Source organism: Myxine glutinosa, chromosome 10 (genome assembly GCF_964187855.1).
Source record: "Myxine glutinosa chromosome 10, kmMyxGlut1.1, whole genome shotgun sequence".
Lineage (NCBI taxonomy): Eukaryota > Metazoa > Chordata > Myxini > Myxiniformes > Myxinidae > Myxine > Myxine glutinosa.
The window spans coordinates 54,858,672-54,930,760 of record NC_136270.1 but is presented as its reverse complement, the minus strand read 5'-3'; the positions used below and the strand labels follow the sequence as shown (position 1 = coordinate 54,930,760).

Below are 72,089 nucleotides of genomic sequence, written 5' to 3'. Positions count from 1 at the left end.
TCTGGGCATGATAGTTTATTCTGGGCATGGTAGTTTATTCTGGGCATGATAGTTTATTCTGGGCATGGTAGTTTATTCTGGGCATGATAGTTTATTCTGGGCATGATAGTTTATTCTGGGCATGATAGTTTATTCTGGGCATGGTAGTTTATTCTGGGCATGATAGTTTATTCTGGGCATGATAGTTTATTCTGGGCATGGTAGTTTAATTCTGGGCATGATAGTTTATTCTGGGCATGACAGTTTATTCTGGGCATGATAGTTTATTCTGGGCATGGTAGTTTATTCTGGGCATGATAGTTTATTCTGGGCATGATAGTTTATTCTGGGCATGATAGTTTATTCTGGGCATGGTAGTTTATTCTGGGCATGGTAGTTTATTCTGGGCATGATAGTTTATTCTGGGCATGGTAGTTTATTCTGGGTATGATAGTTTATTCTGGGCATGGTAGTTTATTCTGGGCATGATAGTTTATTCTGGGCATGATAGTTTATTCTGGGCATGATAGCTTATTCTGGGCATGGTAGTTTATTCTGGGCATGATAGTTTATTCTGGGCATGGTAGTTTATTCTGGGCATGATAGTTTATTCTGGGCATGATAGTTTATTCTGGGCATGGTAGTTTATTCTGGGTATGATAGTTTATTCTGGGCATGATAGTTTATTCTGCGCATGGTAGTTTATTCTGAGGATGGTAGTTTATTCTGGGCATGATAGTTTATTCTGGGCATGGTTGTTTATTCTGGGCATGATAGTTTATTCTGGGCATGATAGTTTATTCTGGGCATGGTAGTTTATTCTGGGCATGGTAGTTTATTCTGGGCATGGTAGTTTATTCTGGGCATGGTAGTTTATTCTGGGATGGTAGTTTATTCTGGGCATGGTAGTTTATTCTGGGCATGGTAGTTTATTCTGGGCATGGTAGTTTATTCTGGGCATGATAGTTTATTCTGGGCATGATAGTTTATTCTGGGCATGGTAGTTTATTCTGGGCATGGTAGTTTATTCTGGGCATGGTAGTTTATTCTGGGCATGGTAGTTTATTCTGGGCATGGTAGTTTATTCTGGGATGGTAGTTTATTCTGGGCATGGTAGTTTATTCTGGGATGGTAGTTTATTCTGGGCATGATAGTTTATTCTGGGCATGGTAGTTTATTCTGGGCATGGTAGTTTATTCTGGGCATGATAGTTTATTCTGGGCATGGTAGTTTATTCTGGGCATAATAGTTTATTCTGGGCATGGTAGTTTATTCTGAGCATGGTAGTTTATTCTGGGCATGATAGTTTATTCTGGGCATGGTAGTTTATTCTGGGCATGATAGTTTATTCTGGGCATGGTAGTTTATTCTGGGCATGATAGTTTATTCTGGGCATGATAGTTTATTCTGGGCATGGTAGTTTATTCTGGGCATGATAGTTTATTCTGGGCATGATAGTTTATTCTGGGCATGATAGTTTATTCTGGGCATGGTAGTTTATTCTGGGCATGATAGTTTATTCTGGGCATGATAGTTTATTCTGCGCATGGTAGTTTATTCTGAGGATGGTAGTTTATTCTGGGCATGGTAGTTTATTCTGGGCATGGTAGTTTATTCTGGGCATGATAGTTTATTCGGGGCATGATAGTTTATTCTGGGCATGGTAGTTTATTCTGGGCATGATAGTTTATTCTGGGCATGATAGTTTATTCTGGGCATGATAGTTTATTCTGGGCATGATAGTTTATTCTGGGCATGATAGTTTATTCTGGGTATGATAGTTTATTCTGGGCATGATAGTTTATTCTGGGCATGATAGTTTATTCTGGGCATGATAGTTTATTCTGGGCATGATAGTTTATTCTGGGCATGATAGTTTATTCTGGGCATGATAGTTTATTCTGGGCATGATAGTTTATTCTGGGCATGATAGTTTATTCTGGGCATGATAGTTTATTCTGGGCATGGTAGTTTATTCTGGGCATGATAGTTTATTCTGGGCATGATAGTTTATTCTGGGCATGATAGTTTATTCTGGGCATGGTAGTTTATTCTGGGCATGATAGTTTATTCTGGGCATGATAGTTTATTCTGGGCATGGTAGTTTAATTCTGGGCATGATAGTTTATTCTGGGCATGATAGTTTATTCTGGGCATGATAGTTTATTCTGGGCATGGTCGTTTATTCTGGGCATGATAGTTTATTCTGGGCATGATAGTTTATTCTGGGCATGATAGTTTATTCTGGGCATGGTAGTTTATTCTGGGCATGGTAGTTTATTCTGGGCATGATAGTTTATTCTGGGCATGGTAGTTTATTCTGGGTATGATAGTTTATTCTGGGCATGGTAGTTTATTCTGGGCATGATAGTTTATTCTGGGCATGATAGTTTATTCTGGGCATGGTAGTTTATTCTGGGCATGATAGTTTATTCTGGGCATGGTAGTTTATTCTGGGCATGATAGTTTATTCTGGGCATGATAGTTTATTCTGGGCATGATAGTTTATTCTGGGCATGGTAGTTTATTCTGGGCATGATAGTTTATTCTGGGCATGGTAGTTTATTCTGGGTATGATAGTTTATTCTGGGCATGGTAGTTTATTCTGGGCATGATAGTTTATTCTGGGCATGATAGTTTATTCTGGGCATGATAGTTTATTCTGGGCATGGTAGTTTATTCTGGGCATGATAGTTTATTCTGGGCATGATAGTTTATTCTGGGCATGATAGTTTATTCTGGGCATGATAGTTTATTCTGGGCATGGTAGTTTATTCTGGGCATGATAGTTTATTCTGGGCATGATAGTTTATTCTGGGCCTGATAGTTTATTCTGGGCATGGTAGTTTATTCTGGGCATGATAGTTTATTCTGGGCATGATAGTTTATTCTGGGCATGATAGTTTATTCTGGGCATGGTAGTTTATTCTGGGCATGATAGTTTATTCTGGGCATGATAGTTTATTCTGGGCATGATAGTTTATTCTGGGCATGGTAGTTTATTCTGGGCATGGTAGTTTATTCTGGGCATGATAGTTTATTCTGGGCATGATAGTTTATTCTGGGCATGGTAGTTTATTCTGGGCATGATAGTTTATTCTGGGCATGATAGTTTATTCTGGGCATGATAGTTTATTCTGGGCATGATAGTTTGTTCTGGGCATGATAGTTTATTCTGGGCATGATAGTTTATTCTGGGCATGATAGTTTATTCTGGGCATGGTAGTTTATTCTGGGCATGATAGTTTATTCTGGGCATGGTAGTTTATTCTGGGCATGATAGTTTATTCTGGGCATGATAGTTTATTCTGGGCATGATAGTTTATTCTGGGCATGATAGTTTATTCTGGGCATGGTAGTTTATTCTGGGCATGATAGTTTATTCTGAGGATGGTAGTTTATTCTGGGCATGATAGTTTATTCTGGGCATGGTAGTTTATTCTGGGCATGGTAGTTTATTCTGGGCATGATAGTTTATTCTGGGCATGGTAGTTTATTCTGGGCATGGTAGTCGATTCTGGGCATGATAGTTTATTCTGGGCAAGGTAGTTTATTCTGGGCATGATAGTTTATTCTGGGCATGATAGTTTATTCTGGGCATGATAGTTTATTCTGGGCATGGTAGTTTAATCTGGGCATGGTAGTCGATTCTGGGCATGATAGTTTATTCTGGGTATGATAGTTTATTCTGGGCATGATAGTTTATTCTGGGCATGATAGTTTATTCTGGGCATGATAGTTTATTCTGGACATGATAGTTTATTCTGGGCATGGTAGTTTATTCTGGGCATGATAGTTTATTCTGGGCATGGTAGTTTATTCTGGGCATGATAGTTTATTCTGGGCATGGTAGTTTATTCTGGGCATGATAGTTTATTCTGGGCATGGTAGTTTATTCTGGGCATGGTAGTTTATTCTGGGCATGATAGTTTATTCTGGGCATGATAGTTTATTCTGGGCATGGTAGTTTATTCTGGGCATGATAGTTTATTCTGGGCATGGTAGTTTATTCTGGGCATGATAGTTTATTCTGAGCATGGTAGTTTATTCTGGGCATGGTAGTTTATTCTGGGCATGGTAGTTTATTCTGGGCATGATAGTTTATTCTGGGCATGGTAGTTTATTCTGGGCATGGTAGTTTATTCTGGGCATGATAGTTTATTCTGGGCATGATAGTTTATTCTGGGCATGGTAGTTTATTCTGGGCATGATAGTTTATTCTGGGCATGATAGTTTATTCTGGGCATGGTAGTTTATTCTGGGCATGGTAGTTTATTCTGGGCATGATAGTTTATTCTGGGCATTATAGTTTATTCTGGGCATGGTAGTTTTTTCTGGGCATGATAGTTTATTCTGGGCATGATAGTTTATTCTGGGCATGATAGTTTATTCTGGGCATGGTAGTTTATTCTGGGCATGGTAGTTTATTCTGGGCATGGTAGTTTATTCTGGGCATGATAGTTTATTCTGGGCATGGTAGTTTATTCTGGGCATGGTAGTTTATTCTGGGCATGGTAGTTTATTCTGGGCATGGTAGTTTATTCTGGGCATGATAGTTTATTCTGGGCATGGTAGTTTATTCTGGGCATGGTAGTTTATTCTGGGCATGATAGTTTATTCTGGGCATGATAGTTTATTCTGGGCATGGTAGTTTTTTCTGGGCATGATAGTTTATTCTGGGCATGATAGTTTATTCTGGGCATGATAGTTTATTCTGGGCATGGTAGTTTATTCTGGGCATGATAGTTTATTCTGGGCATGATAGTTTATTCTGGGCATGGTAGTTTATTCTGGGCATGTTAGTTTATTCTGGGCATGATAGTTTATTCTGGGCATGATAGTTTATTCTGGGCATGATAGTTTATTCTGGGCATGATAGTTTATTCTGGGCATGATAGTTTATTCTGGGCATGATAGTTTATTCTGGGCATGATAGTTTATTCTGGGCATGGTAGTTTATTCTGGGCATGGTAGTTTATTCTGGGCATGGTAGTTTATTCTGGGCATGATAGTTTATTCTGGGCATGATAGTTTATTCTGGGCATGATAGTTTATTCTGGGCATGATAGTTTATTCTGGGCATGATGGTTTATTCTGGGCATGATAGTTTATTCTGGGCATGATAGTTTATTCTGGGCATGATAGTTTATTCTGGGCATGATAGTTTATTCTGGGCATGATAGTTTATTCTGGGCATGATAGTTTATTCTGGGCATGGTAGTTTATTCTGGGCATGATAGTTTATTCTGGGCATGGTAGTTTATTCTGGGCATGATAGTTTATTCTGGGCATGGTAGTTTATTATGGGCATGATAGTTTATTCTGGGCATGATAGTTTATTCTGGGCATGGTAGTTTATTCTGGGCATGATAGTTTATTCTGGGCATGATAGTTTATTCTGGGCATGATAGTTTATTCTGGGCATGGTAGTTTATTCTGGGCATGATAGTTTATTCTGGGCATGATAGTTTATTCTGGGCATGGTAGTTTATTCTGGGCATGATAGTTTATTCTGGGCATGATAGTTTATTCTGGGCATGATAGTTTATTCTGGGCATGATAGTTTATTCTGGGCATGATAGTTTATTCTGGGCATGATAGTTTATTCTGGGCATGATAGTTTATTCTGGGCATGATAGTTTATTCTGGGCATGGTAGTTTATTCTGGGCATGGTAGTTTATTCTGGGCATGATAGTTTATTCTGGGCATGATAGTTTATTCTGGGCATGATAGTTTATTCTGGGCATGGTAGTTTATTCTGGGCATGATAGTTTATTCTGGGCATGATAGTTTATTCTGGGCATGATAGTTTATTCTGGGCATGGTAGTTTATTCTGGGCATGATAGTTTATTCTGGGCATGATAGTTTATTCTGGGCATGATAGTTTATTCTGGGCATGATAGTTTATTCTGGGCATGATAGTTTATTCTGGGCATGATAGTTTATTCTGGGCATGATAGTTTATTCTGGGCATGGTAGTTCATTCTGGGCATGATAGTTTATTCTGAGGATGGTAGTTTATTCTGGGCATGGTAGTTTATTCTGGGCATGATAGTTTATTCTGGGCATGATAGTTTATTCTGGGCATGGTAGTTTATTCTGGGCATGGTAGTTTATTCTGGGCATGGTAGTTTATTCTGGGCATGATAGTTTATTCTGGGCATGGTAGTTTATTCTGGGCATGATAGTTTATTCTGGGCATGGTAGTTTATTCTGGGCATGATAGTTTATTCTGGGCATGATAGTTTATTCTGGGCATGATAGTTTATTCTGGGCATGATAGTTTATTCTGGGCATGGTAGTTCATTCTGGGCATGATAGTTTATTCTGAGGATGGTAGTTTATTCTGGGCATGGTAGTTTATTCTGGGCATGATAGTTTATTCTGGGCATGATCGTTTATTCTGGGCATGGTAGTTTATTCTGGGCATGATAGTTTATTCTGGGCATGGTAGTTTATTCTGGGCATGGTAGTTTATTCTGGGCATGGTAGTTTATTCTGGGCATGATAGTTTATTCTGGGCATGGTAGTTTATTCTGGGCATGATAGTTTATTCTGGGCATGATAGTTTATTCTGGGCATGGTAGTTTATTCTGGGCATGATAGTTTATTCTGGACATGATAGTTTATTCTGGGCATGGTAGTTTATTCTGGGCATGGTAGTTTATTCTGGGCATGATAGTTTATTCTGGGCATGGTAGTTTATTCTGGGCATGATAGTTTATTCTGGGCATGGTAGTTTATTCTGGGCATGATAGTTTATTCTGGGCATGATAGTTTATTCTGGGCATGGTCGTTTATTCTGGGCATGGTAGTTTATTCTGGGCATGATAGTTTATTCTGGGCATGGTAGTTTATTCTGGGTATGATAGTTTATTCTGGGCATGGTAGTTTATTCTGGGCATGGTAGTTTATTCTGGGCATGGTAGTTTATTCTGGGCATGATAGTTTATTCTGGGCATGATCGTTTATTCTGAGGATGGTAGTTTATTCTGGGCATGGTAGTGTATTCTGGGCATGATAGTTTATTCTGGGCATGATAGTTTATTCTGGGCATGGTAGTTTATTCTGGGCATGATAGTTTATTCTGGGCATGGTAGTTTATTCTGGGCATGGTAGTTTATTCTGGGCATGGTAGTTTATTCTGGGCATGATAGTTTATTCTGGGCATGATAGTTTATTCTGGGCATGATAGTTTATTCTGGGCATGATAGTTTATTCTGGGCATGATAGTTTATTCTGGGCATGATAGTTTATTCTGGGCATGATAGTTTATTCTGGGCATGGTAGTTTATTCTGGGCATGGTAGTCGATTCTGGGCATGGTAGTCGATTCTGGGCATGATAGTTTATTCTGGGCATGATAGTTTATTCTGGGCATGATAGTTTATTCTGGGCATGGTAGTTTATTCTGGGCATGGTAGTCGAATCTGGGCATGGTAGTTTAATCTGGGCATGATAGTTTATTCTGGGCATGATAGTTTATTCTGGGCATGATAGTTTATTCTGGGCATGATAGTTTAAGTCTGGGCATGATAGTTTATTCTGGGCATGGTAGTTTATTCTGGGCATGATAGTTTATTCTGGGCATGATAGTTTATTCTGGGCATGATAGTTTATTCTGGGCATGATAGTTTATTCTGGGCATGATAGTTTATTCTGGGCATGGTAGTTTATTCTGGGCATGATAGTTTATTCTGGGCATGATAGTTTATTCTGGGCATGATAGTTTATTCTGGGCATGATAGTTTATTCTGGGCATGATAGTTTATTCTGGGCATGATAGTTTATTCTGGGCATGGTAGTTTATTCTGGGCATGATAGTTTATTCTGGGCATGGTAGTTTATTCTGGGCATGATAGTTTATTCTGGGCATGATAGTTTATTCTGGGCATGATAGTTTAATCTGGGCATGATAGTTTATTCTGGGCATGGTAGTCGATTCTGGGCATGATAGTTTATTCTGGGCATGATAGTTTATTCTGGGCATGATAGTTTAATCTGGGCATGATAGTTTATTCTGGGCATGGTAGTCGATTCTGGGCATGATAGTTTATTCTGGGCATGGTAGTTTATTCTGGGCATGATAGTTTATTCTGGGCATGGTAGTTTATTCTGGGCATGGTAGTTTATTCTGGGCATGGTAGTCGATTCTGGGCATGATAGTTTATTCTGGGCATGGTAGTTTATTCTGGGCATGGTAGTTTATTCTGGGCATGATAGTTTATTCTGGGCATGATAGTTTATTCTGGGCATGATAGTTTATTCTGGGCATGGTAGTTTATTCTGGGCATGGTAGTTTATTCTGGGCATGATAGTTTATTCTGGGCATGATAGTTTATTCTGGGCATGATAGTTTATTCTGGGCATGATAGTTTATTCTGGGCATGGTAGTTTATTCTGGGCATGATCGTTTATTCTGGGCATGATCGTTTATTCTGGGCATGATAGTTTATTCTGGGCATGATAGTTTAAGTCTGGGCATGATAGTTTATTCTGGGCATGGTAGTTTATTCTGGGCATGATAGTTTATTCTGGGAATGGTAGTTTATTCTGGGCATGGTAGTTTATTCTGGGCATGATCGTTTATTCTGGGCATGATAGTTTATTCTGGGCATGATAGTTTATTCTGGGCATGGTAGTTTATTCTGGGCATGGTAGTTTATTCTGGGCATGATAGTTTATTCTGGGCATGATAGTTTATTCTGGGCATGATAGTTTATTCTGGGCATGATAGTTTATTCTGGGCATGGTAGTTTATTCTGGGCATGATCGTTTATTCTGGGCATGATCGTTTATTCTGGGCATGATAGTTTATTCTGGGCATGATAGTTTAAGTCTGGGCATGATAGTTTATTCTGGGCATGGTAGTTTATTCTGGGCATGATAGTTTATTCTGGGCATGATAGTTTATTCTGGGCATGATAGTTTAAGTCTGGGCATGATAGTTTATTCTGGGCATGGTAGTTTATTCTGGGCATGATAGTTTATTCTGGGCATGGTAGTTTATTCTGGGCATGATAGTTTATTCTGGGCATGATAGTTTAAGTCTGGGCATGATAGTTTATTCTGGGCATGGTAGTTTATTCTGGGCATGATAGTTTATTCTGGGCATGGTAGTTTATTCTGGGCATGGTAGTTTATTCTGGGCATGATCGTTTATTCTGGGCATGATAGTTTATTCTGGGCATGATAGTTTATTCTGGGCATGATAGTTTAAGTCTGGGCATGATAGTTTATTCTGGGCATGATAGTTTAAGTCTGGGCATGATAGTTTATTCTGGGCATGGTAGTCTATTCTGGGCATGATAGTTTATTCTGGGCATGATAGTTTATTCTGGGCATGGTAGTTTATTCTGGGCATGATAGTTTATTCTGGGCATGGTAGTTTATTCTGGGCATGATAGTTTATTCTGGGCATGGTAGTTTATTCTGGGCATGATAGTTTATTCTGGGCATGGTAGTTTATTCTGGGCATTGTAGTTTATTCTGGGCATGATAGTTTATTCTGGGCATGGTAGTTTATTCTGGGCATGATAGTTTATTCTGGGCATGGTAGTTTATTCTGGGCATGGTAGTTTATTCTTGGCATGGTAGTTTATTCTGGGCATGATAGTTTATTCTGGGCATGGTAGTTTATTCTGGGCATGATAGTTTATTCTGGGCATGGTAGTTTATTCTGGGCATGATAGTTTATTCTGGGCATGATAGTTTATTCTGGGCATGGTAGTTTATTCTGGGCATGGTAGTTTATTCTGGGCATGGTAGTTTATTCTGGGCATGATAGTTTATTCTGGGCATGGTAGTTTATTCTGGGCATGGTAGTTTATTCTGGGCATGATAGTTTATTCTGGGCATGGTAGTTCATTCTGGGCATGATAGTTTATTCTGGGCATGGTAGTTTATTCTGGGCATGGTAGTTTATTCTGGGCATGGTAGTTTATTCTGGGCATGATAGTTTATTCTGGGCATGATAGTTTATTCTGGGCATGATAGTTTATTCTGGGCATGGTAGTTTAATCTGGGCATGGTAGTTTATTCTGGGCATGATAGTTTATTCTGGGCATGGTAGTTTAATCTGGGCATGGTAGTCGATTCTGGGCATGATAGTTTATTCTGGGCATGATAGTTTATTCTGGGCATGATAGTTTATTCTGGGCATGATAGTTTATTCTGCGCATGGTAGTTTATTCTGGGCATGATAGTTTATTCTGGGCATGGTAGTTTATTCTGGGCATGGTCGTTTATTCTGGGCATGGTAGTTTATTCTGGGCATGGTAGTTTATTCTGGGCATGGTAGTTTATTCTGGGCATGGTAGTTTATTCTGGGCATGATAGTTTATTCTGGGCATGGTAGTTTATTCTGGGCATGGTAGTTTATTCTGAGGATGGTAGTTTATTCTGGGCATGATAGTTTATTCTGGGCATGGTAGTTTATTCTGGGCATGGTAGTTTATTCTGGGCATGGTAGTTTATTCTGGGCATGATCGTTTATTCTGGGCATGGTAGTTTATTCTGGGCATGGTAGTTTATTCTGGGCATGGTAGTTTATTCTGGGCATGGTAGTTTATTCTGGGCATGGTAGTTTATTCTGGGCATGATAGTTTATTCTGGGCATGATAGTTAATTCTGCGCATGGTAGTTTATTCTGGGCATGATAGTTTATTCTGGGCATGGTAGTTTATTCTGGGCATGGTAGTTTATTCTGGGCATGGTAGTTTATTCTGGGCATGGTAGTTTATTCTGGGCATGGTAGTTTATTCTGGGCATGGTAGTTTATTCTGGGCATGATAGTTTATTCTGGGCATGGTAGTTTATTCTGGGCATGGTAGTTTATTCTGAGGATGGTAGTTTATTCTGGGCATGGTAGTTTATTCTGGGCATGGTAGTTTATTCTGGGCATGGTAGTTTATTCTGGGCATCATAGTTTATTCTGGGCATGGTGGTTTATTCTGGGCATGGTAGTTTATTCTGAGGATGGTAGTTTATTGTGGGCATGATAGTTTATTCTGGGCATGGTAGTTTATTCTGGGCATGATAGTTTATTCTGGGCATGATAGTTTATTCTGCGCATGGTAGTTTATTCTGGGCATGATAGTTTATTCTGGGCATGGTAGTTTATTCTGGGCATGATAGTTTATTCTGGGCATGATAGTTTATTCTGGGCATGGTAGTTTATTCTGGGCATGTTAGTTTATTCTGGGCATGATAGTTTATTCTGGGCATGATAGTTTATTCTGGGCATGATAGTTTATTCTGGGCATGATAGTTTATTCTGGGCATGATAGTTTATTCTGGGCATGATAGTTTATTCTGGGCATGATAGTTTATTCTGGGCATGATAGTTTATTCTGGGCATGGTAGTTTATTCTGGGCATGGTAGTTTATTCTGGGCATGGTAGTTTATTCTGGGCATGATAGTTTATTCTGGGCATGATAGTTTATTCTGGGCATGATAGTTTATTCTGGGCATGATAGTTTATTCTGGGCATGATAGTTTATTCTGGGCATGGTAGTTTATTCTGGGCATGATAGTTTATTCTGGGCATGATAGTTTATTCTGGGCATGATAGTTTATTCTGGGCATGGTAGTTTATTCTGGGCATGATAGTTTATTCTGGGCATGATAGTTTATTCTGGGCATGGTAGTTTATTCTGGGCATGATAGTTTATTCTGGGCATGATAGTTTATTCTGGGCATGATAGTTTATTCTGGGCATGATAGTTTATTCTGGGCATGATAGTTTATTCTGGGCATGATAGTTTATTCTGGGCATGATAGTTTATTCTGGGCATGATAGTTTATTCTGGGCATGGTAGTTTATTCTGGGCATGGTAGTTTATTCTGGGCATGATAGTTTATTCTGGGCATGATAGTTTATTCTGGGCATGATAGTTTATTCTGGGCATGGTAGTTTATTCTGGGCATGATAGTTTATTCTGGGCATGATAGTTTATTCTGGGCATGATAGTTTATTCTGGGCATGGTAGTTTATTCTGGGCATGATAGTTTATTCTGGGCATGATAGTTTATTCTGGGCATGATAGTTTATTCTGGGCATGGTAGTTTATTCTGGGCATGATAGTTTATTCTGGGCATGATAGTTTATTCTGGGCATGATAGTTTATTCTGGGCATGATAGTTTATTCTGGGCATGATAGTTTATTCTGGGCATGGTAGTTCATTCTGGGCATGATAGTTTATTCTGAGGATGGTAGTTTATTCTGGGCATGGTAGTTTATTCTGGGCATGATAGTTTATTCTGGGCATGATAGTTTATTCTGGGCATGGTAGTTTATTCTGGGCATGGTAGTTTATTCTGGGCATGGTAGTTTATTCTGGGCATGGTAGTTTATTCTGGGCATGATCGTTTATTCTGGGCATGATAGTTTATTCTGGGCATGGTAGTTTATTCTGGGCATGATAGTTTATTCTGGGCATGGTAGTTTATTCTGGGCATGAATGTTTATTCTGGGCATGATAGTTTATTCTGGGCATGATAGTTTATTCTGGGCATGATAGTTTATTCTGAGGATGGTAGTTTATTCTGGGCATGGTAGTTTATTCTGGGCATGATAGTTTATTCTGGGCATGATCGTTTATTCTGGGCATGGTAGTTTATTCTGGGCATGATAGTTTATTCTGGGCATGGTAGTTTATTCTGGGCATGGTAGTTTATTCTGGGCATGGTAGTTTATTCTGGGCATGATAGTTTATTCTGGGCATGGTAGTTTATTCTGGGCATGATAGTTTATTCTGGGCATGATAGTTTATTCTGGGCATGGTAGTTTATTCTGGGCATGATAGTTTATTCTGGACATGATAGTTTATTCTGGGCATGATAGTTTATTCTGGGCATGATAGTTTATTCTGGGCATGGTAGTTTATTCTGGGCATGGTAGTTTATTCTGGGCATGATAGTTTATTCTGGGCATGGTAGTTTATTCTGGGCATGGTAGTTTATTCTGGGCATGATAGTTTATTCTGGGCATGGTAGTTTATTCTGGGCATGGTAGTTTATTCTGGGCATGATAGTTTATTCTGGGCATGGTAGTTTATTCTGGGCATGATAGTTTATTCTGGGCATGATAGTTTATTCTGGGCATGGTAGTTTATTCTGGGCATGATAGTTTATTCTGGGCATGATAGTTTATTCTGGGCATGGTAGTTTATTCTGGGCATGGTAGTTTATTCTGGGCATGATAGTTTATTCTGGGCATGGTAGTTTATTCTGGGCATGATAGTTTATTCTGGGCATGATAGTTTATTCTGGGCATGGTAGTTTATTCTGGGCATGGTAGTTTATTCTGGGCATGATAGTTTATTCTGGGCATGGTAGTTTATTCTGGGCATGATAGTTTATTCTGGGCATGGTAGTTTATTCTGGGCATGGTAGTTTATTCTGGGCATGGTAGTTTATTCTGGGCATGATAGTTTATTCTGGGCATGATCGTTTATTCTGAGGATGGTAGTTTATTCTGGGCATGGTAGTGTATTCTGGGCATGATAGTTTATTCTGGGCATGATAGTTTATTCTGGGCATGGTAGTTTATTCTGGGCATGATAGTTTATTCTGGGCATGGTAGTTTATTCTGGGCATGGTAGTTTATTCTGGGCATGGTAGTTTATTCTGGGCATGATAGTTTATTCTGGGCATGATAGTTTATTCTGGGCATGATAGTTTATTCTGGGCATGATAGTTTATTCTGGGCATGATAGTTTATTCTGGGCATGATAGTTTATTCTGGGCATGATAGTTTATTCTGGGCATGGTAGTTTATTCTGGGCATGGTAGTCGATTCTGGGCATGGTAGTTTATTCTGGGCATGGTAGTTTATTCTGGGCATGGTAGTTTATTCTGGGCATGGTAGTTTATTCTGGGCATGATAGTTTATTCTGGGCATGGTAGTCGATTCTGGGCATGATAGTTTATTCTGGGCATGGTAGTTTATTCTGGGCATGATAGTTTATTCTGGGCATGGTAGTTTATTCTGGGCATGGTAGTTTATTCTGGGCATGATAGTTTATTCTGGGCATGGTAGTTTATTCTGGGCATGGTAGTTTATTCTGGGCATGATAGTTTATTCTGGGCATGGTAGTTCATTCTGGGCATGATAGTTTATTCTGGGCATGGTAGTTTATTCTGGGCATGGTAGTTTATTCTGGGCATGGTCGTTTATTCTGGGCATGGTAGTTTATTCTGGGCATGGTAGTTTATTCTGGGCATGGTAGTTTATTCTGGGCATGGTAGTTTATTCTGGGCATGATAGTTTATTCTGGGCATGGTAGTTTATTCTGGGCATGGTAGTTTATTCTGAGGATGGTAGTTTATTCTGGGCATGATAGTTTATTCTGGGCATGGTAGTTTATTCTGGGCATGGTAGTTTATTCTGGGCATGGTAGTTTATTCTGGGCATGATCGTTTATTCTGGGCATGGTAGTTTATTCTGGGCATGGTAGTTTATTCTGGGCATGGTAGTTTATTCTGGGCATGGTAGTTTATTCTGGGCATGGTAGTTTATTCTGGGCATGATAGTTTATTCTGGGCATGATAGTTAATTCTGCGCATGGTAGTTTATTCTGGGCATGATAGTTTATTCTGGGCATGGTAGTTTATTCTGGGCATGATAGTTTATTCTGGGCATGATAGTTTATTCTGGGCATGATAGTTTATTCTGGGCATGATAGTTTATTCTGGGCATGATAGTTTATTCTGGGCATGATAGTTTATTATGGGCATGATAGTTTATTCTGGGCATGATAGTTTATTCTGGGCATGGTAGTTCATTCTGGGCATGATAGTTTATTCTGAGGATGGTAGTTTATTCTGGGCATGGTAGTTTATTCTGGGCATGATAGTTTATTCTGGGCATGGTAGTTTATTCTGGGCATGGTAGTTTATTCTGGGCATGATAGTTTATTCTGGGCATGATCGTTTATTCTGGGCATGGTAGTTTATTCTGGGCATGATAGTTTATTCTGGGCATGGTAGTTTATTCTGGGCATGGTAGTTTATTCTGGGCATGGTAGTTTATTCTGGGCATGATAGTTTATTCTGGGCATGGTAGTTTATTCTGGGCATGATAGTTTATTCTGGGCATGATAGTTTATTCTGGGCATGGTAGTTTATTCTGGGCATGATAGTTTATTCTGGACATGATAGTTTATTCTGGGCATGGTAGTTTATTCTGGGCATGGTAGTTTATTCTGGGCATGATAGTTTATTCTGGGCATGGTAGTTTATTCTGGGCATGATAGTTTATTCTGGGCATGGTAGTTTATTCTGGGCATGATAGTTTATTCTGGGCATGATAGTTTATTCTGGGCATGGTAGTTTATTCTGGGCATGGTAGTTTATTCTGGGCATGATAGTTTATTCTGGGCATGGTAGTTTATTCTGGGCATGATAGTTTATTCTGGGCATGGTAGTTTATTCTGGGCATGGTAGTTTATTCTGGGCATGGTAGTTTATTCTGGGCATGATAGTTTATTCTGGGCATGATCGTTTATTCTGAGGATGGTAGTTTATTCTGGGCATGGTAGTGTATTCTGGGCATGATAGTTTATTCTGGGCATGATAGTTTATTCTGGGCATGGTAGTTTATTCTGGGCATGATAGTTTATTCTGGGCATGGTAGTTTATTCTGGGCATGATAGTTTATTCTGGGCATGGTAGTTTATTCTGGGCATGATAGTTTATTCTGGGCATGATAGTTTATTCTGGGCATGATAGTTTATTCTGGGCATGATAGTTTATTCTGGGCATGGTAGTTTATTCTGGGCATGGTAGTTTATTCTGGGCATGATAGTTTATTCTGGGCATGGTAGTTTATTCTGGGCATGGTAGTTTATTCTGGGCATGGTAGTTTATTCTGGGCATGATAGTTTATTCTGGGCATGATCGTTTATTCTGAGGATGGTAGTTTATTCTGGGCATGATAGTTTATTCTGGGCATGATAGTTTATTCTGGGCATGGTAGTTTATTCTGGGCATGATAGTTTATTCTGGGCATGGTAGTTTATTCTGGGCATTGTAGTTTATTCTGGGCATGGTAGTTTATTCTGGGCATGATAGTTTATTCTGGGCATGATAGTTTATTCTGGGCATGATAGTTTATTCTGGGCATGATAGTTTATTCTGGGCATGATAGTTTATTCTGGGCATGATAGTTTATTCTGGGCATGATAGTTTATTCTGGGCATGGTAGTTTATTCTGGGCATGATAGTTTATTCTGGGCATGGTAGTTTATTCTGGGCATGATAGATTATTCTGGGCATGATAGTTTATTCTGGGCATGATAGTTTAATCTGGGCATGATAGTTTATTCTGGGCATGGTAGTCGATTCTGGGCATGATAGTTTATTCTGGGCATGATAGTTTATTCTGGGCATGATAGTTTAATCTGGGCATGATAGTTTATTCTGGGCATGGTAGTCGATTCTGGGCATGATAGTTTATTCTGGGCATGGTAGTTTATTCTGGGCATGATAGTTTATTCTGGGCATGGTAGTTTATTCTGGGCATGGTAGTTTATTCTGGGCATGGTAGTCGATTCTGGGCATGATAGTTTATTCTGGGCATGGTAGTTTATTCTGGGCATGGTAGTTTATTCTGGACATGATAGTTTATTCTGGGCATGATAGTTTATTCTGGGCATGATAGTTTATTCTGGGCATGATAGTTTATTCTGGGCATGATAGTTTATTCTGGGCATGGTAGTTTATTCTGGGCATGGTAGTTTATTCTGGGCATGATAGTTTATTCTGGGCATGATAGTTTATTCTGGGCATGATAGTTTATTCTGGGCATGATAGTTTATTCTGGGCATGGTAGTTTATTCTGGGCATGATCGTTTATTCTGGGCATGATCGTTTATTCTGGGCATGATAGTTTATTCTGGGCATGATAGTTTAAGTCTGGGCATGATAGTTTATTCTGGGCATGGTAGTTTATTCTGGGCATGATAGTTTATTCTGGGCATGATAGTTTATTCTGGGCATGATAGTTTAAGTCTGGGCATGATAGTTTATTCTGGGCATGGTAGTTTATTCTGGGCATGATAGTTTATTCTGGGCATGGTAGTTTATTCTGGGCATGATAGTTTATTCTGGGCATGATAGTTTAAGTCTGGGCATGATAGTTTATTCTGGGCATGGTAGTTTATTCTGGGCATGATAGTTTATTCTGGGCATGGTAGTTTATTCTGGGCATGGTAGTTTATTCTGGGCATGATCGTTTATTCTGGGCATGATAGTTTATTCTGGGCATGATAGTTTATTCTGGGCATGATAGTTTAAGTCTGGGCATGATAGTTTATTCTGGGCATGGTAGTTTATTCTGGGCATGATAGTTTATTCTGGGCATGATAGTTTATTCTGGGCATGATAGTGTTACAGACGTGGCTTAGATGTTATTTACCGAGCGGTTTGGTATGACCACGTCTGCACAAGTTACCCGATTATACCCGAACGTTGACTAATCGCGCTACGCTAGGTCAATGAAGGAAAAGACACACAGCTGGGATTAAAATGACGCGACACCAGGGATACGGTTCTCAAGACCTCCGGAGGAGATTATATTGTTACGGAAGGTTAGATTACAAGGACGAGAGGTACAGCATAGAAAGACAAGCACTTAGACACACTCTTATATTATTCCCAACAGACGACAGATAAACGGGACAAAAGGCTGACTCACACGGGGTTTGATGGCTAGGAAAGGCAGGATCGATGGCTCCAGGTGCACCTGGGCTCAAAGGTCAGAATCGACTCGGTCCGGTCCAGAGATGCGGGGAGGTATTCAGCGCTCGTACGTGGCAACTTCTCTCTCCAGGCTGGGGGCGCATCTCACGTCACGTCCGCTACGTGGCCGCGTATATCCGGCGGGGAGTGACACGCCCTCGGCTCGTTAGCTCCGCCTCGTGGAATCGGCACGTTGCTTCTCATTGGGTGCGTGCGGGGGGTTTACCAGGCTCCGCCCTTGACGAGGAGCTGACAGCCAGCCCCTTTGTGGTAACCCCGTGGAGCGCATGGTCTGGAGCGCATTGTCAATGGCGGCTAACCGAGCCGGTGTGAGGACGCACACTCCCCCCGCGCAGCGTCGTTGTTGTTGTAATTGTTGTTGTTGTTGTTGTTTGGGGAAGAAGATGGAAGGAGGTATGGGAAAGGTCCTAAACTCACTACTGGTGCCATATAATCACATTCTGGTGCAACGAAGAGTCAGAATTAATGGAAAGGAGTCCTTAACTGACATAGACTAAGAATAACTAGCAAGATGTCCGAAAGTTGTCTACGTGTGATGCGGTGGACCTGGGCACGACATTTAATGGGGGAAAAAGGGGCAGGTCGGCTCTACTGATTGTTGTTTACAGACAATGGGACTAGGGAATGGGGGATTGGGGATAGTTGGGGAGTATTGGGGAAATAGGGGAATATTTACAAGCGGATATGGAGGCCAAATTCCATATTCGCAACATTGCACCCTTCTCTACCCTCGGGGCGTCCCGACCCGATAAATTTTTACCTACTTTAGTGTGGCACGCAATGTAGTTCCCTCTACTATTAACTCTACCCTGAGTGCGACAGTTTTACAGATATTCACAAATGAGTAAGTATGTCCCCCTGCGACGTTGCACCCTTCTCCTCACAGAAACACACCCACAGGATAACCGAATCCGGAAAGAATCCTCAAACTAAACATACAGCCGGTAGGGAGCATTATTTACACAAGACTACGCTGATATTTACACTACGATCCAGGACCTGTTTTTGGAGGAACACATGCAGATGTTATGCATAGAGAGAGTACGCATGCTAGCATCGATACACCAACCCACGAGTGCTCTGTGGCCTACGGCCTTTAATAATGTGCAGAGCACCCCTTCCAAGCATCAAGCACCACCCCATCACACAGTGAGCACCATCCGGTGCACCAATAAAGTGTTTATGAATCATTGTGTGGCTGCTGCTGGTCTTGCCTTCATGTGGTGCACTTGGCCTTCTTACTTCTTTCAAAAATAAAGAAAGGCGCCAACCGCGTCCATTTCTCTATTGTGGCCGTCAGGGGCCAACTGTTAGTGGTTCACCTTGTATGGCATAGGTGCCACGTTGACCCATAGGTCCATCCACGGGTGGTGCTTGGCCGCAAAAGAGCTGCGGTCCATTGTGGGTGGCCACAAACATTGCGGTCCATATGGTGTATCGATCCAAGCAGCAAGCAGCGAAAGTGCAGGCCCACAACTGCGTAGCCAGCACCGCTCTCTCCTCTCTCTCTACCCCAAAGCCAGATCCTCGGAGGTGGGAGACAAAAGAAGCAGACAAGTGAGTAAGGTGGTAAGGGCGCAAAAGTGCACGCAATACAAGGTGATGCACACTGGGGGCACATGGGAACCAGGTGAGACAGGTACGTTCCTATCGTACGCCCCCCCCCCCACCAGGTAACCTACATGGCCCCTCCCTTACCCCTTACTGTATCCACAAATCACAACACTACCCATAAACATCTACTTTACAAATCAACAAACATCCCTACTGTCTTCCCCGTTCCTCCCATATACCAAATTCGTCTTCTCTCCCTCCTAACCAATCAAATTTGCCATTTTCAACTCTCATCAAAATTTGCCATTTTCAACTCAACATCAAAATTTGCCATTTTCAACTCAACATCAAAATTTGCCATTACCAATTCATCATCAGTCCCTCCTAGGGAGGGAGAGATGGAATCACCCCAATGTCTCATCCACGTCGTGATGCGTCTCACAAATCCAACAGCAATTCTCATTTCCTGCAACAAAACAAAGAAAACACAGGCGTGGAGTCATCATTATCACCACAGGTAAGTGGCTGCGTATGGTGCGACAGGTTCATCAATCCTAACTATTTCCTAAATGACTTTAACAACTTTACACTACCCGGGGTCTTTCTCCGGCCAAACCATTGGCCCTCTTACACTATGGGTTCTAAAAACCAATTCCCATTGGCCAAACTGTGGTGCTTTTCAATTTGGGGTCTCACTCCCCCGATTCATCTCCCGGTGCCCTCGCACAATTTCTGGGCTGTGGCGTGTACCTCTCCCAGTGGGTCTACCCACCTGCACACCTCCACCACTGCGGTTGCCTCCGAGCTTACCTGCTCCTTACCCTAACCTAACTACCTGGGGAAGGCCCTCTGGCACTCTCCCCACTCGGTGCCCTCTCTGGCACTGGGCTACCCGGGTCCATCCTCCGGATCCTCGGGCCCCATCCACAACTCTACCGGCTCCCAGAGCCCACCTGCGGCCTCACCTGGCCGACATCCTCACAGTGGTGGAGTGCCCAACCAACTACACACACTAACAGGCTACACGCCCAGCCATTTCCACAACACTAATGCACCCATCCACAACACCATTCTGCAACCGCACCACAGATGCCAATATCCAACCACAATTTACCTGTACCCTCTACCTAACACTTACACTACCCGCCCCGGGTACTCGTGAAAGGGGTCCACTCTTCCCCCATCCACACCTTCGCACCATGCACACCACTCCGTACCACTTACTCCAACTCTCTCCACACACCTGTACTTGCACACCTGTGCTCTCCTACCTGGTGCCACCTGCACCCTTCTCTCCCCAAGCGCATTCGCGCTGATCCACAATACTCACTACTCATACACTGCTCCACACACCTGTCCAGTTGCACACCTGTGCAATCACACCTGTTCAATTCTCACCTGTTCAATCCTCACACACACGGCATCATCTCAGCTAACTACTCCCTTCTGAAACTTGCGCTTCCCAGTCGTCCCTTTAAACTATTGCGCTCCCTCGTCATTATCCTCCATACTAAACTACCTGCGTCCCCACTACAGGTATCAGTCACTAACTAACCTTAACGTCACCTAATGTCATCTCTTCTAGATCCCTACAATATAACCTAACCCACCCGGGCTAGTTTTCACTGCCATACACCCCATAAGCTATTGCTCCTTTGCCCCCACGTCTGTGAGGGATGGTGGATTTGCCATCCCACCACATCGGGGGTCTCTCACTATCAATTTTGCACATCAAATTTCAACAAATCAAAAATCTGCCAATCACTACTCATCATCTGCCAATCACTACTGCCAATCCCTTGCCAATCATCAAATTTTGTTTTTCTCTAATTTTGGGTCCAAAACACTAACCTCATCACCCAGTCTACTCACTACTGCCTCTCGGTGCGCCAATTCCTGTCCAAAGCCCGGCTTCGTAAAGCCAAGCAATGGATGCTGGTTGTTTTGTGCCGGCGGCTGGATGCGTCCGGCATTCGGGGCAGGGACGGGGGCTTACCCGGGCCGAGATCCCACGCACCACCTCGGCGTGGAGCCATCCAATGTCCCGATCTCGACCTGCCGGCACGTCTCAACAAAACGTGGTCGCCATGACGACCCTTCCTATCCAGCTGCCCGCTCCACCTAGTGGAGCACGGACGCGGCCGTTCAAAGCGAGGCCCGGCACGCACCGAGGGCCCGCTTCGGCTAAAAGTCGACCTAACCTCTAACCTGGTTACCGTCGATGCTTCACCTGGATTCTTACACCCCGCAGCCCGTTCCTTGCTCACACATCCAGCCGTCTCCATGCTCCTCGTACCTTTCCTTACACACCTCGGTACTCTCATTCCACTCACAGCCTTGGTCACACACCTGACCACCGAACACTTTGGCACGCATTCGTTGGTCGCACACCTCACCAACACACCTCTTCGCGCCCCCTCCTCTGTCACCTCCTCTGTGACAATCACAGGTGTGCTCTCATTCGCACACCCAACCACGTGCCTCACTACCAACTCCAGCGTGCATTCCCACTCACGCTCTACCATTCCAGGTGTGCATCCTTCCATCCCAGGTGTACATCCTCGCTCACCTGTCACAACCAACTCACTCTCCTTGTCACTCTCACTACTCTCACCTCCATTCTTGACAGCGCACTCACCCTTACTCTTGACAGCGCACTCTTTCCTCATGCACCTGTCCGTTACACACCTTTCTCGCGCACACTCTCCCGTTACACCCTCTGTAACACTCACCACAGGTGGACACTCTTCCTTACTTCTGACAGCGCACTCTTTCCTCATGCACCTGTCCGTCACACACCTTTCTCGCGCACACTCTCCCGTTACACCCTCTGTAACACTCACCACAGGTGGACACTCTTCCTTACTTCTGACAGCGCACTCTTTCCTCATGCACCTGTCCGTCACACACCTTTCTCGCGCACACTCTCCCGTCACACCCTCTGTAACACTCACCACACCACGCTTCCATGTGCTCCCTCGCACATGTGCTACGACCGACTCACTCTCGCCAGCACCCTCACTCCTTGGCACGCACTTTTTCCTCACACACCCCAGAGTCGGACTTTCTCGCTCACCTCCTTTTTCGCACACCAGACCTGTCGCACACTTCACCCACGGCCTCTCACGAACACCCGGGTCCATCTCGACCCCCAAGCTTCTTAAATCACCTGGCGCATCATACGCACGACCATATTGGTCACCACTTACACCGGGTCCTCTTCCTCTTCGCTTCTCCTCCATCACCTGCGAATCCCTCATCCGGTTAATGAGCACATCATCACGATCCAAACACAGACTTTGGACCAATTCTTTTATCTCCTCTTTTATTTCTTTCTTATCCCCTCTCCGTCGCTTCTTAATTTCGCTCATCCCTTCTTCCACTTCTTCTAGTTTCTGCTTCACCTCTTTCATTCCCCGGTACGTCTCCTCAAGCTCATCCTCTAAGGCTACCTTGACCGTTTCCAGGTGCGTCCTCACCTGCCGGTCCTTCGTCTCCATTACCTCTACCACCTCGTCCAACCTCGTTGTCAGTCCCTCACGTACCATCTGACATTCCCTCTTTGTCGCTATTAAGTCGTTTTTTATGTCGTTTTGTGTCGCTTTTAAACCTCCTAATACCGCAGTGTTCCTTTGAACCTGCTCCGTTAGTCTTTTTTGTCCCTCCGTCAGCTGTTCCACCTCCTGCGTCAGGACCTCTATGCCCCCTTGTAACTTTACAGTCCCCTTTCTCACCTCCTTCTCCATGTGCTCCTTACAATGCCTCACCTCCTCGCGCACTCCTCCGACCTCCTCACTCACTCCTCTTCTGATCTCCTCTCCCATCACTTGCATCTCCTGCCCAGATGCCACCCTCATCTGCTCCATTTCCTCCCTGTGAGCATCCAGTTTGGTTTCTACCCCCATTCTGACCCCCTCTATCTGCTGCCCCATTTGGTTAACTTCCCTTTCCGCTTGGTCCCTCATGTCCCTCAATTTGCCTTCCATTCTGTTTTCTAACCCCTCTAACCCAGTTTTCACTCCCTCTATCTGATTCTCCTGGGCAGCCATTCTATTTTCTACCCCCTCTAACCCCTTTTGCATCCCTTCCATTTGATTCTCTTGAGCGTCCATTCTGTTTTCTACCCCCATTAACCCATTTCTCACCTCTTTTATCCCATTGTCTAACCCCACAAAATTTTTGTCTACCTTCTCACCAGTACCCCTCGCTTCGTCCCTCATTACCCCCATTTCGTTTCCCATTACCCCCATTTGGTTTCCCATTACCCCTAATTGGCCCTCCAATCGCTCACTCTGAGCATCCATTCGGTTCCCCATTACCCCCATCATTCTGCTTTCCATTTCTTCGCTATTCTGGGCCATAAGGGCCTTCATTTGTATGAAAAACAAGTTCCAATCCACCGGGGGCGCTGCCACGGTCGCGGGCGCGGTGATCAGCGAGGCGCCATTTTGCGCTCCCGCAATGTCGGGCACAACGACGCTATTTTGTGCGTCTGCTACCCTCGCTGCTTCGCTCTCCTCCTGTCCCTCATGTCCCTCAATTTGGTCCTGGACCGACCCTGCCTCACTCTCCCCTACCGGACCCCAGCTGTCTTGATCCGCCATAGCGCGACTTTCAAAATTCGGGTTTTTATACAACAAAACAAATTTCGGCCGTTATAATTTCGCGCGGGAAACGCGCTCCGAATCGATTCTAATTGTTACAAATTTGGGCCTAATAAATTTAGTCCCGGGTTCGAATTCCACTCCTCGACACCAATTGTTACAGACGTGGCTTAGATGTTATTTACCGAGCGGTTTGGTATGACCACGTCTGCACAAGTTACCCGATTATACCCGAACGTTGACTAATCGCGCTACGCTAGGTCAATGAAGGAAAAGACACACAGCTGGGATTAAAATGACGCGACACCAGGGATACGGTTCTCAAGACCTCCGGAGGAGATTATATTGTTACGGAAGGTTAGATTACAAGGACGAGAGGTACAGCATAGAAAGACAAGCACTTAGACACACTCTTATATTATTCCCAACAGACGACAGATAAACGGGACAAAAGGCTGACTCACACGGGGTTTGATGGCTAGGAAAGGCAGGATCGATGGCTCCAGGTGCACCTGGGCTCAAAGGTCAGAATCGACTCGGTCCGGTCCAGAGATGCGGGGAGGTATTCAGCGCTCGTACGTGGCAACTTCTCTCTCCAGGCTGGGGGCGCATCTCACGTCACGTCCGCTACGTGGCCGCGTATATCCGGCGGGGAGTGACACGCCCTCGGCTCGTTAGCTCCGCCTCGTGGAATCGGCACGTTGCTTCTCATTGGGTGCGTGCCGAAGGTTTACCAGGCTCCGCCCTTGACGAGGAGCTGACAGCCAGCCCCTTTGTGGTAACCCCGTGGAGCGCATGGTCTGGAGCGCATTGTCAATGGCGGCTAACCGAGCCGGTGTGAGGACGCACACTCCCCCCGCGCAGCGTCGTTGTTGTTGTAATTGTTGTTGTTGTTGTTGTTTGGGGAAGAAGATGGAAGGAGGTATGGGAAAGGTCCTAAACTCACTACTGGTGCCATATAATCACATTCTGGTGCAACGAAGAGTCAGAATTAATGGAAAGGAGTCCTTAACTGACATAGACTAAGAATAACTAGCAAGATGTCCGAAAGTTGTCTACGTGTGATGCGGTGGACCTGGGCACGACATTTAATGGGGGAAAAAGGGGCAGGTCGGCTCTACTGATTGTTGTTTACAGACAATGGGACTAGGGAATGGGGGATTGGGGATAGTTGGGGAGTATTGGGGAAATAGGGGAATATTTACAAGCGGATATGGAGGCCAAATTCCATATTCGCAACAATAGTTTATTCTGGGCATGATAGTTTATTCTGGGCATGATAGTTTATTCTGGGCATGGTAGTTTATTCTGGGCATGATAGTTTATTCTGGGCATGATAGTTTATTCTGGGCATGATAGTTTATTCTGGGCATGATAGTTTATTCTGGGCATGATAGTTTATTCTGGGCATGATAGTTTATTCTGGGCATGGTAGTTTATTCTGGGCATGATAGTTTATTCTGGGCATGGTAGTTTATTCTGGGCATGATAGTTTATTCTGGGCATGATAGTTTATTCTGGGCATGATAGTTTAATCTGGGCATGATAGTTTATTCTGGGCATGGTAGTCGATTCTGGGCATGATAGTTTATTCTGGGCATGATAGTTTATTCTGGGCATGATAGTTTAATCTGGGCATGATAGTTTATTCTGGGCATGGTAGTCGATTCTGGGCATGATAGTTTATTCTGGGCATGGTAGTTTATTCTGGGCATGATAGTTTATTCTGGGCATGGTAGTTTATTCTGGGCATGGTAGTTTATTCTGGGCATGGTAGTCGATTCTGGGCATGATAGTTTATTCTGGGCATGGTAGTTTATTCTGGGCATGGTAGTTTATTCTGGGCATGGTAGTCGATTCTGGGCATGATAGTTTATTCTGGGCATGATAGTTTATTCTGGGCATGGTAGTTTATTCTGGGCATGATAGTTTATTCTGGGCATGGTAGTTTATTCTGGGCATGATAGTTTATTCTGGGCATGGTAGTTTATTCTGGGCATGATAGTTTATTCTGGGCATGGTAGTTTATTCTGGGCATGGTAGTTTAATCTGGGCATGATAGTTTATTCTGGGCATGGTAGTTTATTCTGGGCATGATAGTTTATTCTGGGCATGGTAGTTTATTCTGGGCATGGTAGTTTATTCTGGGCATGGTAGTTTATTCTGGGCATGATAGTTTATTCTGGGCATGGTAGTTTATTCTGGGCATGATAGTTTATTCTGGGCATGGTAGTTTATTCTGGGCATGATAGTTTATTCTGGGCATGGTAGTTTATATCTGGGCATGGTAGTTTATTCTGGGCATGATAGTTTCTTCTGGGCATGGTAGTTTATTCTGGGCATGGTAGTTTATTCTGGGCATGATAGTTTATTCTGGGCATGGTAGTTCATTCTGGGCATGATAGTTTATTCTGGGCATGGTAGTTTATTCTGGGCATGGTAGTTTATTCTGGGCATGGTAGTTTATTCTGGGCATGATAGTTTATTCTGGGCATGATAGTTTATTCTGGGCATGATAGTTTATTCTGGGCATGGTAGTTTATTCTGGGCATGGTAGTTTATTCTGGGCATGATAGTTTATTCTGGGCATGGTAGTTTAATCTGGGCATGGTAGTCGATTCTGGGCATGATAGTTTATTCTGGGCATGATAGTTTATTCTGGGCATGATAGTTTATTCTGGGCATGATAGTTTATTCTGCGCATGGTAGTTTATTCTGGGCATGATAGTTTATTCTGGGCATGGTAGTTTATTCTGGGCATGGTCGTTTATTCTGGGCATGGTAGTTTATTCTGGGCATGGTAGTTTATTCTGGGCATGGTAGTTTATTCTGGGCATGGTAGTTTATTCTGGGCATGATAGTTTATTCTGGGCATGGTAGTTTATTCTGGGCATGGTAGTTTATTCTGAGGATGGTAGTTTATTCTGGGCATGATAGTTTATTCTGGGCATGGTAGTTTATTCTGGGCATGGTAGTTTATTCTGGGCATGGTAGTTTATTCTGGGCATGATCGTTTATTCTGGGCATGGTAGTTTATTCTGGGCATGGTAGTTTATTCTGGGCATGGTAGTTTATTCTGGGCATGGTAGTTTATTCTGGGCATGGTAGTTTATTCTGGGCATGATAGTTTATTCTGGGCATGATAGTTAATTCTGCGCATGGTAGTTTATTCTGGGCATGATAGTTTATTCTGGGCATGGTAGTTTATTCTGGGCATGGTAGTTTATTCTGGGCATGGTAGTTTATTCTGGGCATGGTAGTTTATTCTGGGCATGGTAGTTTATTCTGGGCATGGTAGTTTATTCTGGGCATGATAGTTTATTCTGGGCATGGTAGTTTATTCTGGGCATGGTAGTTTATTCTGAGGATGGTAGTTTATTCTGGGCATGGTAGTTTATTCTGGGCATGGTAGTTTATTCTGGGCATGGTAGTTTATTCTGGGCATCATAGTTTATTCTGGGCATGGTGGTTTATTCTGGGCATGGTAGTTTATTCTGAGGATGGTAGTTTATTGTGGGCATGATAGTTTATTCTGGGCATGGTAGTTTATTCTGGGCATGATAGTTTATTCTGGGCATGATAGTTTATTCTGCGCATGGTAGTTTATTCTGGGCATGATAGTTTATTCTGGGCATGGTACTTTATTCTGGGCATGATAGTTTATTCTGCGCATGGTAGTTTATTCTGGGCATGATAGTTTATTCTGGGCATGGTAGTTTATTGTGGGCATGATAGTTTATTCTGGGCATGATAGTTTATTCTGGGCATGATAGTTTATTCTGCGCATGGTAGTTTATTCTGGGCATGATAGTTTATTCTGGGCATAGTAGTTTAATCTGGGCATGGTAGTCCATTCTGGGCATTGTAGTCGATTCTGGGCATGGTAGTCGATTCTGGGCACTTGAATCAAAGAATGTAAAATACCTTAAGTCTTTCTTCGGGCTACTGAACTACTATGGGAAGTTTTTGCCGGATTTATCAGCTACCCTTGAGCCACTACATCCACTCCTGCAAAAGGATGTGCAGTGGCAATGGAAGAAGGATCAACAAATCGCATTCTAACAAGCAAAGTGCTTACTGAAATCCACACGTATCCTCTTGACTCATTACGAGGAGATCAAGAAACTGGTGGTGTTAGTGTTATGTCTGTAACTCCAGTCCATACGGTGTTGTCTCACATAATGCGGATGTGACAGAGAGACCGATTCCTTCGTTCACCTTGAACATTGCACAGCAGAGATACTCGCAGGTCGATAATGAAGACCTCGCAGTCAGTTTTGGCCAATGCCGACCCTCTGAGTCATCCTCCACGGGCAATGACTGGACCTGATGTTCCAATTCCTGGAGAAGTGACTCTCATAATGGACACGGAGAGTTCACCTGTGACCCCCATGTGTGTACGCCTAATGACAGGCAGGGACCCTGTCCTTTCACGTGTTCCTGAGTACATCACCCGGGGTTGGCCAGACAAATTGGGACAGGAAGAGTTCAAACCATTTGATCGTTATGAAGAGGAACTACCGTAAGTGTTCATGTACGTTGTGTGGCTTGGGTAGCACAGGTGGTACTGTAGTGGTTACCTTATGCACATGTCGCGGTTACCTTATTCACTTGTCGCGGTTAACCTATCCGCATGTGAGGGTTACCATTACGATGGGTTTGGTCTAACCCACGCACACGGGCTTTTGGTTGTGTCGTCGTGACGCACGCGCGACTGTTGGAGCCACGCCCTCCGAAGAGGGTTCTTGGTTTTATATAAGCCGTTACGACTTCCGTTCGCTAGCAGTTGCTGGAGATTTCTGTACAATAAACAAGCTTTGTACCCAACGAAATGGCCTCTTCTTGTCGTCTTCGGCAACCGCTAAACTGGTGACCCCGTTGCCCCCGAACGTATTCGGGGGCCAAATGAACACGGCAGGATTGCGACCGCAATTTCTTCCACAAGACCTAAACTCGAACTGCCGGAGTTTTAGCAACGGCGAGCGGCCATGTGGTTCGCGCATCGCGCTCGGTTCCTCCTCTACGACTAGAGGGGCGAACCAGCTCCGGGACCCTCCGAAGGAACGCCGTTACGGGGCGTTGGCGGCACGGCTACTTCGTCGCCTTCGCGCACACAAGCCGAGTACTGCTACTTCGTCGCCTCTGCGCACACAGGCCGGGCACGGCTACTTCGTCGCCTTCGCGCACACAGGCCGAGTACTGCTGCTCGTCGCCTTCGCGCACACAGGCCGAGTATTGCTACTTCGTCGCCTCCGCGCACACAGGCCGAGTACTGCTGCTCGCCACTCCTACTACTGCTCCTACGGCGGATCCCGAGGCTGATGCTCCTGCAACTACAGCTACTACCGCTGCTCATCTCTTGCGCACGCACGGCTGCTTTGTTACCTTCGCGCGCACTGGCGCCTCGTTGTCTTCGCGCGCACTGCTGCTCGCCACTCCCGCAATTCCTAATGCTGCAACGACAACGGCTACCGCTGCTCAGCACCCGTGGCCCGGCTCTGTTCCACCCGCGGCCCGGCTCTGTTCCACCCGCGGCCCGGCTCTGTTCCACCCGCGAACTACGTACACGCCCGTGGCGTGCCTTCTGGGGGGGCGCATGTAGTGGTTACCTTATGCACATGTCGCGGTTACCTTATTCACTTGTCGCGGTTAACTTATCCGCATGTGACGGTTACCATTACGATGGGTTTGGTCTAACCCACGCACACGGACGTTTGGTTGTGTCGTCGTGACGCACGCGCGGCTGTTGGAGCCACGCCCTCCGAAGAGGGTTCTTGGTTTTATAAGCCGTTACGACTTCCGTTCGCTAGCAGTTGCTGGAGATTTCTGTACAATAAACAACCTTTTGTACCCAACGAAATGGCCTCTTCTTGTCGTCTTCGGCAACCGCTAAAGTACTGCCACCCCAATGCCGCCATCAGATGGTTGACATGTTGCACGAGGGGCACCCAGGTATTGTACGGATGAAACGTTTGGCACGAAGCTACAGGTGGTGGCCACAAATGTTAGATGTTTGTGAGGTGTGGTGTCTTGTCTTGTGCGTTATCCGTTTTATTTATCGCCCCTCATCATGCTCTCTTCTTCCCCTGTGAGTGTGATTGGTGATGGAACACCAGGTGATCTACGTCATAATAATCACTAGACGTCATTTAGAGATATTAAAAGAAAACAATATGTTCGGTACAAATATCATGCATGTTTACACATGGTTTTACGTGTGTAGTGCGATGTATAATATGCCCCAGTAAAATACACTCGTTACTATCGTTTTCCTCTTTAATATTCATCATGACGACATGACGTAACTGGCACGTTCAATCGCCGGGCGGGTCATGACGTCGACACGTTTTCATGCAACTTCTTTGAATTTCAAATTAAAGTAAAGACATTTTGTATTATATTATTTCAAGGGATAATCGAAAATGTCGGTATTATACCGATAATAATCTCGGCATGGGGTTCTGTTTATGCATTTCGACTTCCGGCACGTGACTCGGTTTATGCCGTTCGACCTCCCTTCCGGCACGTGACTTCATTAAGGGAGCGGTGAGTAATAACATTTTTTTAACAGTCCAAGGAATAACATGAACGTGCATTTTCATTACAATGAGGTAAAATGTCTATCCCTGGAATGTTATTGGATGTGCAGCGTGTTCTGTGTTGTGTTCGTCTCTGGCATCGATTCTTGAGACTTGAGCCTCAAGTTGAGGTAAATACCTCAAGTTGAGGTAAATGGAACCCGGCACGAATCCGAATAATGTAATATGCACTAATCGGCGGAATATGAGGAATTGGGGCACTAATCATGACAAACCCGTCACATCTCTTTAGAACATCACCACGGACGGGACCACATGACCACGACCCAAAAGGTTGCGGGGGGGGTGGCGTCATTGGCCGGGGGTGCGGCTGTGCTGCTGATGCAGTGCCCCCTGCTGGTTAGGGCAGGAATTTGTTCAGGATGCAGGCGATAGCTTGCCTCCTTCACGAAGGACGCTGTGGGGTCTTGAACGTCCACCGACTAATACTGGCAGACGTGACGGCGAGTTTAACGTCCGTCCGAGGGACGTCACATCCATTGATTAATCGCTCTACCTGCGAAACACCTGAATATTTTTTTTTTTTTTTTTTGTATACTGAATCGAGGCTCGTGAAAGAGCTAACATGTACTTCACAAACAAATCAACCAGACAAACAAAATCTATAAAAACAGGGAGCGGAAGACAAGATGGGGAGAGAAGGGGAAGCACACAAACACAACATTTGAGAGCAGGGAGATGTGTGGAAGGGAGAGGGCTTGGGGGGAGGAGGCGTGGGAAGGGGGAGGAGGCGTGGGAAGGGGGGGGGAGGAGGCGTGGGAAGGGGGGGGGGGAAGTATAAAACACAAGGACACCAAGGACTTCCAGGTCAGAAGTTGGTATTTCAAAAAAGTGGAATTGGGATGAAATTAGCGGGGATAGAAAAGATCAAGGTTTTGGATGGGGAAAGATAAGAGATGGTGGTGAACAGCTGTTTTAAAGACCTGGAGGGTGGAGTGGGATTGAAGAGAGTGAGGGAGTTTGTTCCAGAGGTGGGAGAAAAGAGGAGTGAAGGTGAGCAGAGAGTCTTGATTTTGGCAGTTTAACCATAAGAGGGTTGCAGGCAGATCTTGTACGACCTGTAGGAATATTTGCGGGACAGAGCCCAGAGAGAGCTGGGGGGGCAAGGCCAGAGAGGAGTCGGTAGAAGACGGAAAGACCACCAACCTGCCTGCGGTGAGTGAGTGAGAGGCCCTTGGAGTTAGCTTCATCGAGGGAGATGCCAATGATTCTGAATGCTTTGGTTTCAACAGCGTGAAGACGAGCTAGGTGTGAGGCAGGAGCACCAGCCCAGAGGGGAGAGCAGTATTCCAATGAGCTGCGGATGAAAGCCTTGTATGTGGTGAGGAGCTCAGGTGTGCCAAGGAAGGACTTCGCACGACAGAGGATGCCCAGTCGGCGACTGGCTTTGGAGGCCAGATTTGAAATGTGGTTTTCCCAGGAAAGATCATGGCAGATAGTGAGACCCAAAAGCTTGAGTGACAGAACTTCTTGGAGAGGATTATTCAGAAAGTGGATGGGAGGGTTGTCCAGTCGGTCTTTTCGCAGAGACATCGTAAGAGTGTGAGATTTGTCAGCATTGAAAGACATGTTCCACTTGTTTGCCCACTCTGTGATTTTGTTCAGGTCTGCAGAGAGTGAGGAGGCTGCAGTTTATAGCTGTTATAGCTGGGTCTGGATTCAAACCCAGGATAGACAGCTTAGAGGAGAGTGTGTGTACGTTTAGGCCATCCTGACAGCCCAAAATGACAGAAGAGGTTAGAACAGTAAAATGAGTGGTAAGGTACAGTATACCATGTGCCATCACATGCAATCTTAGACCGAGAGGAAGCTGCTGAACGATGAATGACACAAGACAAAATGACTCGGACAGACATCGATATACATTGTGTTACGTGCTCCTCCCCGACCCCCTGGTCACGTGTACCTCCGAGCCCCGAGAGGAGTTACGGCAGAAAAATGTGTTATTCTGTATGTCAAAGATCAATGGTGAAGCCACACCAATTGTTACTCAGTCACAAACAAATATTGTATTAAGATCACACAAGAATAACCATACAACAATAATATGAATCAAAATAATATGTCCCAAACCCATCCCTCTCTGTACCCACCGTACCCAAGTCGTACCCAGCTGCTGCTGGACTCTGTGTCCTTTCCTCCTGACAAGGTGGAAAAGTTTCTGTCAACCCTCGACACTGATTCTGCAACTGGTCCTGGCGGCATCAGCCCACGGGTCCTAAAATCATGTTCTTCCGCTCTTTCACTCCCTCTTTCTGTTCTCTTCGCCCTCTCTTTTGCTCAAGGTCATCTGCCATCTGCTTGGAAATCAGCCAACATCACCGCTTTGCACAAAAAAGGTGCAAAAACAGATCCTAGCAACTACAGACCAATCAGCCTTCTCCCAATTATCAGCAAAGTCATGGAATCCATCATTGCTTCAGATATGACATCTTTCCTCTTCTCCAATGGCTTGATCTCTGACCATCAATTTGGTTTCAGATCTGGTCACTCTACTCTGGACATGCTCCTTCTGCTTTCTCAACAATGGATGGAGGTCCTCAACACCAAACAGGAAATTAGAGCTGTCTCCCTTGACATTTCATGTGCCTTCGATATGGTCTGGCACCCCGCTCTGCTCACCAAACTCTCCTCCTTTGGTATCCATGGAAATCTCCATGCATGGCTGGTGGACTTCCTCTCTGGTCGTAGTCAACGTGTGGCCCTGAATGGGTTTCTCTCATCTCTTCCTGTTCAGGCTGGAGTTCCCCAAGGCAGTGTTCTGGGCCCTGTGCTTTTTCTGGTCTTCATCAATGATCTCTCTGACTCTCTTGAAAATCCTCTCTATCTCTTTGCTGACGACTCTACTCTGTCGCTCCATTCCTCATCCCTCAGATCGGCAGTCTGCAGCCTCCTCACTCTCTGCAGACCTGGACAAAATCACAGACTGGGCAAACAAATGGAACATGTCTTTCAATCCTGACAAATCTCACACTCTTACGATGTCTCTCCGAAAAGACTGACTGGACAACCCTCCCATCCACTTTCTGAATAATCCTCTCCAAGAAGTTCTGTCACTCAATCTTTTGGGTCTCACTATCTGCCATGATCTTTCCTGGGAAAACCACATTTCAAATCTGGCCTCCAAAGCCAGTCGCAGACTGGGAATCCTCCGTCGTGCGAAGTCCTTCCTTGGTACACCTGAGCTCCTCACCACTTACAAGGCTTTCATCCGCAGCTCTATGGAATACTGCTCTCCCCTCTGGTTTGGTGCTCCTGCCTCACACCTAGCTCGTCTTCACGCTGTTGAAACCATAGCGTTCAGAATCATTGGAATCTCCCACGATGAAGCTAACTCCAAGGGCCTTTCACTCACTCACCGCAGGCAGGTTGGTGGTCTTTCCGTCTTCTACCGACTCCTCTCTGGCCTTGCCCCCCCAGCTCTCTCTGGGCTCTGTCCCGCAAATATTCCTTCAGGTCGCACAAGATCTGCAAGCGTAAGTATATGCATGCGTATGTATGTGTGAATAAGTAGAAATGCATTGAAGATTAATTCAAATACAATTTTAGAAACAGGAATCAAATTCCTGCGAAGGGCTAAGTGTGAAAAAATTCTGACTCAATGCGGGGCTCGAGCCACGGACCTCCGTTGATAACGCGTCAACAGCCCACTGCGCAGACAGTTATAAGACAGTCAACAGACAGTTATAAGAAACGCCTACTTGAGGTTGTTTCTGCCAAAGGGGGCAATACCACCTATTAGAGCCAAGGGTGTACTTACTTTTTCCACATGCGAAATTTGCATTTATGTTTATTTAAATTATACAATGGACTACAAAATGTAAATGTTTCATGATATTTGTTTTGTTGTATCACCTTTATCTATCAATATTGTTGAAATGAAGATCAAATAGCTGTATGTTGAAATATGTTGAAAAAGTTAAAACTTTACATGGGGTGTACTTTCTTTTTCACATGACTGTATATATATATATTGTAACGAATTTGAGAAGTGTAACAATTTTGGAGAAAGTGTAACGAATGTGAAAAGTATGGTTTTGTTGTGTGTAACACCCTCGTAATGTAAATAATGGTCGCAGCCGTCCTCCTAGTTAATTCCATGAAACTTACACACAGGCCACGATATATCTTTTTAAATAGTTTATTTCCTTATTCTATGTAGGCTAAATATGTGTTTCCCACTAGATTGACTCTGCATTGCATCAAACGAAATAAAGCGTAGGCCCCTCCGATGATCCATGGCAGCTCAAGTGCCAGGGATTCCCCCACTTGAGCTTTCACAGCAACCGTTTATTGCAGTACTGAACTGCTGTGCAACGTGACGGCGCCTTACCTGCAGCTGCTGACCGGTTTTCGCCATTTGCGGCCATTACGAACAAGGGGAGTGGCTAGAGAAGACGGGTCGCCCCCCTCGTCATAGGGGGGAGGAGTAAGTAGGCCCCGCTCATCCAACCCAGAACAAGGGGTTTGGCTAAGAGAGGGCGGAGCGGGAACCCCCGAGAAAGTGCGCGAAGGTTCGGTGAGAAACAAATATAAACCGCCGTGGGACGCCCTCCGTCCTCTTACTCTCTTACTCTCTTGCTCTGACCCCGTCCTCTTGCTTGCTGTCCCTCTTTGGTGCTGGGGAGAAGGAAGACGCCTGAACGAGCAGGTGTGACCGAGCCATCGTGCAACCAGCTGCGCTGCAGTTAAGAGGACGCAGGCCACGATAAGGGCGCGCCAGGCAGCAATACACGTGGAAGCTGAACCTCCCTTGCCTCTCAATAGCCATCCATCCTCAAGCCATACCTGCCTGCAATTTTCCCCGTGTAAGTGTGAACGTCGTCTGTCTTGAATGTTGTCCTGGGGTTTATAAGTAAACTGCATAGATAAGCTAACGATTCACTGTGTGACTGCTCCTTCCATCCATTGCTTGTAAATAACTTGATCGCTCCTTCTTTTTGCTTGTGTGTATAATAAATCCTGTTGTTCCTCCGTACTCTGTCTTCTTCTCTCTTCCTTCTCTTTCGGTCGCTTTAGAGGTTTCCAAATTGAATACCTGTGGCGCGATTTGGTCAACGTTGGGGGAGTCGGGCCAATCGGGGATCCTGTAACGGTCGTGGTTGACCATCCGCTCGGCCCAAAGTAACATCTTGTCCGCGACCCGTAACAATATATATATATAAGGGATTATGTATAACTGACAATCAGGTATTATACATAATCCCTTATTATACATGTACCCTGTAACATGCACTGTTTATATATGCTTATATATCAGGAAATACTTGTTTATGACGCAATATTTGTGGTGCGAGTCAAGTTATAACAACATTTGTGAACCCAAGCTAATGAATAAAATAATAGACATTGTACTTTCGTAGCATTATGGGAATATTGTATGTTACGTTTCCAGATAATAGATGAAAACTAGTATACAAGCTCCATTTTATCAAATTACAATTTAATGCCAAGAGAAATCAAATTTATCAGCATGCTGTATGCAGCTGACAATAAATCGTGTGCCGCGACAGGCAAACAATTCGTGTGAATAAATGACGCCGCTTGCAGATTTTATTATTCCAATAACAAACAACACGTCACTTTAACTTGAATTAGTTGTTCCTCATTAAATCTGCGACCAAACAGTAATAACATCGATTCCCTCGTCACAGAACTACAGGATTGCCACAGCTGACATACATCTCGCAGTGCCAGCGCGCGAAGTTAGGTATGCAACATGGCGCCAGTATTTCAGTTGGCCAGACTCTCAATATACACGGCACTGGACGGCCCGGTCTCATGGCGCACCAGCACGGCGATGATTCTCTCCTGAATCGATAGCAAAACCTGACCCGCCGGTTAATCGGTCACAGCGACGACAACTCGGTCGCAGGAATTCCTTTCCCGGAAACCCGAAAGTTCGCTAGTGACTCTTGCTCGCCAACGTTCGCTTCAGAACCCGGAGCAACTCGGCTTTCTTGTCTGACCTCTCTCGCTCTGCCCTCTTTCTTTCCTCTTCTTCCTCGTCTGGTTCCCGATCCAGTTTCCCGTTTCCTTTTAACATTAACTTTTTTTTACCTTTTGACAACAGTTCATGAACAATAAACCTTTTGAACACAATAATAGTACATGGAATCAGAAATATTTACAGTGGATGCAAGCCACCACAACGGAAGTGACGAATCCGTAACAATTGCTAAAAATAAATTCCCTTTCCTTTTTGCTTTTAATACAGGATGTATCGTCATCACATTTGCCTGTTTTGTTTTTTACCTCTGCTATTCCAATGTAGGACACCATTTTCAAAATCCTCGGAGTGCGTCGGTGTCCAATTCTGTGGACACAGGGACCATGTGGCTCACGGCGTTGCTCGCTATGTCCCACCGTGGGGCACGGCGAGGCATGAGCCTGCCGGGTTCCTTTCGGGATCGGCTCAGAAACCCACCTGGGAAACGTCGCAAGAAGATCTTTGTTGAGCCGATCGCTCCCGAGGAGTGGAAGTTTTATGAAGGGGATATTGTGAGTAAACATCATAAGTGAATCTGTACAACACCATTGTCTGTCTATAGAAGAAAGCATGGACGTTTTGAATATGGAGCTGTGTGGTTAAGGCTTGTAAATAAATGCTGCCCAGTGTTGCTTTCATCCTAACCCTTGAAGCTCCGGAGTACGAGATCAAGTTTTCCCATCTTTTAATGTCCACCATGAAATGTTTGGTTTTTTTTACATTAAAAACAGGAAAACGAGAGTTTATAGAACACCTTACCCCACGCAGTGCTTGAATTAAAATAAAATAAAGATTTTAAAGGTCGTATAAATAAAAATTCCGGAAGTTTACCGCCTTGTGGGTCCACCTGTCATACACCACCTTGTATAACATATCCAACTCGTGCAAAACTAGAGGGGTTTGGAGTCAATAAGGTGATTTGTGTTCTCCAGTGTTGAAATATATCATAAAATTGTAATAAAAGAAAGATTTTAAAGGTGGTACAATCGGTCACCTGTTGTTTGTGTCCTTTCTGGCATCCTTCCAAACACGAAGTTTCGCTTTCCTGTTTGGAATAATTTCAATTTTGTTTGAATGCCAAGACCGGCAGACAGAGTAAGATAATTACCGTACTCCTGTGTGGTCATGCGTGCTCGGATCGACACTCCGTACAACTTCTCAAATTCAGAGCCAAAGTACTAACTGGTACACCTGCAGGGTCGTGTTCCAAATCTCCGTCCGATTTGTGTTAAAAGTATAAAATTCAATTGAAATTAGGTTGTTCCTCGATCATAAACGACGTCTGTAGACGGGCAGATTGAATGAATCAATAATTAATCCCACTTTTAGCTTCACGTGTGCATTGGGTAATAATATGAACGACAATGGCACTTTATTACCTCCACCACCACAGGTGGACAGAGGTTGTTTTCACCTCTGTTTGTTTGGCTGTGAACAGTATATCTCAAAAAGTTGTGGAAGGATTTGGATGAAACTTGATGGACATGTTGGGTGTGTGACGAGGAAGATTTGATTCGATTTTGGTGAAGATCCCGATCTGGATCAGAGAATTATTTAATTAAGTGATTCTTCACCATTGAGAAAAAGGGCCAAAAACGATATACAGCAGGATATTTCAAAAAGTTGTGAATGAGTTGGTTAGGTGAGAAGAACAAGCCGATTCGATTGTGGTTCAGGTCCGAATCCAGATCCGGCCTATCCGTGGGATACAAAACGTGACCTGTTCAGTCTGGTGGGGATGTGCGCTCTACCGAGTGCTGGTTTTTTTGGGGGGTTTTTTTTGTATACTGAATCGAGGCTCGTGAAAGAGCTAACATTTATTTCACAAACAAATCAACCAGAAACAAAATATATAAAAAGAGGGAGTGGAAGACAAGATGGGGAGAGAAGGGGAAGCACACAAACACAACATTTGAGAGCAGGGAGAAGTGTGGGAGGGAGAGGGCTTTTGGGGGGAGGTGGTGTGGGAAGGGGGGGGGGGGTATAAAACACGAGGGGACCAAGGACTTCCAGGACAGAAGTTGGTATTTTAAAAAATAAAAAAAAAGTGTAGGATTTTGGGTGAAATTAGCGGGGGTAGAAAAGATCAAGGTTTTCGATGGGGGAAGATAAGAGTTGGTGGTGAACAGCTGTTTTAAAGACCTGGAGGGTGGAGTGGGATTGAAGAGAGTGAGGGAGTTTGTTCCAGACGCGGGAGAAAAGAGGAGTGAAGGAGTGAAGGTGAGCAGAGAGTCTTGATTTTGGCAGTTTAACCATAAGAGGGTTGCAGGCAGATCTTGTGCGACCTGTAGGAATATTGGGGGGACAGAGCATAGACAGAGCTGGGGGGGCAAGGCCGGAGAGGAGTCGGTAGAAGACAGAAAGACCACCAACCTGCCTGCGGAGTGAGTGAGAGGCCCTTGGAGTTAGCTTCATCGCGGGAGATTCCAATGATTCTGAATGCTTTGGTTTCAACAGCGTGAACTGTTCTCGTATAATATGGTCATACGCTCCTATTTTATCAACAAAGATCCTGTCCAAGTTGAATTCCTCTTTGGTATTCCCATCTGAGTACTTTGCTCACGATGAGTGTGTTGACTCGTCCACTTGTACCTCGTAATCCACATCAATGTCCGATGACGTCTCTTAACGACCTTGACTAACACAGTGATCATGTTATAAGCTTTGGATCTCTGTTGGCAATATAAATAAATAATAACCACGAACAGCCACGCACTAAGGCGTCATGTTACCCATGTCATTGCATCATGTGACCCGTCATGTATGACAAACAGAATTCACACTTTATTACACCTCAAAGCTGATAAACTGTAAAAAGCCAAAATGCTGATTAGAAGTTTTGTCTTAATTGATTTCAAAGCTGATTATAAAACCCTTTTTTACTTTAGTAACAACTTGGGGGTTGCCAGTGTAGATTATGAATGGATTGTTTTCTTTGCATGTTTTTGTCCCAACCAGGTGGAGATATTAAAAGGAAAGGACAAGGGGAAACAGGGAAGAGTCATCGATGTCATAAAAGAGAGAAACTGGGTCGTAGTGAGAGGATTAAACACGGTAAGAGCAACTTCCGGGTGCATCTTGTGCTCATCCAAATAATTATCAAAATAGAAACATGTTCTTTGGTCCAAACTACACTGTGCCTGGGGGTGGAGAGGGAGGATGGGGAAGGAGGGTGGGGAGGAGGGGAGAGAAGAGGGGAGGAAGGGTGGGAAGAGGGAGGGAGGGGAGAGAGAGGAAGGGAGGGGAGAGAGAAGAGGGAGGGAGGGGGGGGAGAGAAGAGGGAGGGAGGGGGGAGAGAAGAGGGAGGGAGGGGGGAGAGAAGAGGGAGGGAGGGGGGAGAGAAGAGGGAGGGAGGGGGGAGAGAAGAGGGAGGGAGGGGGGAGAGAAGAGGGAGGGAGGGGGGAGAGAAGAGGGAGGGAGGGGGGAGAGAAGAGGGAGGGAGGGGGGAGAGAAGAGGGAGGGAGGGGGGAAGATGGAGGGAGGTGAGGGGGGGAAGGGGAGTGTACAGTGTAGAAACAAAGTAATTTTGAAGCCACAATTTTGTCCTTAATTATACACTGAATATGATGGTCTTTAATTTCTTCGTTGTCCGTTGTCCTTCCTAACAAAGCTTATTGAAATCAGGATTCACCTAACAAAACACCTTTATGAACCATATGAATGTTGTTCTTCCTTTCTTCATACTCAGGGAACCTTGTAATATAAACTGTAATTAAGCTGAACCTTCTTCCTCATTGGGTTAGTTCCTGCAAAGGTAATTTATTACTCCCGCCAGGGAGTAATGCATTCAATCGTGTGTGTGTGTGTGTGTGTGTGTGTGTGTGTGTGTGTGTGTGTGTGTGTGTGTGTGTGTGTGTGTGTGTGCGCAAGAACAAATCTGGAAAGGTTCTGAACATATTTGGATGAAAGTTGGTGGGATGATTGCCCTTGGGATAAGGAATAATTGATTAGTTTTTGGTGAAGCTCAGGATATTATTCCGGATCCAGGAATTTTTTGAAGGATTCTTTACCATTGGAAGAGGGGGCTCATTTTTTTTTTTAACATTATCTTCTATATATTCTATATTTAACATTGTGATGTGAAAATAGTTTTCATATTTGTTGTAAATGTAGTTTGAACTCGTGGTTATGCGTTAGAGCGGTGTATTTTGTTAGCAGCGTCGCCTTCAATGTTCATTTTTTTTTTTTTTCTAATAAAGATATTTTGTCATTTTAAAACCACCAAAGTGTGTATTCGGTTTCCCCGTTTCATAAAATGTATCGGTTGATACGTACAATGCTTTAAAACTTTTTTTTTTTTTTTTTTTACCTCAGAAGAGATATCAACATTTACCTCAGCGAATGTCATTCGCGGTGTCAGTATTTGATGAACTTATAAAGACTTAGGTGAGTTATAAGTGTGACAAGCATGTGCACGGGATTCTTCTCAGAAGAATGAGTGGTCGCATTAGCTTGTGCGACTTAAAATGAGCGAGTTTTGTTTTGACGTTTGGGCCAGTTTTACATGTTGTATCCCGAAGGAATGAAACGAACGTTTTTCCTGGCTTACAATTTTATTTGACGTCACAAATGCCTCAAAATACACTCACTTATATAGGATTGAACGCTGAATCCGAAAATGTAAGTGAAATTGCTTTGTTTATTTTTTACATTATCTTCTATATATATTCTAAATATATATCTGTGCAGTGTCTGTCTTGTGTTGTCTTGTCTTGTCTCGTCACTGAACTACTCCCTCAAACTTTTGTGAAATCGTACTATTCCAACTTGACCCACGGCGGGAGTATGCGCTCTCGAGTGGCGTTCCAGTTTGGAATTGCACTGGCTACCTTGAGCATGAGTTCACAGTAACGTTATGTGAATTACACACATTATTATCTTCGGACGTTTACACAAGGTGTTTGACCTCATGCAGCTGGGGTACCAACGGCGGTATAACGGACGTACCGTTTTGTAGTTTCTCCCTCTGTTGATTCGATGAGTTGCGTCCCAGAATTCAATACATATGGAAATCGGGAGAGCGCCAGATTCGTCACACTTCTTCCCACTTTCCCCCTCTTTGACCCCACAGCAGTCTTACTTTACTCATGGTTGTTTTTGTACTTTCATTGTGCTTAAGGACGTTTCATTGTTGTGACAGCACTACCGCCTTTTGATGAAGACGGATAGATCTCCAGGGATGTTCATCCAGAGCGAAGCACCTTTACTTGTGAATGATGTGGCCTTGATAGAGCCAGCAGACAGGTGAGTGTTGTTATCTGCTGTTAAACGATGATCATGTGATGTGAAGGTACATGGGGATTCGATGCATGCAACGGGTGAAGTCAACCAAACCGATTGTGGAAAAACAAAGGAACACAAAGTGTTTATTGACTAACAGGTGCAAAGAGGCAGGTGCTGCATTCAGACGGTTTTTAGCAAGGATTTTGGAACAAATCCACTCGGGAAAGAACTGAATGACAGGTGAAAGGGGACAAAGCAATAATTGTATGAGCTGCATTTAGACACGAGCGAAGCAATGATGGAAAAGATCATGAAAGACTAGAGGTAATCGTATTAGGAGGCTGCCAGGGTAGTCGAAGTCGCTCACTTGAGCCGGCTTTCGCAGGTTTGAATCCCGACCCAGCTATAAACTGTCATCCCGGTATTTCACAAGCAGGACTGTTAATCAATGCGTGTGCTGTCCCCCACATGGATGTTAAACGGGCGTCCCATCCCCCGGATGGATGTTAAACGGGCGTCCCGTACTCCACATGGATGTTAAGCGGGCGTCCCATCCCCCGCATGGATGTTAAACGAGCGTCCCGTACCCCGCATGGATGTTAAGCGGGCGTCCCGTCCCCCAGATGGATGTTAAACGGGCGTCCCGTACCCCGCATGGATGTTAAGCGGGCGTCCCGTCCCCCGCATGGATGTTAAGCGGGCGTCACGTACCCCGCATGGATGTTAAGCGTGCGTCCCGTACCCTGCATGGATGTTAAACGGGCGTCCCGTACCCCGCATGGATGTTAAACGGGCGTCCCATCCCCCGGATGGATGTTAAACGGGCGTCCCGTACCCCGCATGGATGTTAAACGGGCGTCCCATCCCCCGGATGGATGTTAAACGGGCGTCCCGTACTCCACATGGATGTTAAGCGGGCGTCCCATCCCCCGCATGGATGTTAAACGAGCGTCCCGTACCCCGCATGGATGTTAAGCGGGCGTCCCATCCCCCGCATGGATGTTAAACGGGCGTCCCATCCCCCGGATGGATGTTAAACGGGCATCCCGTCCCCCGGATGGATGTTAAACGGACGTCCCGTCCTCCAGCATTAGTTAGTGGACATGAAAGATCCCACGGTGTCCATGAAGAGTAGGTGAGCTATCGCAAACACCCTGCCAAAATTCCTGTTCTAACCTGCATGGGGCACTGCATCAGCAGAACAGCTGCACCCCCAGCAAATACGCCACCTGCAACCATGTAAGGACCAAGTATAAAGCTAATCCTGAAGTAGGCTGTACTCCACCGAGGTAGTACTGGGATCCTGGGAATCATTGTAGTGAATTTTCCCGTAATCCCACACACTGTATTGGTCAATTGGCCAATGCTGTCCTTGAATTGACATTACAATGCACTGATGTACATCGATTGATGCACAAAATCAATGATGACCCTAAAATAAATACTCACGGCTCCGGACAAAGGCCTTGCAAGTCGAGAGTAGCTGAGCCCTTGAGGAAGGACTTGGCATTGCTGAAGAGGTCCAGTTCCAATATACAATGACCGAAGAATGTATCATGCATGTGCATTTTAACTTGGTTAGTATCGGAAAGGTGTTTATGCATTTTAACTTGGTTAGCATAGGAAAGGTGTTTGTGGATTTTAACTTGGTTAGCATGGGAACGGTGTTTGTGGATTTTAACTTGGTTAGCATAGGAAAGGTGTATGTGGATTTTAACTTGGTTAGCATGGGAACGGTGTTTGTGGATTTTAACTTGGTTAGCATGGGAACGGTGTTTGTGGATTTTAACTTGGTTAGCATAGGAAAGGTGTTTGTGGATTTTAACTTGGTTAGCATGGGAACGGTGTTTGTGGATTTTAACTTGGTTAGCATAGGAAAGGTGTATGTGGATTTTAACTTGGTTAGCATAGGAAAGGTGTTTGTGGATTTTAACTTTGTTAGCATAGGAAAGGTGTATGTGGATTTTAACTTGGTTAGCATAGGAAAGGTGTTTGTGGATTTTAACTTGGTTAGCATAGGAAAGGTGTATGTGGATTTTAACTTGGTTAGCATAGGAAAGATGTTTGTGGATTTTAACTTGGTTAGCATGGGAACGGTGTTTGTGGATTTTAACTTGGTTAGCATAGGAAAGATGTTTGTGGATTTTAACTTGGTTAGCATGGGAACGGTGTTTGTGGATTTTAACTTGGTTAGCATAGGAAAGGTGTATGTGGATTTTAACTTGGTTAGCATAGGAAAGGTGTATGTGGATTTTAACTTGGTTAGCATAGGAAAGGTGTGTGTGGATTTTAACTTGGTTAGCATAGGAAAGGTGTATGTGGATTTTAACTTGGTTAGCATAGGAAAGGTGTATGTGGATTTTAACTTGGTTAGCATAGGAAAGATGTTTGTGGATTTTAACTTGGTTAGCATGGGAACGGTGTTTGTGGATTTTAACTTGGTTAGCATAGGAAAGATGTTTGTGGATTTTAACTTGGTTAGCATGGGAACGGTGTTTGTGGATTTTAACTTGGTTAGCATAGGAAAGGTGTATGTGGATTTTAACTTGGTTAGCATAGGAAAGGTGTATGTGGATTTTAACTTGGTTAGCATAGGAAAGGTGTATGTGGATTTTAACTTGGTTGGCATCGGAAAAGTGCATGTGGATTTTAACTTGGTTAGCATAGGAAAGGTGTGTGTGGATTTTAACTTTGTTGGCATAGGAAAGGTGTATGTGGATTTTAACTTTGTTAACATAGGAAAGATGTATGTGGATTTTAACTTTGTTAGCATAGGAAAAGTGTATGTGGATTTTAACTTGGTTAGCATAGGAAAGGTGTGTGTGGATTTTAACTTTGTTGGCATAGGAAAGATGTATGTGGATTTTAACTTGGTTAGCATAGGAAAGGTGTATGTGGATTTTAACTTTGTTGGCATCGGAAAGGTGTATGTGGATTTTAACTTTGTTGGCATAGGAAAGGTGTGTGTGGATTTTAACTTTGTTGGCATAGGAAAGGTGTATGTGGATTTTAACTTGGTTAGCATAGGAAAGGTGTATGTGGATTTTAACTTTGTTGGCATCGGAAAGGTGTATGTGGATTTTAACTTTGTTGGCATAGGAAAGGTGTGTGTGGATTTTAACTTTGTTGGCATAGGAAAGGTGTATGTGGATTTTAACTTGGTTAGCATAGGAAAGGTGTATGTGGATTTTAACTTTGTTGGCATCGGAAAGGTGTGTGTGGATTTTAACTTTGTTGGCATAGGAAAGGTGTATGTGGATTTTAACTTGGTTAGCATAGGAAAGGTGTATGTGGATTTTAACTTGGTTAGCATAGGAAAGGTGTATGTGGATTTTAACTTTGTTGGCATCGGAAAGGTGTATGTGGATTTTAACTTTGTTGGCATCGGAAAGGTGTATGTGGATTTTAACTTTGTTGGCATAGGAAAGGTGTATGTGGATTTTAACTTTGTTAACATAGGAAAGATGGATGTGGATTTTAACTTGGTTAGCATAGGAAAGGTGTGTGGGGATTTTAACTTTGTTGGCATATGAAAGGTGTATGTGGATTTTAACTTTGTTAACATAGGAAAGGTGTGTGTGGATTTTAACTTTGTTAACATAGGAAAGGTGTGTGTGGATTTTAACTTGATTAGCATAGGAAATGTGTATGTGGATTTTAACTTGGTTAGCACAGGAAAGGTGTTTGTGGATTTTAACTTGGTTCGCATAGGAAAGGTGTCTGTGGATTTTAACTTTGTTGGCGTAGGAAAGGTGTATGTGGATTTTAACTTGGTTCGCATAGGAAAGGTGTATGTCGATTTTAACTTGATTAGCACAGGAAAGGTGTACGTGGATTTTAACTTGGTTAGCATCGGAAAGGTGCCTGTGGATTTTAACTTGGTTAGCATAGGAAATGTGTATGTGGATTTTATCTTGGTTAGCATATGAAAGGTGTATGTCGATTTTAACTTGATTAGCACAGGAAAGGTGTCCGTGGATTTTAACTTGGTTAGCATAGGAAAAGTGTATGTGGATTTTAACTTGGTTAGCATTGGAAAGGTGGATGTGGATTTTAACTTGGTTAGGATTGGAAAGGTGTATGTGGATTTTAACTTGGTTAGCACAGGAAAGGTGTTCGTGGATTTTAACTTGGTTAGGATTGGAAAGGTGTATGTGGATTTTAACTTGGTTAGCATAGGAAAGGTGTTCGTTGATTTTAACTTGGTTAGCATAGGAAAGGTGTATGTGGATTTTAACTTGGTTAGCATTGGAAAGGTGTGTGTGGATTTTAACTTTGTTGGCATCGGAAAGGTGTATGTGGATTTTAACTTTGTTGGCATAGGAAAGGTGTATGTGGATTTTAACTTGGTTAGCATAGGAAAGGTGTGTGTGGATTTTAACTTTGTTGGCATAGGAAAGGTGTATGTGGATTTTAACTTTGTTAGCATAGGAAAGGTGTGTGTGGATTTTAACTTTGTTGGCAGAGGAAAGGTGAATGTGGATTTCAACTTTGTTGGCATCGGAAAGGTGTATGTGGATTTTAACTTTGTTGGCATCAGAAAGGTGTATGTGGATTTTAACTTGGTTAGCATAGGAAAAGTGTGTGGGGATTTTAACTTTGTTAACATAGGAAAGGTGTGTGTGGATTTTAACTTTGTTAACATAGGAAAGGTGTGTGTGGATTTTAACTTGATTAGCATAGGAAATGTGTATGTGGATTTTAACTTGGTTAGCACAGGAAAGGTGTTTGTGGATTTTAACTTGGTTAGCATAGGAAAGGTGTATGTGGATTTTAACTTTGTTAGCATAGGAAAGGTGTCTGTGGATTTTAACTTGGTTAGCATAGGAAAGGTGGATGTGGATTTTAACTTGGTTAGCATAGGAAAAGTGTATGTGGATTTTAACTTTGTTAGCATAGGAAAGGTGTTTGTGGCTTTTAACTTGGTTAGCATCGGAAAGGTGTATGTGGATTTTATCTTGGTTAGCATGGGAAAGGTGTATGTGGATTTTAACTTGGTTAGCATAGGAAAGGTGGATGTGGATTTTAACTTGGTTAGCATAGGAAAGGTGTTTGTGGATTTTAACTTGGTTGGCATCGGAAAGGTGTTTGTGGATTTTAACTTGGTTAGCATAGGAAAGGTGTTTGTGGATTTTAACTTGGTTGGCATCGGTACAGTTTTTTGTGGATTTTAACTTGGTTAGCATAGGAAAGGTGTATGTGGATTTTAACTTGGTTAACAAGGGAAAGGTGTTTGTGGATTTTAATTTGGTTAACATGGGAAAGGTGTATGTGGATTTTAACTTGGTTAGCATAGGAAAGGTGTATGTGGATTTTAACTTGGTTAACATGGGAAAGCTGTATGTGGATTTAACTTGGTTAGCATAGGAAAGGTGTATGTGGATTTTAACTTGGTTAACATGGGAAAGGTGTATGTGGATTTTAACTTGGTTAGCATAGGAAAGGTGTATGTGGATTTTAACTTTGTTAGCAGAGGAAAGGTGTATGTGGATTTTAACTTGGCTAGCAAAGGAAAGGTGTATGTGGATTTTAACTTGGTTAGCATGGGAAAGGTGTATGTGGATTTTAACTTTGTTAGCAGAGGAAAGGTGTATGTGGATTTTAACTTGGCTAGCAAAGGAAAGGTGTATGTGGATTTTAACTTGGTTAGCATAGGAAAGGTGTATGTGGATTTTAACTTGGTTAGCAGAGGAAAGGTGTATGTGGATTTTAACTTGGTTAGCATAGGAAAGGTGTATGTGGATTTTAACTTGGTTAACATGGGAAAGGTGTTTGTGGATTTTAACTTGGTTAACATGGGAAAGGTGTTTGTGGATTTTAACTTGGTTAGCATAGGAAAGGTGTTTGTGGATTTTAACTTGGTTTGCATCGGAAAGGTGTTTGTGGATTTTAACCTGGTTAACAGAGGAAAGATGCATGTGGATTTTAACTTTGTTAGCATAGGAAAGGTGTATGTGGATTTTAACTTGGCTAGCAAAGGAAAGGTGTATGTGGATTTTAACTTGGTTAGCAAAGGAAAGGTGTTTGTGGATTTTAACTTGGTTAGCAAAGGAAAGGTGTATGTGGATCTTAACTTTGTTGGTATCGGAAAGGTGTTTGCATCTTGAATAGCTAGCCACTGCATGACAAAGGCCTGTTGTGACTGTCTTGCTTTCAGGTAAGTGCGGCCAGATGACATTTACTTCTATTAAAGGCCGTGTTCCACAAGGATGTACAAGTTGTCGTTTTATCCACATCAGGTGACAGACAGGCAATGGTAAATTGCATTCCTGATGGATGGCAGATTGTGAGATGGTGGAAGTCAGGGAAGTTGTGCAGGCTCGTTTAAAGCATTTACAACAAACCAATCATATTTCTGAATCTTTTCACAAAATATAATGTGTATGTTGTGACATGGTTAATTTGTGACGCCATGACACAAATTGTCACGTGTTCTTCACTTGTTGTGGTGAGCAGGAAAGCAACACCCGTGGAGTGGCGGTATACAGCGGAGGGTGAACGGGTACGTGTATCGACTCTTACAGGCCGCATCATCCCATTACCCCCTGAGCAGCGAAAAGACGGTATCATTCCTTCACAATGGAAAGGTGAGCTAATTGCAACTGGTAATTGCACAATTTAATAAAAACTACACGACTCTTTACATTGACAACTCCAACATCCTCTGTCTCTGTCTGTCTCTGTCTCTCACTCAACAAGGCCAAACATTTAACCACTCATCCCAATCTCTTCCTCGTATGTGGTAATTTCAATTGTCACCATGCGACATGGCTGGGTGTTAGTACCTCCATCTCCATCACGAACCATGGCACTTCAGCAAAGGACTTCTGTGACTCCATGGGACCGACTCGATCTGTGAGTTGCAACCCAAATTTATCCCAATGACAAAGCCTCCCTTCTGGACTTGAGACATTTATGGTAAAGTTGGTCATGCTGTTCTTCCTCTGCTCCTATTGGTTCATCTGATCACGTGCTTTTTAGTCAACATTTCTCTGGTTTTTCTCAGAGCTGCCTCAATGGCGGCGAGTCTGGCAGTTCACTCCAGCAGATTAGCAGGAACTGCAAGCAGACATCTCTCTTCAGGACTGGTCTCCTTTATCTACTCCCCCTGATGTTAACTCGGCCTGGGAATCCTTACACAGAAACCTGCTCTCTCTCTCATGCACAGTTTCATCCCTTGTTTTCAATTTTCCTACCCCTCTTCCCGCTCATGGTACACTGAATTCCGTGGTGAAGTAGTTGCTATGAAACAACTTGCCTTCTCTTCCTGGAAGGCAAATCCGACCAAAGGCAATCTGTGCATTCCAAAAAGTGCAACAAGTGTGTGTCCACTCCCAGGAGAGCCAGAGAACAACATTTGTCCAACCTCAAGAATGAACTTTCTAACTAGTCTCCCTTCTCCAAAACCTGGTGGCACCTTGTTACACTTGTCTCTGGTGTATCCTACCCTTCCAACCCTTCCCTCTCTTCAAATGGCAACACAACCGACTCAGTTTGTGATGAGGCCGAATGCGTCAATTCTATGTTTCCTTCAAAGTCGTGTCCCCAACCCCTCACTCTCGGTACCCACCCTTCCCTGTCATACCCAACTGGTCCTGGAGTCTGTCTTTTGCACCTGAGTTATTTCAACCCTCGACTGACTACGACTAGACGTGACGGCATCAGCTCATGTCCTAAAAACCTGCTCTGCTGCTGTTGCACATCCTCTCTCTGCCCTTTTCAAGAGGTCATCTTCCATCTGCTTGAAAATCTGCCAACATTACTGCATTACATAAGAAGAGCAAAAACGGATCCCAACTACACGGAAAAACAGACCGCTCCCCTCCCCACCCCCCAGGATCGATTGAGTAATATGTGTTGTGAAGATCATATGTTGAGGTTGTATATAGTGATTTGTTGTCAACAATACAAATGTAAAAGGGAAAGCAGTCTAAACACATTTTGCAACAACCAAGATTGGTCCTTCATACGAAACTAAGGACAACGTTCCCCAATTTGTCGTGCAGGAAAGATTTAAATATACATATTTCATTGAATTTTCCTGGGCAATGTCGGCATCAACTAGTTCTGAATAAATATGGACTCGACTACTTGCTCTAATTCTAATTGATGCCAAAATATGTGAAGGAAAGGTCCAAAACAATGAAAAGCAGAAATTAAAGGAGGGTGTTGTAGACTACCGCGGTATCATACGTGCCGGCAGGGCTCATCCCCACTCGCATGGTATCAGAGGCGGGGTAGGGTCTCTGCACTCCTCCGGGTAAAGCACGAATGGTGGGCAGGTGTGTGGTCCGTAAAAGGGAGTGGGGGGGAGGGGCCTGCACTAAAGATGTGCACCTGATGTTTCATTAGTGTCCTCGACCTACTTTTTTCAGATTGTGACCTAATTAGCAAAAAACACCCTTTTGATCACAAGTTGAATAGTTGGTTATCCTCCGATTTTCATGATACAGGTTTATGGATAGATTGTAGATGCGGACACATTTTCTTCATTTACAATCTATCCCTAAACGTTGAAGTTTAAGGTCACATGACGGTCCGAAAAAAAATTATATTAGATCGTGGGCCGAGGGGAAGTGGCAGCGATAGCTAATGGTAAGCTTACCCGTGGCGATCGCAGATATCTCGTTGGTTATTCCTTTGATTTGAGGGAGGGGTGGGGGGAGAGAAGTAGGCAGTGTTTAAACTTTTACCATGTGATATACATATATATATATATATATATATATATATATATAACACACTGTATACACGTATGTGAAACAATAGTCACATAGGTTTAGAGACGAGGCATTGATTAGTAACGTTGTACAGCACTATTGGTGGAGGGTAACGTTGAATTGTACAATATCTGGCGATGAAGCCGCAGTGATATTCACAGTAAGTATTTCCCATCAGCTGGACCGAAGGATACGCTCCCAGAACACGCAGTCGAGAAGACATACAAGGCATCGCTGCTGCTATTTGAGGAGGAACTGATGCAGAATATGGGCATCGTGGAACCCCGCCGGCCCCGGAAGTCCTACTGGTATTAGGATGTCCGAGGGGAAAAGGGATGGATTAGATGGTGCACGGTTTAATCGTAAGAAATTTTGCTCAAAACATCTTCTGCCAAAGAGCATATTAAATGTCAGAAATTTGTCTACACATTTTATTTGTAAAGTATACATGGGACACCAATAATAAAAAAATTACAAAGCCTGTTATGTACCTTATCGCAATGCAAAGCCTCCAGCATCCTAATCCAAAAACAATTTCCCTTAAATGTTCACATTTACTTCACTGTTCAAGCTTCCACTCAAAGGATGCTCGTCACAGCTGCCGATTATCAAAATACTCATTCCGTGCATCATTGCGACTCAGTACCTCACTTGAGCTTTTAACATGCATTTGTGTTTATTGCAACCGTCAGGTAAAGCAAATTTGCCTTTCTTATAAAGTGTTGATAGTCTGTCGTATAGCAAGAGCAACAATCACGACACACAGTCTCTTAGAAACCAGTCAATCTAACTATTAGCGACAAAGATGGCTGTCTGCACTTTTCAGCAAAACTACATCAATGAAACATGTGATCATAAACTTCAGGGCAAATAAACACGTCATCGTATGCCATACAGATTTTCTATTGGACAAAACAAAAGTTGTCTCAATCAATCTACTAAAGCAAATACAGATAACTTTGGTGTGGGCCCTTTTGCTGAAGAGCTTACAATTGCAACAAATAATCCGAGCAAGCTTACATGGCGGCGGCGTTCAAGACTGGGAATTACAACACGATGGCCACAGTGAAACTGATGAGGTGTAAATGCTCTGTGATGCTTCATCATTTTTTCTCTGGTTCCTCTTTTTTAGGTTCTTCCTTTTTAGATTCTTTCTGCTTCTGTTGCATTATCTCAGCATCCCTATTAAAAAATAAAGGAGAATACAAACGAGTTTTTCTTTTTTCCAAAAGTACACCGGGGAAAGGCTTAGTGCACATCTCTCTGCATCAGGCTCAATACAAGTCGGCAACAACAACAACAACAACAACAACTTTTGTCTCAAGTATCACGTGATGATCGGTCCTAATATTCAAACTCACTCACACTGCTCAATTACCCCTCGTGGTACAATCCAGATCAGGTGGTAGGTGTACCAGTCTGATACAATAGCCAGCAATCATGATCATTGACAAACATGACAGTTTCATTGCAATCTACAGGGCCTTCAGAAGGTATTCACAACCCTTGACGTTTTTCACATTTTGTTGTGTTAGTCTGAATTTAAAATGGATTAAATTGAGATTTTTTTTTTGTCACTGATCTGCACATAATCTATACTGTATTATAAAAGGAGCCGTGTCTATCTGCCTTTCAGTCGTGTTATAACTTGAGAACGGATTAACGGATTTCAATAAATCCAACCGGTGGATTCAGGTAACTCCCGGGAGTGTTTGTGATCCCAATTATTATTATTATTTATTTTTTTTGTTATGGGTACATGGACACGCTTGTCAAAACTGCAAATGCCAACACGTGACTGATTATCCCTGCACGGAGAGCAGGATCTCCCAGAACCTTTTTTTTTTTTTTTTCCCCCCATAGATTAGCCATCGCAGCCAAGATTGGTATTTCCGTCAACAAAGCGACGGGTCTTATATATATATATATTATCATATATCATTAGGAAATTGAAAGAATATGGAACTACCCAGACTCTTCCTAGAGCTGGCCATCTGACCAAACTGAGCAACTGGGCAAGAAGGGCCTTGGTCAGGGAGGTGACAAAGAACCCAATGATCGCTCCGACAGAACTACAGAGTTCCTTGGCTGAGATGGAAGAACCTGTCAGAAGGCCAACAGTCTCTGTAGCACTTCACAAATCTGTAAGCTTAATGGGAGAGTTGCCGAAAAAGAAACACCGCAGTGACAAAGAATTTGACATTCGGGTCCAGTTTTGGCCTTTCATGTGCGCAGCATGCATGCATCAAGACCAAATGATCCTATCAAATACCAATAAGCTCTGACGGGACTCACCTCTGCTTCCGAGCCTGGGTTGACATGCCACCTTCCTTTTTCTTGGCCTTGTCTAGGGTCTTCTTAATATTTTTCTGCCGTGCCAATTCTCGCTGATTTCCACCTGCAATCAAGGGGGGTTTTTGTTGTCAATTTATTAATTTTTTTCCATCGAGTTTTGTGAAAAAGGATTTTCCATCAAAGGTCATCCACCGAGAAGAGCGATTTGATGGCAGGATTTTAAGCAAGCTTCACTTCCTCTCAAAGGATGAGCAAACAGTCACAAACATTAAACTAGAGTTTATCATGACCATGTAACTTCCAACTATCCAACTTCTTCTGGTATTACTTCCAACTTATCCAACTTCTGGTATTTAAAGTCAATTCCATGTCGAAGCCAAATGTTTATATGAGAAGTCACAAAAACAACAAGAACAGTACTCGTAGAGCGCGTAGTCTCACCTCGTCCATTTATTCTGAATAAAAATATCAGTTAACTGAACATGCTACTATTTTTTGTTAAATACTTGGGCTAAGACTCATAATAGAACTGACACGCACGCACAATGAGCTTGGGGGAAGTACCGTCACTAAGGTCACTTCCCGGGATACTCCTGGGTACCAGCGACGTCGTCACAATGGCGCCGCTTTTCTCATCGTACTCAGCGTGGCATTTCCTCCTCCCCATGGACGCCAACCGATGGGGATTGTTCGTGCTCTATCCTTTTCAAGCAAGGAAGCAGCACGTACCATTACTGAAGTCCTTGGTATGACTTGAACCGGTCCAAACTGGATGAGTGTTTTTTAGGAGACACCATGTCCTTATTGGATGGTCGTTGGCTCCCTACAGGAACTCATTCGCCGTTTGTCAGGTGTTGTTTTTGGTCCTGGCAGGTGTCACACTCACCGTCCCCACAAGCAAAGCCAGTGAGGGGTATCGGTTTAGTCACCAATAACCCCACCGTGCGGCAGGTAGCACTGGGTTACATGTTACCAGTGGCAGTCCTAAAAGACTCACCTGACCCATATACCCCTTTCATCCCTGCACCCTATTACGTCACAGTTTCTTTGCATGGGTTATGAACGTCATAAATTTAAATCTTCCCTCACATCGGGTCATACATCAGATATATGAAGTTTCAGATTTTTCAGATAAAGATTTAAATTCAACCAATTATAGCTGGAATACCACTTCACCAATGATGTCATTGTTATCACCCGAAATACATAATCGGGAGTCGTGGTTTCAAACTTTGCTTACTACAAGATAATCTAATAATTGTATTGGATTAAAACTTTGCTTACTACAAGATAATATAATTGCAATGTACTAGATCCAAACTTTTTTTTTTCTTTTTTTTCTTCTTTTTTTTTCTTTTTTTTCTTTTTTCTTTTTTTTTTTTGTACTAGATCCAAACTTTGCTAACTGCAAAATAATCTAATAATTGTATTGGATTCAAACTTTGCTCACTACAATATCATCTAATATTTGTATTGGATTAAAATTTGCTTACTACAAGATAATCCAATAATTGTACTGGATTCAAACTTTGCTTACTTCAAGATAATCTAATAATTGAATTGGATTCAAACTTTGCTTACTACAATATAATCTAATTGTATTGGATTCAAACTTTGCTTACTACAAGATAATCTAATTGCAATGTACCAGATCCAAATTTTGCTTACTACAAGATAATCTAATAATTGTATTGGATTCAAACTTTGCTTACTGCAAAATAATGTAATTGTAATGTATTCAAACTTTGCTTACTGCAAAATAATATAATTGTTGGAGATTCAAACTTTGCTTACTGCAAAATAATAATTGTAATGTATTCAAACTTTTCTTACTACAAGATAATCTAAGAATTGTATTGGATTAAAACTTTGCTTACTACAAGATAATATAATTGCAATGTACTAGATCCAAACTTTGCTAACTGCAAAATAATCTAATAATTGTATTGGATTCAAACTTTGCTCACTACAATATCATCTAATATTTGTATTGGATTAAAATTTGCTTACTACAAGATAATCCAATAATTGTACTGGATTCAAACTTTGCTTACTTCAAGATAATCTAATAATTGTATTGGATTCAAACTTTGCTTACTGCAAAATAATGTAATTGTAATGTATTCAAACTTTGCTTACTACAAGATAATGTCATTGTATTGGATTCAAACTTTGCTTACTGCAAAATAATGCAATTGTAATGTATTCAAGCTTTTCTTACTACAAGATAATCTAATTGTATTGGATTCAAACTTTGCTTACAAGATAATCTAATTGTATTGGATTCAAACTTTGCTTACTACAAGTTAATCTAATTGCAATGTACCAGATCCAAATTTTGCTCACTACAAGATAATCTAATAATTGTATTGGATTAAAACTTTGCTCACTACAAGATAATCGAATAATTGTACTGATTCAAACTTTGCTCACTACAAGATAATCTAATAATTGTATTGGATTCAATTTTTGCTTACTACAATATAATCTAATAATTGTACTGGATTCAAACTTTTCTTACTACAAGATAATGTCATTGTATTGGATGCAAACTTTGCTTACTGCAAAATAATACAATTGTGCTAGATTCAAACTTTGCTTACTGCAAAATAATATAATTGTTGGAGATTCAAACTTTGCTTACTGCAAAATAATATAATTGTGCTAGATTCAAACTTTGCTTACTGCAAAATAATAATTGTAATGTATTCAAACTTTTCTTACTACAAGATAATCTAATAATTGTATTGGATTCAAACTGTGCTTACGACAATATAATCTAATAATTGTACTGGATTCAAACTTTGCTTACTACAATATAATCTAATAATTGTATTGGATTCAAACTTTGCTTACTACAAAATAATATAATTGTTGGAGATTCAAACTTTGCTTACTGCAAAATAATACAATTGTTGGAGATTCAAACTTTGCTTACTGCAAAATAATATAATTGTTGGAGATTCAAACTTTGCTTACTGCAAAATAATATAATTGTTGGAGATTCAAACTTTGCTTACTGCAAAATAATAATTGTAATGTATTCAAACTTTTCTTACTACAAGATAATCTAATAATTGTATTGGATTCAAACTTTGCTTACGACAATATAATCTAATAATTGTATTGGATTCAAACTTTGCTTACTACAATATAATCTAACAATTGTATTGGATTCAAACTTTGCTTACTACAATATAATCTAATAATTGTATTGGATTCAAACTTTGCTTACGACAATATAATCTAATAATTGTACTGGATTCAAACGTTGCTTACTACAATATAATCTAATAATTGTAATGTATTCAAACTTTGCTTACGACAATATAATCTAATAATTGTATTGGATTCAAACTTTGCTTACTACAATATAATCTAATAATTGTATTGGATTCAAACTTTGCTTACGACAATATAATCTAATAATTGTACTGGATTCAAACGTTGCTTACTACAATATAATCTAATAATTGTAATGTATTCAAACTTTGCTTACGACAATATAATCTAATAATTGTAATGTATTCAAACTTTGCTTACTACAATATAATCTAATAATTGTATTGGATTCAAACTTTGCTTACGACAATATAATCTAATAATTGTACTGGATTCAAACGTTGCTTACTACAATATAATCTAATAATTGTACTGGATTCAAACTTTGCTAACTACAATATAATCTAATAATTGTATTGGATTCAAACTTTGCTTACTACAATATAATCTAATAATTGTATTGGATTCAAACTTTGCTTATTACAAGATAATCTAATAATTATATTGGATTCAAACTTTGCTTATTACAAGATAATCTAATAATTGTACTGGATTCAAACTTTGCTTACTACAATATAATCTAATAATTGTACTGGATTCAAACTCTGCTTACTACAATATAATCTAATAATTGTACTGGATTCAAACTTTGCTTACTACAATATAATCTAATAATTGTACTGGATTCAAACTTTGCTTACTACAATATAATCTAATAATTGTATTGGATTCAAACTTTGCTTACGACAATATAATCTAATAATTGTACTGGATTCAAACTTTGCTTACTACAATATAATCTAATAATTGTATTGGATTCAAACTTTGCTTACTACAATATAATCTAACAATTGTATTGGATTCAAACTTTGCTTACTACAATATAATCTAATAATTGTATTGGATTCAAACTTTGCTTACGACAATATAATCTAATAATTGTACTGGATTCAAACGTTGCTTACTACAATATAATCTAATAATTGTATTGGATTCAAACTTTGCTTACTACAATATAATCTAATAATTGTATTGGATTCAAACTGTGCTTACTACAAGATAATCTAATAATTGTATTGGATTCAAACTTTGCTTACGACAATATAATCTAATAATTGTACTGGATTCAAACTTTTCTTACTACAAGATAATCTAATAATTGTATTAGATTCAAACTTTGCTTACTACAATATAATCTAATAATTGTACTGGATTCAAACTTTGCTTACTCCAAGATGTCATTGTATTGGATGCAAACTTTGCTTACTGCAAAATAATATAATTGTTGGAGATTCAAACATTGCTTACTGCAAAATAATATAATTGTTGGAGATTCAAACTTTGCTTACTGCAAAATAATATAATTGTTGGAGATTCAAACTTTGCTTACTACAAGATAATCTAATAATTGTATTGGATTCAAACTTTGCTTACTACAAGATAATCTAATAATTGTATTGGATTAAAACTTTGCTTACTACAAGATAATATAATTGCAATGTACTAGATCCAAACTTTTTTTTTTCTTTTTTTTCTTCTTTTTTTTTCTTTTTTTTCTTTTTTCTTTTTTTTTTTTGTACTAGATCCAAACTTTGCTAACTGCAAAATAATCTAATAATTGTATTGGATTCAAACTTTGCTCACTACAATATCATCTAATATTTGTATTGGATTAAAATTTGCTTACTACAAGATAATCCAATAATTGTACTGGATTCAAACTTTGCTTACTTCAAGATAATCTAATAATTGAATTGGATTCAAACTTTGCTTACTACAATATAATCTAATTGTATTGGATTCAAACTTTGCTTACTACAAGATAATCTAATTGCAATGTACCAGATCCAAATTTTGCTTACTACAAGATAATCTAATAATTGTATTGGATTCAAACTTTGCTTACTGCAAAATAATGTAATTGTAATGTATTCAAACTTTGCTTACTGCAAAATAATATAATTGTTGGAGATTCAAACTTTGCTTACTGCAAAATAATAATTGTAATGTATTCAAACTTTTCTTACTACAAGATAATCTAAGAATTGTATTGGATTAAAACTTTGCTTACTACAAGATAATATAATTGCAATGTACTAGATCCAAACTTTGCTAACTGCAAAATAATCTAATAATTGTATTGGATTCAAACTTTGCTCACTACAATATCATCTAATATTTGTATTGGATTAAAATTTGCTTACTACAAGATAATCCAATAATTGTACTGGATTCAAACTTTGCTTACTTCAAGATAATCTAATAATTGTATTGGATTCAAACTTTGCTTACTGCAAAATAATGTAATTGTAATGTATTCAAACTTTGCTTACTACAAGATAATGTCATTGTATTGGATTCAAACTTTGCTTACTGCAAAATAATGCAATTGTAATGTATTCAAGCTTTTCTTACTACAAGATAATCTAATTGTATTGGATTCAAACTTTGCTTACAAGATAATCTAATTGTATTGGATTCAAACTTTGCTTACTACAAGTTAATCTAATTGCAATGTACCAGATCCAAATTTTGCTCACTACAAGATAATCTAATAATTGTATTGGATTAAAACTTTGCTCACTACAAGATAATCGAATAATTGTACTGATTCAAACTTTGCTCACTACAAGATAATCTAATAATTGTATTGGATTCAATTTTTGCTTACTACAATATAATCTAATAATTGTACTGGATTCAAACTTTTCTTACTACAAGATAATGTCATTGTATTGGATGCAAACTTTGCTTACTGCAAAATAATACAATTGTGCTAGATTCAAACTTTGCTTACTGCAAAATAATATAATTGTTGGAGATTCAAACTTTGCTTACTGCAAAATAATATAATTGTGCTAGATTCAAACTTTGCTTACTGCAAAATAATAATTGTAATGTATTCAAACTTTTCTTACTACAAGATAATCTAATAATTGTATTGGATTCAAACTGTGCTTACGACAATATAATCTAATAATTGTACTGGATTCAAACTTTGCTTACTACAATATAATCTAATAATTGTATTGGATTCAAACTTTGCTTACTACAAAATAATATAATTGTTGGAGATTCAAACTTTGCTTACTGCAAAATAATACAATTGTTGGAGATTCAAACTTTGCTTACTGCAAAATAATATAATTGTTGGAGATTCAAACTTTGCTTACTGCAAAATAATATAATTGTTGGAGATTCAAACTTTGCTTACTGCAAAATAATAATTGTAATGTATTCAAACTTTTCTTACTACAAGATAATCTAATAATTGTATTGGATTCAAACTTTGCTTACGACAATATAATCTAATAATTGTATTGGATTCAAACTTTGCTTACTACAATATAATCTAACAATTGTATTGGATTCAAACTTTGCTTACTACAATATAATCTAATAATTGTATTGGATTCAAACTTTGCTTACGACAATATAATCTAATAATTGTACTGGATTCAAACGTTGCTTACTACAATATAATCTAATAATTGTAATGTATTCAAACTTTGCTTACGACAATATAATCTAATAATTGTATTGGATTCAAACTTTGCTTACTACAATATAATCTAATAATTGTATTGGATTCAAACTTTGCTTACGACAATATAATCTAATAATTGTACTGGATTCAAACGTTGCTTACTACAATATAATCTAATAATTGTAATGTATTCAAACTTTGCTTACGACAATATAATCTAATAATTGTAATGTATTCAAACTTTGCTTACTACAATATAATCTAATAATTGTATTGGATTCAAACTTTGCTTACGACAATATAATCTAATAATTGTACTGGATTCAAACGTTGCTTACTACAATATAATCTAATAATTGTACTGGATTCAAACTTTGCTAACTACAATATAATCTAATAATTGTATTGGATTCAAACTTTGCTTACTACAATATAATCTAATAATTGTATTGGATTCAAACTTTGCTTATTACAAGATAATCTAATAATTATATTGGATTCAAACTTTGCTTATTACAAGATAATCTAATAATTGTACTGGATTCAAACTTTGCTTACTACAATATAATCTAATAATTGTACTGGATTCAAACTTTGCTTACTACAATATAATCTAATAATTGTACTGGATTCAAACTTTGCTTACTACAATATAATCTAATAATTGTACTGGATTCAAACTTTGCTTACTACAATATAATCTAATAATTGTATTGGATTCAAACTTTGCTTACGACAATATAATCTAATAATTGTACTGGATTCAAACTTTGCTTACTACAATATAATCTAATAATTGTATTGGATTCAAACTTTGCTTACTACAATATAATCTAACAATTGTATTGGATTCAAACTTTGCTTACTACAATATAATCTAATAATTGTATTGGATTCAAACTTTGCTTACGACAATATAATCTAATAATTGTACTGGATTCAAACGTTGCTTACTACAATATAATCTAATAATTGTATTGGATTCAAACTTTGCTTACTACAATATAATCTAATAATTGTATTGGATTCAAACTGTGCTTACTACAAGATAATCTAATAATTGTATTGGATTCAAACTTTGCTTACGACAATATAATCTAATAATTGTACTGGATTCAAACTTTTCTTACTACAAGATAATCTAATAATTGTATTGGATTCAAACTTTGCTTACTACAATATAATCTAATAATTGTACTGGATTCAAACTTTGCTTACTCCAAGATGTCATTGTATTGGATGCAAACTTTGCTTACTGCAAAATAATATAATTGTTGGAGATTCAAACATTGCTTACTGCAAAATAATATAATTGTTGGAGATTCAAACTTTGCTTACTGCAAAATAATATAATTGTTGGAGATTCAAACTTTGCTTACTACAAGATAATCTAATAATTGTATTGGATTCAAACTTTGCTTACGACAATATAATCTAATAATTGTACTGGATTCAAACTTTGCTTACTACAATATAATCTAATAATTGTATTGGATTCAAACTTTGCTTACTACAATATAATCTAATAATTGTATTGGATTCAAACTTTGCTTACTACAATATAATCTAATAATTGTATTGGATTCAAACTTTGCTTATTACAAGATAATCTAATAATTATATTGGATTCAAACTTTGCTTACGACAATGTAATCTAATAATTGTATTGGATTAAAACTTTGCTTTTTACAAGATAATCTAATAATTGTATTGGATTCAAACTTTGCTTACTACAATATAATCTAATAATTGTATTGGATTCAAACTTTGCTTACTACAATATAATCTAATAATTGTACTGGATTCAAACTTTTCTTACTACAAGATAATGTCATTGTATTGGATGCAAACTTTGCTTACTGCAAAATAATACAATTGTGCTAGATTCAAACTTTGCTCACTGCAAAATAATATAATTGTTGGAGATTCAAACTTTGCTTACTGCAAAATAATATAATTGTAATGTATTCAAACTTTTCTTACTACAAGATAATGTCATTGTATTGGATGCAAACTTTGCTTACTGCAAAATAATACAATTGTGCTAGATTCAAACTTTGCTCACTGCAAAATAATATAATTGTTGGAGATTCAAACTTTGCTTACTGCAAAATAATATAATTGTTGGAGATTCAAACTTTGCTTACTGCAAAATAATATAATTGTAATGTATTCAAACTTTTCTTACTACAAGATAATGTCATTGTATTGGATGCAAACTTTGCTTACTACAATATAATCTAATAATTGTACTGGATTCAAACTTTTCTTACTACAAGATAATGTCATTGTATTGGATGCAAACTTTGCTTACTGCAAAATAATATAATTGTAATGTATTCAAACTTTTCTTACTACAAGATAATCTAATAATTGTATTGGATTCAAACTTTTCTTACTACAAGATAATGTCATTGTATTGGATGCAAACTTTGCTTACTGCAAAATAATATAATTGTTGGAGATTCAAACTTTGCTTACTGCAAAATAATATAATTGTAATGTATTCAAACTTTTCTTACTCCAAGATAATCTAATAATTGTATTGGATTCCAACTTTGCTTACTACAATATAATCTAATAATTGTACTGGATTCAAACTTTGCTTACTACAAGATAATGTCATTGTATTGGATGCAAACTTTGCTTACTGCAAAATAATATAATTGTTGGAGATTCCAACTTTGCTTACTGCAAAATAATATAATTGTTGGAGATTCCAACTTTGCTTACTGCAAAATAATATTGTCGCGTGACTACCCTTGGTGAACACCGTAGGGTAACACGGATGACCGATTGCGAGACTTTACACTCCCGAGGCGAAAACTCAATGGCGGATTCAAGCTCAACACAAAGTTAAACGCGCGGGAGGCCAGACGCAACGAGCTCCACAGCCTTATCTATTAAAATGAAACACCCAGGAAACTGCGTTCAAATATGTACAGAAAATAATATAAGGATTTATTATTGAAAAGTAATAACAGTGAAAAAAACACGCGCCGGTAATACTAATAACTAAATCGGGACGTCCCCACACGACTGATATCAAACACAAAACGAGGGAGATTAATTACGAAAAGAACACGTCACGTCGTTCAAAATGTACGCGGATTCGGGCTTATCTGGTCTTTCGTCGTCTTTGTGGCTGCCGTCCAACACCGCTCCTTTCGGCCCGATCGCACACCTCGCTCCAAGTTCCACGGCCCTCTGCGTCCGCCTCCAAGCGCCACCAGGCCTCGTCGGTCCAACGGCCCACACACACCACGAGCTCCTTTGCTCCAACGGTCCACCGCAGGGCTGCACGAAGCAACCAAAACCAAGTGCCAACTGCCAACTGCAACGAGCTGTGGTCACGAATGTTCAACGAACCGTGTCCTGTGCCAACTCCGACGAACTGTGCAACGAACCGTGTCCTGTGCCAACTGCCACGAACTCTGGTACGGAACTGTAACAACGAACTCTGCGACAACTCTCTCAACTCTGGACTCCACTCGAACTGAACTCAACTCAACTCTGGACTCCACTCGAACTGAACTCAACTCAACTCTGGACTCCACTCGAACTGCTGAAATGGCGTCCGACCGTCGCCTATATTGGTGGCCGATGACGTCACATTGGCGCGCTCCTCAGCCAATCATAGCCTCCCAACTCGCCCAGGTCACGCCCTCTGCGGCATGCGACTCCTGACATCTCCCGTCCGTGACCCCGCGGTCCTGGTGTAACACGTGCCAGCGAGGTTGGTAGGCCTTTGAGGTGCGCAGGCGAGGTTTGTAGGCCTTGGAGGTGTAAACGGTGGCGGTGTATTGTGGCGGTGTTCTTGGCCTGGTGGTGCCCATTTATTACGAAGTCAATGTCAGGGAAAGGGAATTATTTAATGTTGCACTAAGGACCTAACTAATGTTTATGTGGTTTGCAGTGCCATAAAGGACAAAGGTTTGATTACTAGGTGATACTCACAGGGGCGTTACCTTTAATCCCTCACTATTTAACACTCGAATCTCCAGGTAGATCCACACTCATACATCTTACCCCGACAACCGCCTGAACATCAATAACTTATTACATGTAGAGTCCCTGTCACGACAGCCGAATACCTACCTATTCAGATCTACCTAGCTCTAGATGTTGCATTACCAAATTCATAACACAGCCCCCCCCCTGGAACCGTAGCTCCTGCAAGGTTCACCGCAGGGCTACCATTCCAGCCTTAACACTTACTGTCACACACTTAATTAACCTATGAAATAAATCAGGAAGGGCTGTGGGAAGTGAGTCGGACTACCTACCTACACTTCCTTAACATGCTGAACCCCTTAACCATCATGCAAGTATGTACATCTTCTTCGTTGTTCCTGTGGAGGGAGGAAACAACAACACACAACACTAACTTAACCACAAAACTTAACCATCTTTCCAAAACTCAAAACTCTAACCTTTGTACATACCCCGGTCTACAGACCGCGTCCCCCGGTGGATGCCACAAGACTCAACCTTACCTGCGGGGCCATCCCCAATGCATCCCCCTAAATTTCCTCGGGCCCTGTCCAGATGTTACAGGTGAGTGACACGGCTCGGTGGATTTCGCCCACATTCATGCTACACAGACCCCTTAACCACTCATTCTCATTCCATAGGTCATCAAGGCATTGCAAAAATCAACAAAGCACTTATTCCCAATACACCCCCTGCAGGACCATGGCATTGATGTCATTCACGTGTGTGTGCATTCCTCAACTAGGCAGCGGGGAGGTACCGCACAAAAAGATGGTGGGGGCGCATCAGGCTGTGGTGCCCGCAGTCCCAAAAACAAGTCAACCGACTTACAAGTTCATTGCCCCCCCCCCTTTACCTCTTGGCCCCATGACAGCCCAACAGCCCCTTTCCGCCGTTACCTCGCCGGTGAGGGTCTCCACACACACCAGGCTCCTTTGCCTCCTGCTTTCGCGCAGCAACACGGGTCACCGGGGGACTTCCTCACCCCGCGGCGCCCAACCAGACCCTCCACCGACGAGCTCCAATTTCCAGTTACCACCGGCTGCCAGGGGTAATTGCCGCAGAGGGGGGCCCGCAGGCATCGCTCCTCAGAGCTTGCTCTGTACCTGCGGACACACACACCTTCCCCACCCATGGTCCCCAAAACACACTTCCTCCCCCACTGCCATTCAATTCTCCACACAACTCAGCACAATTCAGTACAATTCATAGATGGTGTAAAAGGTGTTACAAGGCTTGCCATGGCCTGCTACATGTGAAATCCCCCCAGTTCACATTTAAACCATCACATCTTCCCAAAAGTACATTTCCAAAAGCACAATTATCATCCCTCATTATCTCCAATAATCATCACACACTCTCCAGGTTCCACTCTCACGACCACATCAAAACACGTAACCACAATACAAAAACATACGCCACCCACAAGACACTGTGGCTCCCATTCCATCCCCTCACCGGCCATGTCATCACTCGCTCTCACTTCCCAACTCCAAATTACATGTCCCCAATTTCCCAAAGCAAATCCTGAAGCCTGGGACAGTACTCCTCAAAACACTCACCTCAAGTGCAGGTAGTTGCAGGTTGGTCAGGTTCAAGAGTGTCATCCACCCTTCACAATCCCAAAATTTCACATTGGGCCTACCAAATACTTCCAAATTTCTCTTTTGTCCCCACTACACTGGCAGGTATGTGGATCCGCATCCAACGGTGATCATCACTACACAACTACCTGTGGCCACGACAGCTCTGCACCTCTACCGTGCAAGGGTCACCGGGACAAGGTGAGCAGTCAAAACGCCAACATGGCCCATGAGTGTCCATAAGGGTGCGACCCACCATCCATCCTTCGGCCCCCCTGCGAGGAACACAGCTGCAGCAGCCCCAGCTGGCCAATGTGGTGAGCACTTGCTGCCACAACACACACTACCGCACACACAACCTCGGCCCTGGGGGGCACGGTCGCAGTGCGTGGCATCCCTACAGCCACGTCCCCTGCACCTCCCCATCATCCCCCAGTCCGACTACAGATCTGCAGCCCCCCAGTGCTCACCCACACTTGACCACACCAAGGTCCAGTCAACAGCCATGCTCCACCAGGAGACCCACCCAGAAGACATGGTCCACACACCTCGGACACGCACAGCACCACGTTGACCCTCAGGCTACACAACTACATCCCCATCATCCCGCGTCCCAAATATCAGCACAGTTGCCCCCGCAACCAGTTGAAAGCTGTGTCTTGCTACCCTATTAATTTCATCACAGCCTCCAACACTTTGGTCTACACACCTGGATCAATAATGGCGTCACTATACAGTGTCCACCATGGCATTTCAAAATCCACCCTTAAATTTGCATCTAACCCACAGATTACCCATGCTAAACATTTATCACATTTCACTAACCTCACCAAAGAAGGATGCTTTGCCATACACATGCCAGCCGAGCATGGCCCATATGCTCGGCTCGTCGTTACACATCTCCCGATTCACATCCCCATGGCTCTCTTCCCAACCCGAGAGTCCATAAATCACAACGGAGCATCTGTGGAAGGTCGCTCACACCATCACGTTCCACAGATGCCCCAATGGTTGTCCGGCAGGCTATCTCCATCCCTGTCCATTCGGTTTGACCCGCGTCCATAGACCAACCACCATGCCAGGTCACCACATGCTGGTTGTCCCAGAGTCTCAGGGAGAGGGTGTCAGGTCGCATGCCCGGGTGATCACTACATCAGGCCCAAGCTGGCCATCTGCGGTGCCACCACCAAAGCGCGACCCACAACACCTCCCCCTAGTGGTCCTCAATATTTGCCATCCCAGGCTTGAGAAACCACCTCGGACCTCCCTGGAGGTCTTAACCCCCACCAGGGTCCGGTGACCCTGCCGGCCCGAGCCACCAGCTCGGACGGCGCCCCGATGGACAAGGGACGCCACACTCCACCAGACCCCCCGTGGGACCCAGCTCGTACCTCGACACCCAAGGCTGGACCCCACGTCCAAATCTCGCCATCACAGCCCCCCAGCTGGCCGGCATACCCAAATTTTGAAAGGGGCAACTTTTGCCCGAGGCCATCACCCATGACCTCTCCATGTCCAAATCCCACAGCCCGGGGACCAATCCCCACCATGGCTGCTCCAAATCAATTTCCCATTGTAATTTTATTTTAAATTTTCTTTTACAAATTTTCATTCCCACTGCCAAACCGCAGCTGCAGGGAACAACCTCTACCACCGGTTGTTCTGCCCCTCCTTGCAGTTGATCCAAATTCCCTACAGGGACCAAATCTCCAGAAGCTCTATCTCCCGATCCTCCAAGATCCAAATCCAGCCCGGAGCCAACACACTCCCCCAACTGGTTGTCCAATTTTGGAGCCTCTGTTTCCAAATAGCAGTGTACAGTGAGCGTCCCCTCGGTCATTCCAACCACCTCCTCGGACCAACTCACCTCATGTCCCAGGCTCCTTTGGGCCTGAACAAGCTCTACCTCCATGGGACTGTCACAGGTCTCCAGCCGCTGGATCAAATCATCCTCATTATTACAAATCATTCCTGGCCCCGCCAGGCTTTGATCAATATCCCCAATAAATACCTGGTCCGGCTCCATTGCACGGACCCCCAAAAACTCTACCCCCTCTTGCCTCGCACCACCGCCCTGGTGCTGCACAATTCCAAATTCATCCCCCGGTTGGGGTGTTGTGACATCCACACGGTCCCGATAAACAACCAGGCCAGAATGTGGGAAACATTCCCCATTACAACTCTCACATTCCAAATTTCCTTCCCCGCTCACCTGTGGACTCTCCACGTTTACCTGCAGGCATTCCCCCTCTACCTGTACACATTCCCCATCCACCTGTGGACATTCCCCATCCACCTGTGGACATTCCCCATCCACCTGTGGACCTGCGGTCTCCCCATTTACTTCAATTGCCATTCCCTGTGCAATTCCCAATTTTGCCATTCCCGGCTCCTGAGCCCCGTGCACATCTGCATGGGCCGTACTCTCTCCTGTTCCCAATCTAGCTTCCCCCCGTTCCGATTCAATTTTTGCCACCTTTGGCTTCTCCTGTGCCCCCATTTTGTTTGCCAGCCCATCACTTTTAATACTCAATTTCCGCCATTCCCCATTCATTCGTTCATAGTGGGCCTTCAATAGATTGAATATGGTCTGGTAAGTTATAGGAGCCGTCTCTCCGGCGGGGGAAGTTCCAACGCTATCCTCCATTTCCCTTATTTCCGTCTCACTCCCGACGCTGACGGAGGCCTCGCTGCGTACTTCCATTTCGTCGACCTCCGACATCCGCTTTTCGGAAGGTCGTTCCCCGCGCGCGTATTTATTTTAATAATTCCTGAAACAATTTAAATTTGACGAAGACGCGATATCGCGCTCCGTTTGCCCAATTGATTATCAAATTTCTCCGCCTCAACTATAAAAATTTTGCGTTCGAACGTCGGGCGCAATGTACGCCCGACCGTGTCGATGTCTCCCCGCGGACAAAAAAATTTGTCCGACCGTGTCGATGTCTCGCCGCGGACAAAAAAATTTGTCCGACGGGTTCAAATCCTACACTCCTGACACCACTTGTCGCGTGACTACCCTTGGTGAACACCGTAGGGTAACACGGATGACCGATTGCGAGACTTTACACTCCCGAGGCGAAAACACAATGGCGGATTCAAGCTCAACACAAAGTTAAACGCGCGGGAGGCCAGACGCAACGAGCTCCACAGCCTTATCTATTAAAATGAAACACCCAGGAAACTGCGTTCAAATATGTACAGAAAATAATATAAGGATTTATTATTGAAAAGTAATAACAGTGAAAAAAACACGCGCCGGTAATACTAATAACTAAATCGGGACGTCCCCACACGACTGATATCAAACACAAAACGAGGGAGATTAATTACGAAAAGAACACGTCACGTCGTTCAAAATGTACGCGGATTCGGGCTTATCTGGTCTTTCGTCGTCTTTGTGGCTGCCGTCCAACACCGCTCCTTTCGGCCCGATCGCACACCTCGCTCCAAGTTCCACGGCCCTCTGCGTCCGCCTCCAAGCGCCACCAGGCCTCGTCGGTCCAACGGCCCACACACACCACGAGCTCCTTTGCTCCAACGGTCCACCGCAGGGCTGCACGAAGCAACCAAAACCAAGTGCCAACTGCCAACTGCAACGAGCTGTGGTCACGAATGTTCAACGAACCGTGTCCTGTGCCAACTCCGACGAACTGTGCAACGAACCGTGTCCTGTGCCAACTGCCACGAACTCTGGTACGGAACTGTAACAACGAACTCTGCGACTCAACTCTCTCAACTCTGGACTCCACTCGAACTGAACTCAACTCAACTCTGGACTCCACTCGAACTGAACTCAACTCAACTCTGGACTCCACTCGAACTGCTGAAATGGCGTCCGACCGTCGCCTATATTGGTGGCCGATGACGTCACATTGGCGCGCTCCTCAGCCAATCATAGCCTCCCAACTCGCCCAGGTCACGCCCTCTGCGGCATGCGACTCCTGACATCTCCCGTCCGTGACCCCGCGGTCCTGGTGTAACACGTGCCAGCGAGGTTGGTAGGCCTTTGAGGTGCGCAGGCGAGGTTTGTAGGCCTTGGAGGTGTAAACGGTGGCGGTGTATTGTGGCGGTGTTCTTGGCCTGGTGGTGCCCATTTATTACGAAGTCAATGTCAGGGAAAGGGAATTATTTAATGTTGCACTAAGGACCTAACTAATGTTTATGTGGTTTGCAGTGCCATAAAGGACAAAGGTTTGATTACTAGGTGATACTCACAGGGGCGTTACCTTTAATCCCTCACTATTTAACACTCGAATCTCCAGGTAGATCCACACTCATACATCTTACCCCGACAACCGCCTGAACATCAATAACTTATTACATGTAGAGTCCCTGTCACGACAGCCGAATACCTACCTATTCAGATCTACCTAGCTCTAGATGTTGCATTACCAAATTCATAACAATATAATTGTTGGAGATTCAAACTTTGCTTACTGCAAAATAATAGAATTGTATTGGATGCAAACTTTGCTTACTGCAAAATAATATAATTGTTGGAGATTCCAACTTTGCTTACTGCAAAATAATATAATTGTTGGAGATTCAAACTTTGCTTACTGCAAAATAATATAATTGTTGGAGATTCCAACTTTGCTTACTGCAAAATAATATAATTGTTGGAGATTCCAACTTTGCTTACTGCAAAATAATATAATTGTAATGTATTCAAACTTTTCTTACTCCAAGATAATCCGATTGTATTGGATGCAAACTTTGCTTACTGCAAAATAATATAATTGTGCTGGATTCAAACTGTTTAGGCCTATACGATAATCACATAATTGTACTAAATATTTGTTTAATAAAAAAAACACAATTCTAATGTTCTCAAGTTTGTGATGACAAAGCTTCATGAATGGTGCGGCTTGTTTTTATTGTTATTTAATGTATGTATGCCACGTCACGAAGACCAATCATTGTTCCAAACAGATTATTTTTAATTTTTTTAACATCATTGTGATAAATAGTTTGTCATTGTTCACGGAACACGATTAATCTCCTGTTCTTCTATAAACACGATTAATATTCTCTGTCCATCTGTTTCTGTATTTCCGGCCATTGGGTGGACAGCTGGCCTGACCACCCATAATGACGTCATTAGTAGGAAGGCCGACTCCACCCACCGGCGTTTTGATTTTCATGCGGTTCAGGCCGAACACATCGTCGAACCTGTCAAATTCACAATCGCCACGTCCTATCATTCCATTGGTAAAACATAAAATTCCGGGAGAATGCGAGGCAGCGCTTCCTTGCCTATGCACCGCCCACAAAATGCATTAGCTCTACCTTTCGCGGCCGAAGTTGAACGAGATTAACATTTGGAAGCTAAAACTATTAATTAACTGGTTTACCGCTCGTGTTGTACCCCGGCCTTGCCACCCCAATGTCCCACGTCCATCGCATCATGTGCACGTCCCGACGCCGTCTCCTTGAAGGAGACCACAGGAATCTCGATAGCTTAACAGAAGAAAAACAAAGTCATTCCTCGATCCATCATCTTTCAAAAACACTTGAGGAATGAAAAACAATTTCTTTCCTGCCAAACAGGTCGCAAAAAAATGAAACGTTCGCATTATATTTATATGAACACCGTGGACGGGGTAAAGCAGAATGTCGAGCACACCTTTCACGTATCGTGCATACAAAGCTTCAAACTTCGGGTAAAAGGTTCTCATTTCAAAGGTTTGTGCAAATTAAAAGATAAATCGACTTACGAGTCATTTTCGAGCAGCGAAAGAAGTGGAGGAAGAAGAAAAGCCGTGCAAACCACGCCTATCGTACGTCACTTCCGATTAAAACGTCAACAAACTGCGTCTCTCATTCTTCTTCTTCGCCAAAGGTTTAATGGCGCTTTCAGAGCCGCGAGGCTCTATATACGCCACGCACCCTAACATCCAAACAAACCAACCAGGAGGTTAGCACGAGAAAAACTAGAGCCTCACACTGCTAACCCCCGTCTCTTTGATAACCTTTAAAACTGATCTACAAAACCCAGGATGTTTCAGATCCAGCCAGCGAAAGGCTTCCGGCAGGCAGGCCTGACCACGTGATCCTCATTCCACGGACAGAAAGCTGAAGACGAGACGTCGAGATCCAGCATTATTATAACGCGGACAAAAGGAAAAAACATGGTCCAGATCTTGGGGAACCTTACACCGATCGCACCACCCCGAGGGATGGCGCCCGATCCTGTGAAGATAAAAATTGAGAAAACAATGTCCAATTCTAAGGCGAGATAAGATAGACTGCTCCGTGCGAAGGAGCCGGGGAAACGACCCCAAGGACACGATCGATGGATGCACCTTGTGACACCACCTCCCCTTAGGGGAGGAGTCCCACTGACTTTGCCATATAGCATTAATTTTCTGTTTAATTAAATTAGAGTAGAGAGGTCAGCCTGGCCTAGCGGAACCGGGGTTTCGAAATCCAGATTGAGGGCACGTTTGGCCACCTGATCACACACTTCGTTGCCTGCAATGCCCATATGGGCCGGGACCCAACATAGATCGACGACCGTGCCCCTCCAATGGGCCAAACTTACGAGGTGAATTACCTCCAGAACCCATTCGTTCCTACTGCCAGGCTGGAACGACCTAAGCGCTATCAGAGCCGAGAGGGAGTCGGAAAATATGACCGCGCTGAGGGGATAAAAGTCTATAATCCATTCAAGAGCCAAAACAATTGCATAAAGTTCTGCTGAAAATACCGACAGGTGGTCTGAAAGCCTGAAAGCCTTGGTCACCTTCACATCAGCGATGCAGAAGGCAGCCGCAGTATGGCCAAGACCCGGATCTTTGGAGCCATCTGTATAAGCATGGAGAGATTGACTCCAGAACTTGTGGATGAATTCCACAGCCATGTTACTTGTCGCGACGGGATTGTCCCTGTCTGTCATTCTCTGTAAATCCAAGTGAATTATTGGAACCACGAGGGTCCAAGGCGGCCATAGGGACACTTTATTGGCTGAGTTAACCGGGGGGGAGATCCAACCCCAACCCTTTAACCGCCC

At 42.4% G+C, this 72,089-nt stretch overlaps 2 protein-coding genes across 11 annotated transcripts; one reads left to right on the top strand and one right to left on the bottom strand.

The window, feature by feature from the left end:
• The first annotated feature begins 29,711 nt into the window (after window positions 1-29,711).
• Window positions 29,712-50,915, top strand: MRPL24 (mitochondrial ribosomal protein L24). Of its 8 annotated transcripts, none has more exons than XM_068127708.2 (8): window positions 30,399-30,449; window positions 34,688-34,931; window positions 35,134-35,310; window positions 36,777-37,003; window positions 39,450-39,545; window positions 41,632-41,735; window positions 48,171-48,301; window positions 50,613-50,915. In XM_068127708.2, exons 4-8 carry the CDS (start codon window positions 36,836-36,838, stop codon window positions 50,747-50,749), a joined length of 636 nt encoding a protein of 211 aa, XP_067983809.1. In that variant the 5' UTR covers window positions 30,399-30,449; window positions 34,688-34,931; window positions 35,134-35,310; window positions 36,777-36,835; the 3' UTR covers window positions 50,750-50,915. The 8 variants fall into 8 exon arrangements, with proteins under 8 accessions (XP_067983810.1, XP_067983808.1, XP_067983811.1 ...); XM_078785652.1 differs by having other exon boundaries at window positions 30,424-30,449; window positions 34,802-34,931; XM_078785653.1 differs by having other exon boundaries at window positions 30,432-30,514; window positions 34,802-34,931.
• LOC137434566 (small EDRK-rich factor 2-like) lies at window positions 50,852-71,403 on the bottom strand. Of its 3 annotated transcripts, none has more exons than XM_068127712.2 (4): window positions 70,704-70,874; window positions 70,432-70,537; window positions 52,730-52,832; window positions 50,852-51,616 (listed from the first exon to the last, which is right to left on the bottom strand). In XM_068127712.2, the coding sequence occupies exons 2-4, from the start codon at window positions 70,484-70,486 to the stop codon at window positions 51,538-51,540; spliced, it is 237 nt and encodes a 78-aa protein (XP_067983813.2). In that variant the 5' UTR covers window positions 70,487-70,537; window positions 70,704-70,874; the 3' UTR covers window positions 50,852-51,537. The 3 variants fall into 3 exon arrangements, with proteins under 3 accessions (XP_067983813.2, XP_067983812.2, XP_067983814.2); XM_068127711.2 differs by having other exon boundaries at window positions 70,795-70,874; XM_068127713.2 differs by lacking the exon at window positions 70,432-70,537 and having other exon boundaries at window positions 70,795-71,403.
• Between the last annotated feature and the right edge of the window lie 686 nt (window positions 71,404-72,089).

Coding starts and splice junctions, on each gene's coding strand:
- MRPL24 (XM_068127709.2), top strand. CDS start 36,836: ATGTGGCTCACGGCGTTGCTCGCTATGTCCCACCGTGGGGCACGGCGA. Junction 37,004..39,449: donor AGTTTTATGAAGGGGATATT/GTGAGTAAACAT, acceptor TGTCCCAACCAG/GTGGAGATATTAAAAGGAAA. Junction 48,302..50,612: donor CATTCCTTCACAATGGAAAG/GTGAGCTAATTG, acceptor ATTTCCCATCAG/CTGGACCGAAGGATACGCTC.
- LOC137434566 (XM_068127712.2), bottom strand. CDS start 70,486: ATGATGCGATGGACGTGGGACATTGGGGTGGCAAGGCCGGGGTACAAC. Junction 52,833..70,431: donor GCCGGGGTACAACACGAGCG/GTAAACCAGTTA, acceptor CCTTGATTGCAG/GTGGAAATCAGCGAGAATTG. Junction 51,617..52,729: donor ACCCAGGCTCGGAAGCAGAG/GTGAGTCCCGTC, acceptor ATTTTTTAATAG/GGATGCTGAGATAATGCAAC.